This window comes from Lolium perenne, chromosome 6 (genome assembly GCF_019359855.2).
Source record: "Lolium perenne isolate Kyuss_39 chromosome 6, Kyuss_2.0, whole genome shotgun sequence".
In the NCBI taxonomy this organism is placed as follows: domain Eukaryota; kingdom Viridiplantae; phylum Streptophyta; class Magnoliopsida; order Poales; family Poaceae; genus Lolium; species Lolium perenne.
The window spans coordinates 148,818,386-148,890,474 of record NC_067249.2 but is presented as its reverse complement, the minus strand read 5'-3'; the positions used below and the strand labels follow the sequence as shown (position 1 = coordinate 148,890,474).

Genomic DNA, 72,089 nt, shown 5'->3' with positions numbered 1-72,089 from the left:
CACCTAGCTCACAACGTAGAGCATCGCTTGTCAGAAAGGAAGTGAGCCCACATTTGATAAAGAATCCATTCAGCTAACCATCAGTGTACCTATGGACAGAGAAAGGAGCTGAATAGAGGAAGGTTTGCTGCGGGTGAGCAGGAAAATAATAGTATTCTATCCACAGCTGAGTTTGGGCATCAGAGCAACTACTAGATGATTTGATTCCCTGAAAATAAATTGGGGCACCGGTTGTGCAGCATAGGGCACCGATCACTACTAGGGAAAGGCCCATTGCCGGCGCACCTAAAACCCCCATTGCCGGCGCACCACGAGCCCGCCGGTGCGAACGCGCCGGTGATAAACGGACACTGCCGGCGCACCAGGTAGTGCGCCGGCGATATCTCAGCTACTGCCGGCGCACCACCCTGCTTCGCCGGCAAAGATCTATTCCACCGGCGCACTATCAGATGCGCCGGCAGTAGTGCTTCCAGCACTGGCGCACTCCACGTGCGCCGGCAATGTGTCATTTAGGTGCGCCGGCAATTAATTCGAAAATTCTTTTTTCCAGCTTTTTTCCAGCATATTACAATACATATTTGACAGCAGTATATATTTACAACGCAGTTCATATTTATATAGTATTACATGCAATATGAGAAGCACATAGAGAGCCAAGTTTCATTTCGGTATCAGTACACAAATACGCAAGTCTCGTTTCGGAATGTGTTGATTCATACAACACATGTGCATATGCAACACCGAACGGCGAAGTTTCACAAAGTTAGAAGTCTTGGTACATAGTCGTCACAAGTATCGTCATACACCTCACAATGTAGGTCCTAACCTAAACTAGAATCACATAGAACATGACCAACATGGTCATGACCATCATCACGAAGGCCATGGTCTTCATCCGGTTCCTCCTCATGTCCCTCATCTCTCCCGCTAGATAACGGGCGTATCTTCCTTCCGCCTCCACCCTAGTGGGGTATCCCTTGTAGCTGTTGCCGCTGAAACGGTGCACCTGTCTCCGACAGTCCTCCCAGTCATCGTAGACTCCAGGAACCCTCCCCTTGTACACGACATATGTCGTCGGCATCTCCATTCACAAGACAAGTAAAACGTTAGTACCAATGCAATGAACAAGTGCCAACTCAAATAAGAGACAAGTAGTATGAACTAAATAGCATGTGCCTCATACTTTGTTGGTCGAAATAAATAATAACATACAGGGATGGGGTCAGTGAGGCTAGGTAGGATGCACAATAGATTGATATTTGTGGCCATCACACCAAGACTCAATGGCCCCACCCCGGAGTGTACAAGTGACCGAACATTTTAATCATCGGCCAATGCAATTAAGAAGTGCGAACTCAAATAGAAGACAAGTAGTACGAATTAAATAGCGTGCCTCATACTTTGTCGGTCGAAACAAATATTAACATCCAGGGATGGAGTCAGTGAGGCTAGGTAGGATGCACAATAGATTGATACTTGTGGCCGTCGCACCAAGGCTCACTGGCTCCACCCCCGAGTGTACGATTGACCGAACATTCTAATCATCGGCGAACTCCAAATACGAGGCAAGTAGTGGTCGAGTAAATGCAAATAATTATTAAGCTATGTATGCCATAATCTTGAAATATATAGCAAAGTAAATGAAACTACAGACACATGTTCACATGCACATTCATACAACTAAATAAAAGCAACTAGTCGATTCTATGGGAATATATAACAATTATTACGATACGGAAGTTCAAGGACATATCGTTCAAGCTTTAGCAAGTGTTCCCGTCGTAGGATCAGGTTGTACGCCTAGGGGGGAATGGACGGCAGCCCTCAAGCGAGTTGAACGGCCTCTCATCATGCGACATCTCCAAGCGGAGGTCTATCTCGTCATTAGGTGGTAGACCATAGCCGTAGAAGAACTCGCCAGACCTATTGTTGACATCCTGCAGGATTATCGTGCAAATGAACTGCTGGATGCGACCCCAGTTCTTTCTAATCTCTCTATAAGTACATCCGCCATGTTTGCAAACCTGTTTCTGAGATTCTCTGGCAGCAACATGTCATCTGCGTACTTTATGTACTCCTGCATCCGAAGGATGGCGTACCACGCGTCCATCCCATTGTCGGGCGTCGATCGCACGAGGCAGGGGAAGTTGGTTGTGTGGGTTAAGACGAAGCCTCCTCGGGATTTCCTCTCTACTTTGAGGGGGCCTGCCTTGTTGGCGAAGCCGGTGAGAGCATCATTGAGAAGGGCCCTGATGTGGGAGTAGTCTTTCTTGCGGTCCCTACCCGAGTCGAGATAGACTGCATGCGAGTGTTGCGGGTGCACGACGATGAGGGTGCAGAACTTGTCTCTGCGGAAAACACACGGATTAACCTTCGGAAATGCAAATGGAGATATAGGATAGAATGGTGATGGGGGACTAGCGAGTGATTACTTACTCGGGGAAGTAAGGGATGAGAATGGCGCCCTTCTTAATGTTGGCCTGCTTGAAATCCGCGACCGGCTGGGTGGCAGTGGCGCGATCCCTGTGGTTGCGAGATGATGCTCTCCCGCATATAGAAGGGGTCCATGATCGCGATGGTCGGCGTCCCCTCCTTAACAATCTGGGAAGACATGCTAAGAGCAACTAGGCGAACCACACTAAAGTGGAGCGCTTGCATGCGATAGATGCTGAAGATGTCGTTGAACCGGATGAAGCACAAGTCCGCGGGGTACTTCTCGACGAAGTTCATGCCAGTTGGCACCTTCGCCACGAAGAGAGGGTAACCAGGATCTTTTGATTTGAGAAGAAGGTTCTCCACATGCAAGACAGTCTCATGCAAGCTCCTCATATCCGGGGTGAGTTTCTTCACGACATGCTCCGGCAGCATCGGTTGACCCAAGTGATGCAGAGGTCGCCAATTGTTTGGCAACTTGTCAAGGAGTGGGACCTTGTCCTTGGATTTGGCCGCCGCCGCCTTGTCTTGGGCGTCCTTCTTATTTGCCCTCTTCCTCTTCTTGGGTTGTAGTGCTGGACCATCCATCGCCGTAGTGGCCGTAGCACGGAGTGTGTTTGGGCTCAACATATTTTTGACGGCGGCGGTGGCGACCTCCTCAGGATTTTCCTCCTCATCAGCCGTTTCTTGAGAATCGAACAGCTTCTTGGAGCACACATATTTGAAGCCCGGCGCATCCTCATGGACAACTTGTGAAGACGTAGGAATATCCCATTGGAAGTTGTCACGTTCATATTCCTCGGCCTCTGGCGCAGCTTGCCGTCGACCCCGAGTAGGTGTTGATCCGAATTAGGGTCTTCGGCCATAGCAGTACCCAACCCTTCAGTGAGGCCAGATTCAACGGGCTATCGTCATCGGCACCATGCGGTTGATTAGGAGGAAACAAATCCTCATAGCCCGGTAACGCCCGATCCACTTCAACCCGGTAAACGTCATCCGCCATATCTCGTGTGTGCCACTTCTTATCCAGGGGCCGAATGATGGACCCCCTCGCGACGTCTTTGAGTTCGTCGTTTACTCTCATCAAAAAGGTGCATGGCGTCGAGAGCGCCTGCGAGAACATGTGTATGGCGTTAGAGAGAGGGCAAGGATGACGAAACTAATATATTAACTTGATGTACACATTAGTTAATTACCGTGAGGGCGTTGAGCTCGGCTAATGTCGACGGGCCAGCACATGCGGCGGCGGGCGTGCAAGTGACGGAGGGGCTGCTACCCGGCATGGACGGTGAATCCCTAGCACCAGCGACATTGCCGGCGGCCGGAGGAGTCTCCATTATAACATTGTCATTGCCGGCGGACGGCGGCACCATCGAGTTGCTGCCGTTGAAGCTAACCACTTGCATTTTCGGGGGGGGGCCTTGTTTGCCACCCTCATACCACGCTTGCATAGCGTTGAAATCTGCTTGGACTCCAGCGGCGACTTCAGCTTTGACTTCAGGTACGAGTGTAGCTTTGAGTTGCGGTACCAGTTGCGGTACACATCCAGCTTGGACTTGGGCTAGGATTGACTCCCTCATTTCCTCCGCCTCCCGCTGCTTCCTCTCATTACGCGCATTTTTATCGGCCGTAGACGACAAGCCATAGTGACCATGCTTGTAGCCTGTACCGGCGCCAGCCACACGGCCTCTATGCGGCCTTCTCGTCGGTGAATGCTCATTAACGATGTTTAGCGCCCGTACGAGAGGCTTGTCCCAGGCTACCCTGCCCGTCGACGCCTGGGACGAGGAGCCTTCGTCACCTTGGGAGGCTTGAGAAAGTCTTTGTCTTTCTTCTTCCTGCGGAAGAAACGCGAACCATTTAGAAATGTTGCTACTATTATATGAACGATACTTGATCTAATAAAACCGGTAAATTGCTTACCAGTTTTTTCTCCAACGCCAGGACCTTCTGGTCGTTCGTGAACCAAATTATGTCGGTTACGACCTTCGGGTCCGTGACAAGTTCCCCGGTTAGTTTCTTCTTATGGTACCGGGACCTGATGAATCTTCTTTCAAGCGGGTCCTTGTACTTGAGCCAGGGGTTCTCAATGCCGGCATTTACATACGCCTCGTCCTCCTTCGCCCAATAGGGCTCCTTTCCCTCGTACCCACGGCTCCCAAGGTTGTGGTTGCCGATGTTAAGCTCCCGCATTTCCTTCCCCCACAACTTGCGATTCTTGGTTGCTTGTAGCTCTTCATTGGCCACAAAAGCATCAAAGTCTGCCTGGGTGACATGCGGAAAGGCGGAGTGGACCTCTTCGAAACCTTTGCCCTCAGGAATCAGCCTCCGCACCATGTACTTATAGCTGCTGAGGTGTTTGGTGAACTTCAGGAGGGCTTGTGAGTTCACAATGTTGTTGGTTTGATGACTGGAGGCGTAGTCGCCTAGGAACTTGTATCGTGCGTGCAACCTCGCAATGAGCTGGGCTCGCAAAGGCGCTTTGCTCTCAGCTCGGAGGTCCGTCTCGTTGAGATTGACGACCTCTCGGAGGATACATGCCAGTTGGTTGCCGTACCCCTTGGCAACATCCTTAGGCAACACCGGCAAACCACTGGCGGGTCCACCTCTGTGACTGTGTCTCTGCCGGTGCCGACCGTGTTTTGGCGCCTTGCCTTCCGCGGCCTCTTGGCTCCACTTGTCCCGGTGCCACTACTCCCGGCGGCGGCGCTAGGATCGTCGCCGCTTGTCTCGCCACCACCCCCGGCGGCGCCGGTTGCCTCATCGCCGCTAGGCTCGTAGGTACTACCCCCGGCGGCGGCGCTTGCCTCGTTGCCGCTCGGCTCGTCGGCACTACCCCCAGCGGCATCCTCCATCTCATGGTCCTCGTCGCCGCCAACACCAGCGGCCTCGGCATCCTCCTCCGTCCTAAAGAAGTGCCTATTGTAGTGCTCCTCTAACTCTTCTTGAGACGACATGGTGGCTTGCACTAATAGAAGACGAAAAAGAGTTAGAATTCACGGAAAAATTCGGCATGACCTTTGCTAAAAATTGGTCATGCCGAGTGCTAGAATTGCCGGAACGGAAATGAATCGACATTCCGGCACTCAATAGCAACTCAATCCCTGTAACAGAAATGCAATTCACATATATGATACATTTTTCATTTTCATTTCTTTTCCAACCAGCATCAGAGAGTGAACATAGCAACAACATGTGTCATTTCTCATTTGTGAACACTTGACAGCATCTACTGAACAAATACTAATAAGCAGTTGGAAATTCTTGTTACAGGGGAATATGTAGCACACCAGTGCTAGCAACATTTGCAACCAGAGACAACATTTCCATCTCAACCAGAAGCAAACCAGAAGCATTTAGTATAATTAACAAATACAAAACTGCTAATTCATTTTCATTAGGCATTTCTACTAAACCAGAACCAGAACCAGAGACTACTGCCTTTTTCTTTAACAAATACAAAACTGCTAATTTCATTAACAAATACAAAACTGCTAAACCAGAACCAGAGACTACTGCCTTTTTCTTTATTTATTTCTGTAGTTGCTACTATCATACCAAACATCTAAATACTGCAGAGTTTAGAAAATTAAACATAATGATTAGGCATTCCCTTACTGTCAACTGCTAATTCATTTTCATTAGGCATTTCATTTTCATTTAATGAAATGAAAAACTAACATACTGCCTAGTGCCTAGTTCTTCTCCAACAAACATTTCATTTTCTTTTTTCACCATGTATTCTAGTCTGTACAAAAAGCTAATTCATTTCATTTTCATTTCACAATAACCATCAGTAATAGCACTACAGTAGCATCATTTCCAGTGAGTCAGTGACAGAATTTCATCATGCTAGCCCTGGATTCAAACCAGAATTCAAACACTAAAATAAAAACCATAACCATTTTACATCAACACCATGCTACTCTCTGGCTACATAATTAAAACAGTGCCAAACAGAGCTTGTACCCACACTTATACAAAATACACTAGGTACCTTATCATTTTCATTTTGTTTTAAATGAACCAGATAAGGAACATAGCACCAATTTTCATTTTCTTTTAAATGAACCAGAGAAGCTCACATGTGTCATTTCTCATTTGTGGATTATCAGAAAGCTCCAATTATAAATCAACTAAATGAACCTAGCTAGCTACTGTCCATTTGCAACAGCACATCATATATTTGCAAAAACACAATTTTAAATGAACCAGAGAATGAACATAGCACTTCTTCTTCTTAAATTAAGTAAACCAGTAGCTAAACCAGTAGTAGCATTTGCTATCACAACTAGTGTTCATTTAATTTAAATGAACCATGTACTGCTAGCAAATTTTATTAACTAAACCTACTAAATTATTTTGACCAGAGAACCATCATATTATTATGAACATACCTAAGAAACATGAACCTAGCTAGCTACTTCATTTGCATTTCATCTAAACCAACTAAACCAACATATATAAAGTTCATTTTCAACTTGATTCCAGTAGCATAAGCATGAACCAGAGAACCATGTACATCATTTTTATTTTGTTTTAAATGAAACACAGAATGAATTGAACCCTAAAGTGTTCATTTCATCATTTTTTAAATGAACCAGAGAGCATTATTGCTATATCAACCAGCCAACATCTAGAGAATTTATAGAATTTAAATGAACCAGAGAGCATTGTCATAGAAGGCACTACATTTATAGAATTTCAGGCAGCCAACATTTAATAGCATTGCCATAGAAGGCACTACATTTAAATGAACCAGTAGCAATTTATTTTAGTGCTCTCTCAAAATTTCAAACCAGAGAATGAATATGAGTGCATTTCATCATTTTCTACTGCATTTCATCATTTGCTACTGCATTTCATCATTTTATGAACCCTGATTACTGCATTTCATCATGAGCACAACATTGAGTAAAACTAACTAATCAACCTAAGTACTTAACTCATATAGACAATGATGTGCTTAATTTTTCAAATTTGAACTTCAAAATTGACTCTTTCACCTGCTATTGCATTTATTTAATTCTTTAACATGAATATATAGCAAATTGAGCATGAGCAGTAGCAAATTGAGCATGAGCAGTAGCATTTGAACCAATGAATAGGGCAGTACAGGGCCAACCAGGGCATCAAATTTGCAAGGGTACAGGGCATCAAATCAAATTTTCTATGAGTAATACAAGAATCGGCGCAAGATCGAATTCAACTACTGCAAGAACAACGGCGCAGAGAGAGGGAAGGAAGAGGGGGATGGAGAGGGAAGGAAGAGGGGGACGGAGAGGGGAAGGAAGAGGGGAAGGGAGAGAGGTTCTTACCAACGGCGATGGCCGGCGACGCCCTGCTGCTCCTCTCCGCGACGGTGGCCGGCGATGGTGGCGCGCAACGGCCTCCTCCTCCTCTCCGCGACGGTGGCCGGCGCGTGACGCCCTCCCCCTCCTCTCCGCGGCGACGCCCTGCTCCTCCTTGCGTGGCGGCTCCGGCGTGCTGCGAGGTCGACGACGGCGCAGGGGCGTGCAGAGGTCGACGACGGCGCGGCGGTGCTAGGGTTCGGCGTGTGCTAGGGCGCGTGAGATTGTGACTGGTGGGAAGAGGATCGACACACGCGCGCGTGCGGCTAAGTCCCACGTATAGCCGGACCCATGTTATTGCCGGCGCACCACCTGTTTGGTTCGCCGGGGACAACTCTACCCCGGCGAACCAAACAGGTGGTGCGCCGGCAATAACATGGGTCCGGCTATACGTGGGACTTAGCCCCCACCAGCCCCTGGCTGGCCATTTCCTTTTCTATTTTACTTTTACTTTTTCTTCATTTCTTTATTTGTTTTCACTTTATTTTATGTTTATTTTCTTTCCTCCCAAATCATATACAAAAAATGAGTTATGCATTATATTTATGTTCTTATCTTTTTAAGATAATAACAAAGCAATATGCATGAGTTATGTAAAAACATGAAGATATGAGTTATATATACATGCATGCATAAAATATTGACCAACACAAATCCTATACTATTTTTTTCCTTTTCTAAAACATTTCCTTTTTCTATTTTATTTTATTTTTCTTATTTTCTTTATTTCTTTTCACTTTCTTTTATGTTTATTTTCTTTTCCCACAAATCCTATACTATTTTTTTCCTTCTCTTTTCAAGATAATAACAAAGCAATATGAGTTAATTAGGCATTACAAAAAAATATGAGTTATATATACATACACAAAATATTGACCAACACAATATTAATTAGTCATACATAAAATATTGGCCATGACCATATGAGTAGTTATGAATTACACAAAATATGAGTTATAGTTTGCAAATAAAGTTTTACATCATCGATTGAGAAGAGTGTTTCGCTTTCTTCTTGCTTTTCTTGCTCGTCGTTGAATAATTTAGCCCCGTGTCGTGACTTCTTCTTTTGAAGGGTCGACCTGACCTCGGTAGCGTGGTCCTGCTTCTTCTTGTGGTGTATGTTGTGTCTTCATCCTCGGATTCTTCCATCATTGGGTCTCCGACTTGTCCTTCGAAGTCTTCCTCGTTGGCGACTCCATCCATTCCGACGATGGTCCTCTTGCCTCTCCTCACGATAACACGGCTAGGCCTGGATGGGTCGGTTATGAAGAAGCATTGGTGCACGTGTTCCGGTACCCATGGCTCATTCTGCGCGGTGGCGTTCGTGGATTTTGATTTGTTGGCTTCGGGTAGAAACATGGTGGTGAAATACCGGTCTTCTTTTCTGACGCTCTTAGCCCATCTGATACGGAACATCGGCACTTTCTCCCCAGCGTAGCTAAGCTCCCAGATTTCCTCGATTCTTCCGTAGTATCTAGTCTTTACGTCACCCGTCCAGGAATCCATCGTTACCCCTGAGTTCTGGTAAACACTGTTCTTGTCTTTTTCTTCCGTGTAGAATGTGTACCCGTTGATATCGTACGCTTGGTAAGTCATGATGTTGGGCGCGGGGCCATGTGACAAGGCCAATACTAGTTTATCCTTGTCAGAATCCATTGGTGGGGGATTAGCAACAATGTGGTCTTTGAACCAGCGCGCGAAAGAGGAGTTGTGCTCTCTGTATATTTCTGCTTCCGTCATCATCGGCTTGCCACTGTTCTCTATCATGGTTTTGTGCTCTTTCAACCAAGGATCGATCAAGTCAATGTGTTGTAGCGCTACTAAGTTGGCCCTGTCAAAGTCGGAACTCCGACCAGACATGTGCACGTGCAGTTCCTTCCTTCCATTTTTGTGGCCTACTCCCTCGAACCTACGGAGGTACTTGTTTTGAGGCAAACCAACAGGGTCGTCGATGTCTAGATAATTCGTGCAGAAAAAGATGCACTCTTCGGTGAGCCAGCCCTGTACGATGCTTCCATCTGGATGTGACCTATTACGAACGTATCCTTTAATGACCCCATTCATTCTTTCAAACGGCATCATGTTGTGTAAGAATGCCGGCCCTAGACTGACGATATCATCCATTATATGGACCAACAGATGGACCATCACGTCAAAGAATGCAGGCGGGAAGTACATCTCCATCTCACATAGGATCACCACGATCTCTTCCTGGAGCCTTGCGAGTTTCTTCACGCTTATCGACTTCCGAGTTATGACGTCGAAGAAGTTACAGAGCCCAGTCAGCGTTGCACGGACATGGTCATCCATTATACCTCGGATTGCAACCGGAAGAATCTGCGTCATGGAAGCCGACTTTCTAGATCTAGATCTAGATTGAGCGGTCAATGCGGGATAGTAGATCTAGATCTACATAGGGGGATGTGGGAGATGCATGTAGGAAGGGAAGATTTGCTCAAAAAATATGATTTTGTTTGGTCAAATTGGTGAAATTGGGGATAGAAATGGGCAAAAATGAGCTTGGTTGGGAGAAGGCTCGGGTTTGTGTGGAGAAGTGGAGTGTAGTGAGTGTGTGAGTGAGTGGGCTGTGGTTGGTGGCTGAAATAACTGCCAGGTTATTGCCGGCGCACCTGGACCATGGTGCGCCGGCAACATACACCCCTTTCGGCTATATCACCCCCGGGCCAGGCCCAAGAATCATTGCCGGCGCACCGGCCCAGGGGTGCGCCGGCAATAGAAAATTTTCCACCGGCGCACCACTGGGCCGGTGCGCCGGCAATGATTCTTGGGCCTGGCCCGAATCGGCCGGGGCCATGCCAGGAAATAGCGCCGGCGAGCCTTTCCCCGAGGTGCGCCGGCAGTAGGCCTTCATCGCCGGCGCGGCTGAAATGTGGTGCGCCGGCAATGCTTTCCACCGGCGCATGCACAAGGTGGTGCGCCGGCACATATTGCCTCCACCTATAGGCGTTTTCCTAGTAGTGGATGCCCAAAGCCTAAAAAGTTGTTTGGGCACCGAAAATGTGCAACGTTGTGGAGGGCCTAAGAAACCCCGATTGTGAAAGGCCAAGGCATACTTCTTTTGGTCACGCAAAATTCAAAATACTGCCATGGACATTGAATTGACATGACAACACATAGCTTGGGATGTCCAAATTTGCACGTTAGACCAGTGACTTGTTCTTCACCTTTTAAGAGGGAACAATGACTTTTTATTATGGGTCTATACACTTTCCAAGAAACAGGAGGAGATGCTGTAGAGTGTAGAGGAGCGAAGTCAAGCGCCCCGCCCCCACCTGCCCTATTTCGGTTCACCTCCATCGTCTACCTCCGCCCCCGCCCGCACCCACTCTCCAGTCAACCACCTTCCATAGCACGCGCCAGTGCCGCCGCCATGCAGCTTTAGAATCAATTCCACCGCACAGTTTGAGAGCCTCCGTTCTTCATCTCCCCCCACCTGCCGCCATCAACCCAAATTAAACTCCAATCAGTTGAACCCAAACCTCATAGACCCACCCCCTGCCCTGCGATGGCGGCATCGAATAAGGAAAATGATGACTCTGAACTATTTCAGAAGTTCTTTTCCGAAGGTCCCCTTGAAGAACTCGTAACAAGATGCGACATCATCACCGCCGTGAGCCTCGTCGGTTCGTCCAAACTATTTTTCGACTCTACAAATGATAGTGCAACTCTATCTGTTTCTCTCCGAAGGTAGCACGGGATTGCAAGCCGACGCCGCTGGACAGGTTCTCCTCCGACGCTGTGATGCCAGACGGTACGGGTAAGCAGTGGGTAGGTGCCAATGGAGATTGGGTTGCCATGATTGACACTGGCTTTCCTGCTTGCAAATGGAAACTTGTCAACGTCTACACTCGCCGTGAAATTCCTCTCCCTGTGCCATTTGAAACCACCCACATTCCAAATATATACCACCACAACCTTCGTGCTATTATATTTCACAAGATATATATCTGCCAAGTTCCCACAGCTGCTGGGGGTACACAAATTTCTCTCTTGTTGCTGTTTTTGACATCAGAGTTGCCCTCCTTTACGGCGCTGATTCTGGATGGACAGTTCTTACAGAGCCCAAGTCCCACATCTTTTACAATTACAGCGATGCAATTCTCCACAATGGGGCTTGTGTTTGCCACAACTCATACTGGCACTGTTCACGCATGGAAACCTCAGCAAGCTGGTAATTTTCCTCCGGACGTAGTGTATGATGAGCTTCATTATTCATGGCTGTAAAGATAATTTTAATGCACAAACTTATTAATTTTCGAACCTGACTGATCTGACTTGGGGCATATTTGCTTCAGATGAAATTTCATTGGTATTTAGACTTTTTATTCGAGATGATTACCATAGAAAAATTTGAGGATTGTATAATTAGGAGTTTTATTCTCAGATTGAATTATGTTGGATTTTGACTCTACTTGAACTTCTTGAAATGAATCCTTTGGTTTCCCATGTGATGTACTCAAATACACCAATATGTTGTATTATTGAATGGAAATGACATTATATCATCCCATCTGAATCCTAATGCGTTTTCCCAATTCTTACGTTTTCAGATTTGTGCAAACCAAACATGCCCTTCTTAACAGTAATTTCGTTTTCAAGCAGGTCCTCCGCTGATCGTAGAGCCACCATCCATTGTGTTTGAATGGCGGTGTGCACTTGATGATGCTCTATGCCATGATCACGAGGTCGATTATAGTGTGTGGTGGTTAGCAAGATCTATAGATGGTTCTAGACTTCTTCTGATCCATACACTGGGCATTGCTGATGAAAGGGAATATTCATGTAAAGTTTGCCATACTGCTTCTGATCGTCGTGTTCATCATGGTCGCACTGTTGGCAACTATGCTTCTGGGTTTGGTTGCCTGGTGTTCATGAAGGACACTAGTAAGTTAAATGAAGGTATTCCATGGGAAAAGATTGATGACCTTGGAGAATATTCTCTTTTCCTTGGAGTGAACTATCCGATTATGCTGCCATTAGGCGGTGCAGATGGTGTCCCAGGATGTCTGACGAGAAGAAATTGTGTGTACACCTTGCCGAATGAAGCATGGCTTCGCAATTTGCAGCTGCCTGAAATATGCCGATTCAGTCTGAATCGTGAAGATTGCGCCGTTGGTTTCCAAACCAACGCCTTGGAGAAAACATGCAAAACAAAAAAATATAGGTACCTGGTAAAGACACCGCTTTGGTTCATCCCAAACTTCGCCAACGCCCCGGATTGGAACAAGTGTGATGTTTAATTATGAAACAGGTCCTGCAGTCATTGTAGCTACTGATAGTATGTAATTTCATAGCTAATGAACGAGGCACTTGTGGTCTACTAATTACAACTGTTTTGTAAAGAGGTGGTCTATAAGTATACCCCTCTCTTCATTGATGCATTTTTGGTCTACATGATGGTACTCTTAAATATATGGGTGTGGCTCCTCAACACATATTGTGGGGGTATTATTGTGTTAAAGTTGAAGGCTTGATCAACTATAGGTTCACTTCTCTAGTTACATTACTAGGTACTCCGGTTGGCTATGTTGTGATGAACACATTGTGTTCTGTTGTTCGGTGAAGACAAAAGTAGAACTATGGTATGCTTATGTTTAAGACCAAGCGAGGGTTTAGCTTGAGATGTTAAAATTAAGATTTGAACTATTTTTTGATATGGAAATTTGAAATATATATGGTACTGTATATGATTATGTATAGCAACAAGCGACGAAAGGGCTGATGCTCCTATTCCTTGTCGGCGGGAGGGCTATGTGTGCGGCGACTTGAGCCAAATTAGAAGGCCATAGCTATGTCGATTGGTCCTTGAAGTTGGAGGGGCTAGGATTTCGGATGAGCGGAGTGGGGGAAGTTGTTGCTCATGGAACAAAAGTCCTTAAAATAATAATGTTGGTATATACAAGGTATATAGTTGTACTATTTTAGTACTATAATAAGTATATCGGGTTCATCAAAAAGAAAATTATCTCGGGTCACAACCACGTGGGGTCAAGGTGAGGGAAAGTTGGTCAATACCTCGGAAACTGTTACCACTATATCCCCGCCCCAAGTTCTAATGAGCAAGTGCGGTTATTTTTTTACTCCATAAAAGGGAAATAGTGGTTCCTCTCCCCCGGAAACATATGCCCCGAATCTCCACCTCCTAGTATCGTAGTACTACTGCATCTTCTCCAAATAAACCCTCTCCTGTCTCTTTCTCCCATTCACCCCTCTCTCCCTTGCATTAGATTACCGACTCCAATGAAGCAGAAGCGTAAGGTTGAGGAGATTCCTGATTGCTACCACCAGTCCATGGGGTGGGGCAACCTCCACTACCCACTGGTGGAGAACATAGCCGAGCGCGCGGATATCCTTAGCACTGGTCGCCTCGCTCGAGGCATGATCGGCATGCGGCATGCCATCCGCAGAGCGCATAAGGTTCCGTTCGGTGTACCGAGCCTGTTGCACTGCGACCCCGAGACATGGCCAGACGACCGCGACAATACTGTAAGAGTATTTATTTACTTACTCATCTCGTTTCAGCTTGTGTTTTTACAATCAACTTTTCTTACTGCCAAACATCATGCATATATTTAGACTCAACATCATCACCTAATTTGGGTACTGTAAGGTTTGCTGCCTTCACTATGCACATGTACTCTTCGGAATTGCTTTATTTATCCATTGCATCTGTGCTTCAGTTCTGCACAATCCGCTCTTCATTCTGTCGAATACCTTGCATGCATAGACAATTTTGAAACAAATCCTATTTGCAGGGCATTCACGCGTTGCTGATGCCATTAGACAAGCCGACAGTTCCATCATTTATCCATACCAAGGAGGAACTGGATGGACATGGACCCATGCACTGGGTGGGTTGTAACGGTGACTGGGTGGCATTTGCAGAGCAGGACGGGCACTTGACGATCCGCAACATATACATATCAGATACTATTATACCTCTTCCATCTCTGCAAGATGCAGGAATTTCTTTGGGCCCTACTCGTGAATGGTGGCATGGCAGCCCACCATTCCTCTTCAAATACAAAATAGATAAAAGTTTGGAACTGCTCAAAGTACGGATCGTCAAGAGGCCGTACAAAGATGATCTAGCAGGGCCATGGCATTACGAGGTAATCGTTGTATTTGACAACTTGATCGCTATCCTACAAGCTCCCCTAGAAAAGGAGTGGAATATCCTGAGAAACCCCAAATTCTTTGAAGGAACCAGCTATGTCGATGCCATGGGCATTCCTGGATATGGTACAAGTTCACACCTGCATCGTGTATACGCAGTTACATATCCGTATGGAGATGTTCTGGTTTGGGAACCATATACCTGGGGTGAGTCTTTGTTTTATGTCTTAACTAGTAAATGGCATGCTGCACATGTTGGACCAATTACGATTCGCAATACTGATGTACAAAAGTTGCTTTCCAAATGTTGTTCAAAATTTCAATACAACTTAATAATTTGGTTATACCATCAAAATAAGTGTGAGCATACAGTTTATAAATATGAACCAAAAATTGGAACCTTTCTTAATCACTATCAAGTGGGACGTGTGATATCGGTGTGAGACTGCTCTGATTTTTCTTCATAATGGAAACATGACGGTTCTAGAAACACGTGGACACTGGTGTGGTATTTTTTTCACGCGAATACCTCTAATCCCAACCGTTAGATTTTGGACACCAATAGTTGGAATTGCTGCTACATGTCTTGTTCAAAACTGGTGCCTTATAGTAGTAGAAGATAGAAGATAGAAGAGAAGAGATAATTTACAGTGTAGTTCCTACTTGCTGCATTGTGGTTGATCTTTGTGCATTGCAGGGACACATGCAGCCCCGCGTCTCATTGACACCCCTGTCATTGAAGATGAAGAAGCAGAAGCGGCTGCAATTTTGGCTCAAATCGAGGGAGATGCTGTCATGGAGGATGATGAAGCAAATGTGGCTCAAGACGATGGAGGTGCCGATGAAGATAATGATGCTGATGTAGAAGAATTAGAAGAAGAAGAATTAGAAGAAGACGAATTAGATGATGAAGAATTAGATGATGAATAATTAGATGATGATGGTGATAATCATAATTATGAAGATGAAGATGTATTTCTTGGATTTTCTAACCAGCGCACTTGGTTCCTGGCACCAATGAGAGCAGAGTCTATTACTGGTGAATCTGATCTCGCGTGGACTCGGGTTAAGGGTTATCGGCCCATTCTCGGTCCTCCAATATTACATATGGGTAACAAGCTAAGGTCTTATCCTTTGTTATGGTGCTACGTTTTCTTGAGATCTGCCCATAGCTTGGACCCTGTAGAAGAGGAAAGGTGGGAAAGATTGAACAATTTGAAGGGGCATTCTTTATTTCTTGGACTCAATCACCCAATTTTCATGCTACCCCTGCCAATCGACGCAGAGGCTGCAGAATCAGATTTCCAATTGTTCAAACCTGACTGTGTCTTTGCTACCCACAATCGCGCCCGTGATACATGGATACGTCCAAGGCCCAATTGGTGCAGAATGCACATCAATGGAGGTCCTGCCATAGGCTCAAGATTGCAGTACAAAAAAGGGAAGATTGAACATAGAGCCGAAGCACCCATGTGGTTTGTCCCAACACTTCCGCCCGTTTTTCCTTGAGAAATAAGAGACGGATGGTGACCTTATTTTATAGAGAAAACATAGTGTTCATGAACTTAACCTCATGAACATTCGCTGTTCGGTTTTTTGTGAAATCAAAATTTTGCAGAGATGAAGATCTTTGTTTGAATCCCGTGCTGAACACATTTTTCACAAATTAGCTACCCTTATTGTGATGAATACATGCTGGTCTGTTGTTTGGTGGAGTAGCAAACATGAAGATCTTTGTCCTGAATACCACAATGGACATCTTTTTTTCTTCAAAAATTAGCTAAGCTCGCGCTATTAGGCGCAAATGCCTAAGAGATTTGGTGCTATTGGGCACCAGTGCTCCTGCTATTTTAGAAAAAAAAACATATTTATGTGTTTCAAAAAAATTAGAAAAAAATCATGGTGTAGCTAATGAATTGTCCCATAAGCGTGCAAAATTTCAGTTTCAAATACAAAAAATTCTGGGCTACACAAAAATAACAAACGTGTGGATCTGGGTATGCATATTTCAGATCTCCAAATTTCAACAGATTTTGTCTTTTTTGTGTAGCCTACAATATAAAGAATTTCATATTAAAATTTTACACGCTTGTAGGATACTTTATTTTTTATGTCTACATTTATTTTCAGATTTTTTTGAAACAAATATGTATGATTTTTGATTTTTTTAAACAGCAGGAGCACTGGTGCCCATGAGCCAAAGACACTTTTTCGCAAATGCCTTCAGTAAAGGAACGGATGGTGACCTTATTTTATAGAGAAACCATAATATTCGTGAAGTTAACGTCATGAACACATGCTGTTCGGTTTTTGGTGAAATCAAAATTTAGCAGAGATGAAGATCTTTGTTTGAATCCCGTGATGAACACATTTTTCCTAAATTAGCTACCCGTATTGTGATGAATACATGCTGGTCTGTTTTTTGGTGGAGTAGCAGACATGAAGATCTTTGTTTTGAATACCACACGGGACATCTTTTTTTTTCTTCAAAAATTAGCTAAGCTCGCGCTATTAGGCGCAAATGACTTCAGTAACGATCAGGGTTCCAGCGTTGCTCCATGTACCACATTTTTTTTTGGTAAGGGTACCCCTATGTACCATCTTGCCAATAGAAAGTTCTCAAAAAAAACCTTGCCAATAGAAAAAGGGCACGTCTAGCGAGCACGCGCGTGCTCGTTGGTTAATCTTGGCATACCTTAAATAAGGAAAATTCATGCCCCAGCCTCCAAAAGATAAAAAAGAAAAGATTATGTACACATTGGTACGTGTACCTGATCACAGAAGGAAAGGCGTGAAATAATTTAGATTAATTTTCCTTTATAAATGTTCAAAATCGTATAACTTTTGCACCAGATGTCAAAATTAGGATCCGCTTTCACTTTTGAATTTCTTGCGGTGAGATCTTCAAAACTAGATCTCATTTCTATGTATTTTGATAAAGTTTTTTCTAAAGCAACTTCTACGTGCGACAAAGCAATTATAATGCAAGACGATGCAACTTTAGTGCGGGACGAAGCAACTTTGCTGCACAGCGTAAATCTACATTCACAATGAAAGTTGCATCGCTGGATGCCAAAGTTGCTCATCCATCCATCAAAATTTATTCGGTGGACACCAAAGTTGCTTCTATGGACGCCAAAATTAGACCGTCACAAACCAAATTTTCTCTCTCGAGTACCAAAGTTGCTCTGCAGGACACTAAATTTGCTCGGTCGGATGCCAAAGTTGCTCTGCAAGGTTAAAAAACTACGTCGCCGGGCACCAAAGTTGCTATGCAGGGCACTTAGGTTCCTTCGTCACACATTGAAAATGCTCTGATTGACACCAAAATTGTTGTCGGGCATCAAAGTTGTGCCTTCGTGTACCAAAAAGTGCATATGTTAGTTGCATATCAAAGTTGCTTTGTCACATACCAAAGTTATTTTGCTGCATAACAAAATTGCTTTGTCGCGCATCATAGTTGCTTGTTAAAAAAAATCGTCGAAACATATGAAATTGTGGTCTAGTTTCGAAGCTCTCGTCGTGGGGATTGTAGAAGTGAAAACGGATTGTAATTTTGCCGCACGGTTTAAAAGTTACATTTTTCAGAAAATGGAACCTGATATCAGCTAGCTTACGCATCAGTTGTCGTCTAGTGGGTGTGCCCGGGACGTACGTCTGGCACGCGCCCGCCGGTTAGATTTCAGGATAGAAAAAAGTATTGTACGGCAATCTACATGGTAATTTACATGGGCCTACTAGCTCAGGAGATAACGACCCAATACCTGCGTCCTCATCATTGAAATGCGGCCAGAGATCGAAAGAAAAAAATAATCCAAGAAAGGAAACATTTATTCTACATAGAGGATGACATGTGGGACCCATTTTGTAGCAGTGTCCCCAACGTTGACAAGGTGGCAGGGGATCGAAAGAAACGGCAAAGTAGCCAGAAATCAGGGGTCAAATATAAATTCGAGAAAGGAAACGTTTATTCAACAGTCAGGCTAACATGCACTACAAGAAAAGTTGCCATGGCCGACGAAGTTGAAGTCGCGCCGTGGTTGCTGGTGACCATGGCCGACGATTTTTGGTCTCTCCGTTGTGCATGTCAAAACGTTTTTTTTCTCGTTTTTGAGGCCACCTAGCCCGACGAAAACGGCCAAAACATCGCGTATGGTGGCCCGGGACGTGGTGCATCTCGAAATCTCGGGTTCACCGGCCGAGTCAACGCAAATCCGCACCGCCAAGGGTTGTAGGGCCCAGATGGCAGCCTCTCTGGCATTGTTTTTTTTCTCGATCGCGCCATCTCGTTCAACGCTCTCCGATCGAGCCGTTTACGATGCAGGATCATGGGTCCTGCATGTCATCCTCTATGAACCAAAATTCTTTCTATTCTTGGATTTTTTTTGACCCCCTGATTTCTGGCTACTTCCTTTTTCTTTTGATCCCTTGCCGCCTTGGAAACGTTGAGACCACTGCTGCTAAATGGGACCCGCATGTCATCCTCTATGTGCAATCAACTTTCTTTTCTTGGAGTTTTATTTGGCACCTCATATTTGGTCACTTGCCTTTTTCTTTCGATCCCCTGCCGCCTCTCAAACGGTGATACCGCTGCTGCTAAATGGGACCCGATGTCATCCTCTATGTACTGTAAAACTTTCTTTTCTTGAATTATTTTTGGCACCTCATATTTGGTCACTTGCCTTTTTCTTTCGATCCCGTCCCGCCTCTCAAACGGTGATACCGCTGCTGCTAAATGGGACCCGCATGTCATCCTCTATGTACTATAAAACTTTCTTTTCTTGAATTATTTTTGGCTCCTCATATTTGGTCACTTGCCTTTTCCTTTCGATCTCATGCCACGTTTGAAACGTTGAGGAACCTGCTGGCTCATGGGACCCGCATGTCATCCTCTATGTACTATAAAAGTTCATTTTCTTGGTTTTTTTTCACCCTCTGATTTTTGGCTATTTCCTTTTTCTTTTGATCCCCTGCCGCCTTTGAAACTTTGAGGACTCTGCTGGCTCATAGGTCCCACATGTCAGCCTCTATGTACAATCAAGTTTCTTTTCTTGAATTATTTTTGGATCCTGATATTTGGTCACTTGCCTTTTTCTTTCGATCCCATGCCACGTTTGAAACGCTGCTGGCTCATGGGACCCGCATGTCATCCTCTATGTACAATCAACTTTCTTTTTCTTTTGATCTCAAGCCGCATTTGAAACGTTGAGACCGCTGCTGCTAAATGGGACCCGCATGTCATCCTCTATGTACAATAAAGTTTCTTTTCTTGGATTATCTTTGGCTCCTGATATTTTGTCACTTGCCTTTTTCTTTCGATCTCATGCCGCCTTTGAAACGTTGAGTAAGCTGCTGGCTCATGGGTCCCGCATGTCATCCTCTACGAACAATAAAAGTTTTCTTTCTTGGAGTTATTTTTGACCCCTAATTTCTGGCTATTTGCCTTTTTCTTTTGATCTCCTGCCCCCTCTGAAACGATGAGGACGCTGTTGGCAGGACGGTCCCACATGTCATCCTCTATGAACAATAAAAGTTTCCTTTGATGGATTTATTTTGAACCCCTAATTACTTTCTGCATACATGAGGTTTAAGCTGCTGCCACCATCTATGAATACTCGAGAAACGTCAAAACCTGCAATAACTGCTGGCAGAATAAGTGCTGACTGCCCTGGTCGAGGAACTTGCTGCGGATGATCCGCTATAGTGAAACCGATGTCTTGCCCTGACCAATTAAGGTACTCAACTGTTGGTGGAGGCATTTTCTCTGCCATAAACACCTATCGTGAGATTACTTTTTGAGCTCTATTGGATGGCCTTCCCTTCTGAATCATCGACACTGCTCCGTTGGAGTTAGGATCAATATAAGGTGGTGGTGCAGGTGCTGCCGCTATTCTGAGCTGGTGTCGATTGTCCTCTGTAATCGCGGGAGGTGGCGGTAGATGAACTTCGCTCCTAGGCTCCCGAGGGTTTCTCTGTGCTGCTCGAGCGTGAGCATTTTCTGCGTATCTGAACATTGCTTGAAAATTTCGACAGTCTTTCTGCAGGTGCCCTGACTGTCTTTTCCCGTTGCTGTCGAGGAAGAAGTGCATCTGGCACGGTCCGTTCAGCATTTCCTCGGGGGACATGAAAGGTCTTGGAAACCTTGGCCCACTATTTTGTCTGTTGCGGGAGTCATCCCTATTATCGCTTCGCTGCTCATTGCTTCTCTGATAATCATCTCTGTTATTTCCCCCTGTGTTTGTTCGAAATCCTGCTGAAATTTGCCCTGGGGCATCGTAGTTTGGATACTGCCGAGGGAATCGTCGTCTCGATTGATAATTTCGACCACGGTCCTCCTCTGGTGACCTGTGTCGTTTATTGTGGACAGCGTCTTCTCCATCTGCCCATTTATTTGCTATCTCCATTAACGCGGAAACTGTTTTTGGATTGGTCCTTCCCAAGTCCTCGACAAAATCTCCCCGCCTGACTCCTGCGACGAACGCATCTATGGCTCTCTCGTCAGATATATTTTCTGCCGAGTTTTTGATGATATTCCACCTTTGGATGTACTTTCTCATTGACTCATCTGGCTTTTGTCGACATGCTCTCAACTCCTCTAACGACGCAGGTTTTTTGCACGTGGATCTGAAGTTCTTGACGAACACATCCTCGAAACTTTCCCAGCTGTCGATGGACCCTGGAGCGAGTTTCTTTATCCAAGATCGTGCGGCTCCACTCAAGTGCACCTGGATGCTCTGCATAGCTATCGCCCTGGTTCCTCCTGTGAGCTTCACTGTCTCCAAATAATTGACTAGCCAATCCTCTGGATCTTGAAGGCCGTCGAATTTTTTGAAATGATCGGGTAACTTGAATCCTGAGGGGACTCGAGTTTTTCGAACTCTCCTCGTGAAGCATGGTAAGCCGCACATATCCTCGTCATTAAGTTCTGGGGATTGCCGATGATCCCTTCTGCTTTGCTGCGCTCTATCGACCCTTGCTTGTGCTGCTGTGTCCCTTGCTCCACTTGGTCCTTCACGTGCTGCTGCTGTTGCTGCGGCAGGTCGCGGACTATTTTGCCTTGGTGCTTCTTCGGGAGGCGTTGCTACGAACGCTGTCCCCATAGCTCCAACCCCTGCTAACGCCATGTTGTATAATGTTTCCCTTGGATCTCCTGGGGGTGGCCTGGATGCGAGGATGTAAGCTTGTGTCGCCATATACCCAGCTTCTGGTGTCTTAGGGATAATATTTCCTCTTGTATCTATCGACATAAAGGACATGTCGAGGTTTTGCACCAAGTGCTCTCTCTCTGCTTCGGGTATGTGTTGTAACCTTGATCGTCCTCTGTTCCGAGCCTCCCTGTGGCTATCACCCGAAACTCTAGATTGTCCACTTAGATCTGCCCTTCTCTTGCTGGACGCAGAAGCTGCCTCCTTTCTCCTGTTCAACTCAGCTGTCTGTTTTTCTATTTCTCGGGCAGTTCGTGCGAGCCTATATTGATAAGCTTGCAGTTCTTGAGCTGTAGCTGTTGTCGTCATTGGCTCCGACCCATCTAGGGCTTTTGCCACTCTGTCCCAGGCTGCTTGTGGAAGTTGGACTCTGACTCGTGGTGTGGGCCCGACATATTTAGTGCCCAGACCTCTCCTTAGATCTGAGGGATCGACAAAAGGATTACCCAAATCGTCGAAAGCCTCTGATGTTTCTTCTTGATCTTCAATGGCGTATATCTGATGATACTTCGTATTCAGATCTACGTTGGGTTTGGTGACATCATCGTTGAGATTGATGAAGACCTTGCCCACTGTGAGAGATTTGTCGATGAAATCGTAACTTTCGGCATCGCTTGAGCCATCGCTTATATATGAGTCCGCAGATGACTCAAACGATGTGTCGTTGAAGATCTTGGCGAGTTTCTCTCTTGCTCTGATGCTGACGTAGCGTATTGCCGAAGTTTCTTCTTCTGACTCAGTTGACGATGCATAGCTTGAAAAATCAGAATCGACCGCCGACGATCCCGACGAGATCGGAATTTCGACACGATACGATCCTTCCTTCTCGACGCGAAAGTGGAACCTTCCGAACGTCATCTCCAAGGGCTCCGCCAGATACGCATATGCATCCAAACGGGAGGGTGGGTGAGGAACAAAATCAACAAGACCAGCAGCGATCTGTTTACCTCGATCCATAGTGTTGCTTCCGGTTGACGATGTCGAAGATCTTGAACGTGCCATCGAGATCAGATCCTTACGCCTCTAATTCCCACAGACGGCGCCAATTGACAAGGGATTAACTTGTCAATGCCTATGGATTGTAGGCTAGGGTTTAGTTAGAAGTAGAGGGCAAGTAGATCTCGAAGGTTTCAGCCGAAAAGTACTCGACGATTATGAAAACTAGGGCTTGCAGACAATGATTCGATTGATTCTTCGTCCCTCGACTCCCCCTTTATATAAGAGGTGGAGCCGAGGGATTCGTGCTATACAAGTTTACAGAGTCCGGGACGGTTTCTAACTCATCCCGCCAGATTACAAACAACACTTCCTATTACAACTCTATCTTTCCTTAGTAAATCTTGGGCTCCCGAATCTTCTTATTCTTCGGGTATTGGGCCTCCAGTAAACCCCGGGTACCATCTTCGGCAGGCCCATTTGGGATGCCTATGTCACCTGCCGCCTTGGAATCGTTGAGGATGCTGCTGCCTCATGGGTCCCGCATGTCATCCTCTCAGAACGGTAAATGTTTATTTTCTTGGATTTTGTTGACCAAACGATTTTTTGCTTATTTTTTCTTTCGATCACCTGCAGCCTTTAAAACGTTGAGGACGCTGCTGGCTCACGGGTCCCACATGTCAACCTCTATGAACAATAAACGCTGAGGATGCTGCTGCCTCATGGGTCCCGCATGTCATCCTCTCAGAACGAAAATGTTTATTTTCTTGGATTTTTTTACCAACATATTTTTGGTTTATTTTTTCTTTCCATCCCCTGCCGCCTTTAAAACGTTGACGACGCTGCTGGCTCATAGGTCCCCGATGTCAGCCTCCTCGTACAAGAAACATGTGATATCTTGATTATTTTGCAGACAATAAACATTGTATTTCGCTCTGAGCTATTGCAAACGGATAAATTAAATCTTTATTTTTACATAAACAAAATTATATGTTGAATCTCCTTGTTTTGTGTTTTTGCGAAGCATAGGACTTTCCTGTTTTTTTTAGAAAAATCCGAACTTTCCTGTTTTGGAGTGGGCTGAAATTGTACGAGTCAAAAGGCCCAGCAGGATAGTTCGAAGGCCCAGATGTCCAGATGCAGCCCAATTGAAATCTTTCTTTTCTTGGATTTTTTTCACCCCTGATTTCTGGCTACTTCATTTTTCTTTTGGTCCTGTGCCACCTTGAAAACATTGAGATCGCTGCTGCAAAATGGGACCCGCATGTCATCCTCTATGTACAATAAAATTTCTTTTCTTGGATTATTTTTGGCTCCTGATATTTGGTCACTTTCCTTTTTCTTTCAATCTCATGCTGACTTTGAAACGTTGAGGAAGCTGCTGGCTCATGGGTCCCGCATGTCATCCTCTGTGAACAATAAAAGTTTCCTTTGTTGGATTTATTTTTTACCCCTAATTTCTAGCTATTTGCCTTTTTCTTTTGATCCCCTGCCCCCTTTGAAATGATGACGGCGCAGCTGGCAGGTCGGTCCCACATGTCATCCTCTATGAACAATAAAGGTTTCCTTTGATAGATTTATTTTTGAGCCTAATTAATTTCTGGCTATTTCCTTTTTTTATTTTGATCCCCTGCCGCCTTGGAATAGTTGAGGATGCTGCTGCCTCATGGGTCCCGCATGTCATCCTCTCAGAAAGGTAAATGTTTCATTTCTTGGATTTTGTTTACCAACTGATTTTTGGCTTTTTTTTTGTTTCGATCTCCTGCCGCCTTTAAAACGTTGACAACGCTGCTGCCTCATGGGTCCCCAATGTCAGCCTCCCCATACTGCAAATCCTCTTTCTGCAAAGGTTGTATTTCTAGCTAGATAGCTAAGGTGGATTCGAATCTGCCGTGGTTCAGGCAGCTCAGGTAAGCCTTCTTGCACTGATTAATGGAACTAGTGTATAGCAAGGTCAAGACATGTGGCTCGGTGTAATGAATCCATTTGAATCATGTTGTGGATTCAATCTGATAGTTTTCTAATAGGTCAGCCAAAATAGAAATTAAGTTTTTTGCTAAAACGGAAATGCAAATTAAGATGAACACAAACATTAGTTATCATAATAGCTGATCATACATACATACTTGCTAAGAGCAAAAGCTTGCCAGAGTTTTACCACCCATACAATTAATTAGCAGTTCAGATAAGATAACCTTATATAAGTATAACTACAAATGCATTTGCTAAGGGCTCATGGGACAACAGAACTAGACAACCGCAAACTTTATGACCAGCATGTCACAGCGGCATCGAAAGATCTTGACCTTCAACTTTGATCCAATGCGAAGTTTGGCACCATCAATGAACTTTTTCCACCTGGAAGTAACAGCCAAGCGGCCATCTGTGGGACTGATGGAGTACCGTCCCTCCACGGTGAGACCTTCACTCTCCATGACGAGGGAAATCTTGCCCCTTCGGCCAGCATTGAGATCCTTGGAGATACTTTTAGGCAATTTCTGATTCAAAGCAAGAGATACCACCAAAAATTAGTCAATGGCACCAATGCACTGAAGACTGAACCATGTGAGACTTTGAGTAGAGAATACATCAAGATAAGAGCAGTTATGCTGTCATATACTCACGAACATAGCCTTCAGATGCGTCCTGGTCACCACACGGGTGGCCACAGCAATGAGCTGAGACCTCGGTGATCTGGCTGGGGCAGGTGCAGGAGCCTGGGCTGGTACACGAGCTGGTGCTGATGCAGGAGACTGCTTGGCAGGTGCAATAAACGGTGCCTCTAGAGGAACCGGTGCTGATGCAGGAGACTGTTGGGCAGGTGCAGTAAACGATGCAGCTAGAGGAACCAGTGTTGATGCAGGAGCCTGCTGGGTAGATGTAGTAAACGGAGCTGGTACAGGAACCGGTGCTGATGCAGGAGAGTGGGAAGCCGGTGCCGGTGCTGGTGTGGGTGCCCTTTGTGACATCCGCTCCTGTTCCATCAGGGGATCTGTAACTTTGATCATGTTAAACCCAGCAAGCTAGAACAGAGGGAATGGTTTAGAACAACTGCTCAGAATGCAGTAATCAAAGGATATGAGTACAAAAAAGTTACATAATATATATTTCGAAGTGTCTCCAACTACGTAGCGATTTACGTATATCTGCCCGTTTGAGTTTCTGATCCTCAGCTCATCGCCCTTCTTCAGACCGTAATCAAAAGCAAACTTTCTCCAATCATGTCCATACAAATATGTGATGGCCTGCGTCTTGTAGACATACACCTCATAGACCGTGTAGGTGTTCATCAATTTGCCATTGCCATGCATAGTGAAAGACCCTTCATGCGGACACATCTGGTTAATCATTGGACGAAGTTCACAAGGTACAGTCTGCAGGTGAAAATTGATACTAATGTAAGAAGCAGGAAGGCTAAAACAAGACTTTACTATATGCCAATTCATGCTAAACCACTGAGAATTCATACCTGTAACTCTGTGAAGGAGTTATTAGAAAGGTAGATAGAGCCATAGGAGGTGTTATATGCGGGGTATGTACATGGGCCCGCCATATTCCCGCAAGCTCGGCATCGGGATGGTGAAGGAAACATGGGAGGTACTACTGGTGCGTAGCGCTGAATGTAAGTGGAAGAATTAGGTTGTGTAAAGTGCATAGTTCAGAGCAATGCAAATATTGACAAGCGAGTGCATAACACTATGTTACAAACTGAATAGTCAAAATTTAGTGTATGATGAATATAAGCATGCTAATTTGGCGTTTCCGAATTCCAAAAAGCATTAGACAGAGCCGGTGATAATATCAGACATAAATCATGGCATGTAAATGTGGCTTAAGAAAATATACCCGAACCCTTGGATGGTTACGGCCCGGCTGGTCCTTGGACTTGAGCTTATATAAGCATCCAGAAGGTGGGGCTGACAGTAACTTGGTGGCAGCCTCTGCAGATGCCTCATCAGCAGCAGTTGCAATCCTTTTGACCAATGAAGGCTTAGCAGTTTCAGTCTGCATATGAAAATTGAAGAGCAACAGACATCAGCAGTGATATATAAAATGAATCTATGAGACACTGATGCATATAGTGCTGGATGTAAGTGGAAGAATAGGGTTGTGTGTGTTTCTGAACTATTGGTAAGCATTAGACAAAGCCGGCAATAAACAGACAAATCAAATCATGTATGAGGATTAAGAAAATATACCTGCTTACTGAAAAGGATACCACCCAGCTGGCCCGTGGCCTTGTGCTTGAGGAGGTTTTCAGAAGATGGTAGCGGCACCATCGTCTTCACAGCAGCCTCACCAGGATCATTTTTTTCCCATTTGAGTAGAGGCACAGAAGCTTCATCCTGCATATGAATAGCAACAGAACTCATCATTGATATTTAATAAATCTATGAGATAGACTGATGCAAATAGTGCGGGATGTAAGTGGAAGAATAGGGTTGTGCATAGACAACAGTTGACAACAATGCAAATGATTACAAAAGAAGCCAACGGAACTCAACAGTTTATATACGGGATGAGACAGACTAAAAAGTGAAAAATTAGTACATGATGATTGTAAGCAAACGCAGTGTTTCTGAACCTTTGGTAAGCAGTAGGCAAAGCCAACAGTAATTAAACAGATAATAATAAAATCATGTATGTGGATTAAGAAAATATACCAGATTCATTAAAAGGTCACCACCCAGCTGGCCCATGGCCTCGTGCTTGTAGAGGTTTCGGATGATGGTGCCGGCACCATCGTCCTCACAGCAGCCTCATTTTGCATCTACTTGAGTAAAGGCGTAGTAGTTTCAGCCTGCATAAGAATGGGAACAGATCTCAGCAGTGATATTGAATGACTCTGAGACAGACTGATGCATATAGTGCTGGATGTAAGTGGAAGCGTATGGCTGTGTATGGACAACCGTTCACAACAATGCAAGGGTGTGTTCGGTTCTGAAACAGCATGGAATGGAATGGTTCCATTTCAGAGGAATGGAATGGTTACATTTTTGTTCGGTTGGGAAAAATGGAGAGCAGAACAGGTCGAGGTTAAACTAATCATTTGTCTCAAAATTGTAATTAGCAATTGTAAATGACATTTTAATCTCAAAGTCATAATTAACAGCGCCTAATGGTGCTCTTTTAATCTAAAAATCGTAATTAACATCGTTTTTTGTTGGGTTAGGGGAACTGGAGAGTAGATGAACATTACTGTATGATGATAGTAAGCAAACGAATTTGGTGTTTCTAAACTTTTGGCTTCGAGATCTTATGGGCTTCAACTCTAGCCTACCCCAACTTGTTTGGGACTGAAAGGCTTGGTTGTTGTTGTTGTTGTAAACTTTTGGCAAGCATTAGAAAAAAACGACAATAAACATACAAAAATCAAGGCATGTTTTGTGGATTAAGAAAATATACCATATTCATTAAAAGATCACCACCCAGCTGGCGCGTGGCCTTGTGCTTGTAGAGGCATTTAGAAGATGGGGGCGGCATCAACATACTGGCAGCCTGATCAGCCGCAGTTTTGATCTTCCTTTTGAGTAAAGGCCCTAAAGTTTCAGTCTGCATATGAATAGCAAAACAAAAGGCAGACCTCAGCAGTGATATTGAATTACTGTATGAGATAGACTGATGCATATAGTGGATGCTCTTAGCCTTTTGCACCATGAACACTAGCTATATGGACAGACAAAAAAAACTAGTTGACTCAGCTTTGTCTAGATACCTCCATCCCAAAGCTTAAGGCTTATTTATTTTTGAGAAATCAAAACAAGTAAAGTTTGACCAAAATTTTAGAACATTCTATCAACAAATATAATATTGTGTAGATACCGTAGGAAAATATATTTCACAACCTATTTAATGATATTAATTTTGTATTTTGCATGTTAATGATTTTTGGTAAAAGCTTAGTCAAACATGGTATAGTTTGACTTTCTAAAAATAATATAAGCCCTAAGCTTTGGGATGGAGGTAGTAGTATCTAGAGCTAAAACACATCTAGATACATCCGTATCTACAGATAGTTGAGTCAATTAATTTGGATCTGAGGGAGTATCAAATTCAGACTACATGGTAAGTTGGTTAAAAAAAAGGGATTTCTATTTTCGTGCCCTCAGGTCCTTAGTTGTACTCAGTTTTCCCCAGCTCCTTAGTTTTTCCTCAGTTTTCCCCAAGCCCTTGTTTGAAACCCGCAGAAGCAGCTCAGACGGCAGGATTCCCGTTTAGTTGACCGTTCTGTCACGTGTGGGGCCGCGTCGTGTGGGGCCGCGTTGTGTGGGCCCGCGTCGCGTGGGGCTGGTAGAAAGGGACCGCGTGGGACAGGACGAGAAGCGTTTGGTTGCACGTGAGCAGGAGCTGGGTTCTGTCTCTCTCGGCCCCAAATTGGCATTATTAAGTGCACCTTTTTCCCCTCTTTCTCTCTGTCCTTTTCACCAAATTAGTATAAAATCTAGAGAAGCTTGCATTTCTGACTTTCTTCAATTATTTGTGCCTTTTGGCCCTCGTTGTTTGCCCAATATGGCAGCAAATATAGTACTCCCTCTGGTCCATATGTATGTAGTTAAATCTAGAAGCAAATCTCCAGGATAATGTACGATAAATTCACAGTCAAAGTAAATCAAGAAAACTAAGTACGGCCAACAAAATATAGTAGACTAGGGATAGATAATCCCTAGATAATATGGATAGATAATAAGCTGCATACACAGCAGCCAACATAGTAACAGGTTCTTCACAGCACCATCATACTAACATAACAACAAGGGATCCCTAGCTAACAACAAAGGGATCCCAACAACAAACTAGGAGGTAGCAGCAGCAGCACACGTCCAGGACTCCGCCTACCCCATCTGGCTCTACCTCCACTTGTTGCTCTTGCTCCCCTTGGGAGCCTTGGGCTTGAGCGGAGGCATGCGCCCGGCGGAGATCTCCACCCGCTGCAAGCTGCGGAGGTGCATGCCGAGCGCCCTGTGCTTGGCGCGGAAGGAGTGGATGTTCACCGTCGTGCCGACCTTGGGGAAGGTGGTGCTGATGTTCTCAGCATGCGTGACGAGGCAGTTGAAGTCCGTGGCACCGAGTCTCCTGGTGCAGAAGGGGCACCTGTAGACCTCCTTGGCGAAGTAGGAGATGTACTGGCCGACCTGCAGCCTCCGCAGCACCTGGCGAGTCTTGACGTCCTCCTCCTCCTCGTCGCTGCCGACGTCGCTGCCAGACATCTGATCCATATCAAACAGAAACTAGTGAATGAGTTGCAACGATGACTAACGTACATGATAACAAAGTTAAGAAAACAGAGTCAGCCTTAGTTAGAGTGGACATGATTATATATCTACAGGGAAGGTGTAAGCGAACTAAAGCTCATGCACAACAGATTTGTACACAGCAATGGTTCGCTGAACCCTCCCTGTAAAAATTTGCGCCCAACCATTCATCATAGGCAAAGAAACAGATTCTAGATCTGAACTAGATCTGAACTTGAACACATTCGAGATTATTTGCAAAATTAAACGGTTGATATCTTTTGATTAGTGCATAAAATAACTGATTGAGATCCCACGATTACTTGCATAAATTAACTGATTGAGATCCAATATTACTTGCATAAATTAACCGAACAGCCGAACCCCAAATCTTAAACGAAATCAAGAAGTGATCAAAACAAAATGGAATAAAATCGGCGCAAATATTAGCCCAATACTCATCCATCTACAGATCCATCTACACCAGCAAAAATAGGGTTCAAAAAGGAATGGGGAACAAAAAAGGAAGCAAACCGTAATTACCTCGTTCCATGGGTCCTCCAGGGAGGTGTCGTAGGGGTTCGGGGGCGGGACGTACGGCACGGGGTCGTAGGGGTCCCATCCCGCCGGGATCTGACTGCCACCGGCGGCAGCAGCCTCCGATGCACCGGCGACGGCGGCGGCGACGTCCGTAGAGGGGACGGCGCCGAAGATGGAGGCGTCGCGCTTCGAGCCTACCTCGACGATGGGATTGGCATTCTCCTTGTCCATCTCTCCGGCGGAGGAAGAGGAAGAGGGTTTTTTGCTTTGGAGAAGATGATGGGACGTGAGAGAGTTGGCGATGCGTGAGCGAGTGAGAGTGACAGAGAGAGTGCGAGGAGGCGTCTATAAAGGCGAGGGGTGGTTAATGCGACCCGCGTCCTACGCGTGCACAGGTGCACGTCTGCACGTCTTGGACTTCTGCAACGCAACACGCGTCCACGATTGCACGTATAGACTTCTCCACCGCGACCCGCGTCTACGCGTCAACAATTGCACGTGTCCTCGAGTCTAACCCTGGAAATTTAGATATACTCAGGTATACCATCGAGTCTTATACTAGCATTTTTTGTGTGCTCAATTTTCCCCTCGAGTGCTAATACTGGCTAGTGCAATATACTCAGTTTTACCCTCAAGTGGCTGGTCAACAGAGAGTCAACAAATGGGATTAACTAGTTAAATGAGTCATTTAATGTGCAAAAAAATCCGAAAAAGAGTGGCACTTACTCATGGAGTCTTTACCACAAATTGCCACTTCTCAAATCATAGATAAATCGTAGATAAATCAAGTTTTACCACAAATTGCCACTTCTCAAATCACCTAGTAGCTATGAAGGTGCATGGTTTTCCACAATAAGCCCTTCCCAAAACAGCTTCCCCCAAATCATACTTTGTCTAAATGAGGCCACAATTCTCACACTGATGTATATTGGTATTGCAAATAGTTTGAGGTAGGCCAAGATGGGTTTCATTGTACAAAACATGCATTTTCCATTTTTTAAATCTCATATTTGAATCCCTTAGTCTATTTACTACTCAGGTGCCCTTGGTTTCTTGATAGTACTCAGTTTTGCCCTCTCTCTTCACAAATTCTCGCAGACGTGCAACATCGCCCTGATTGGTCTATCCCATGTCACGTGGATCGTGCCCGCCGACCGTTGATCGTATGATATAGGGAACGGGCAGGATAACCTCTCTCTCTCTGTTGGCGGTTAATTAGCTTCCACCCTCTAAGTATGCTGAAGGGCGGTTTTCTGTATTATTTTTCACACGCTAAAAATTATAAACTCTTTTAGGCGTTATTTTTCACACAAAAAATGATAAACCATCACCGATTTGTTGTTGCCATTACTTTTCACGCAAAAAAATGATAAACTATCACCGATTTGTTGTTGCCATTACTTTTCACGCAAAAAAATGATAAACCATCACCGATTTGTTGTTGCCATTACTTTTCACGCAAAAAATGATAAACCATCACCGATTTGTTGTTGCCATTACTTTTCACGCAAAAAAAATGATAAACCATCACCGATTTGTTGTTGCCATAACAACAAGGAATATCTAAAAGGGAAAGTTTCAGAAAATTTGAAATTTAGGGTGAAAATGATGCCATACATGATGCTGTTTTTCGAGGTTTTGACCTGAAAATCAATTGGGTATTATAAAGGGAAATAAAAAGTTCGAAAAATGTAAAAACGAAACAATCTATCTATCTATGTATAGAAGATCAGCTGTATGAAATTTGAGGGTATTTAGAGAAGGTAGAAATAATCACCTTGTTAGAAAGGCTGGTTTCAGCGAGACAAAACGGCATGCGCTTAAGCAAAGTGATTTTTTCGAACATCTCCAAATTACCCCAAATTTTCCATACATGATGCCATACGTGTAACAACAAGGAACCCTATCTAAAAAGTGTCAAAAAAGTTTGCCCAATCGTATAGCTCTATCAAAAAGAACCTCACCATGGCGCTAGTATAATTTTGGGATAGTTACAAACTTTCGTTACCTAACCTTCAACATGAAACTTGTTTCAAATTCATTTTGGCCTACAAGAAACAAATCCCAACTTGATTCGAGCACCACAGCCTCCAAACGATGCCGATGCCGATATCGGCATGGTCAGAATGGCTATGCTCGCCGCCACTGCTAGGTCAACGTCGGGATGCACCCTCAATCCCGTCCCCTCATTCGATCACTGACACACCAGAGATACCGCCGAGGCCAATGCCGAACGTACATGCTGATGTCAATGCCGAACATGCATGCACGCCGCTGTGGGCACGGCCACGCCGACCCGCTATGCTGGACGCCACAGACCGCCGCGAGGTCCTTCCCTTCGCCACCACACTCTCCTAGCACCCACCTATACACGCCAGAAAGGAGAGACACTAGTTTTCTCTACATTGCTCGCGTTCGTGTCCGACACGGTCAGTCAAAGTTTTGAGGTGGTCGTCGATGTCGTCGACCATTTCTTCTCTTCTTTGCATGGTTAAACGCGTCTAGTTCATATCTATCTAATGCGTCTGGTCTCGCCTCTTGCAGTTCTTTGTGGAGGTCGATCTCATCTCGGCACCCCGCATGCCACCTCCTCCGTGCCATCGCTGTAGAGCTCCGTTTAAAAATCTAATCCTACCCGTGTATTGCCCCTTGTATCAGCGTCATGGCCCCACTTGTCGTTTGATATAGCGAAGCCCCACTCGTTCGCGTTTTGGTCAGGGATACAACGATGCTTACGGTCAAACAAAGATGGATGGTCTGACGTGTCTTTGCAGGCTCTACGTGGCCCCACTAGTCAGAAGATAACGGTCAACCGTCGGGCAACCGGCCGTTACATCACGTGTGTTGGTTTCAGACAAACGCTTGGGTAAAACTGAGGAAAAACTAAGGAGCTGGGGAAAACTGAGCACAACTAAGGACCCGAGGGCACGAAAATAGAAATCCCTAAAAAAAATTACCCCTGGGCGGTCCCTGCCCAGCTCGGCAGTGGCATTTCGCTTCTTGTGCTGCAGATCTGGCCATGCTCCTGCAGCAGGTGGGGCGCTATCGTTCCCCATAGCCTCAGCACGGAACCTGGAGGTACCAACCTGATACAGAGAATATAGATCATGGTGTCACAGAGGCTTTACGCACAAACAGCTGAAGACATGTGCTACTTTAAGCATTTTCCAGAACAGGAACAGATTGAGGATGCAGACATACAGAGTGGATAAGCAAACGGAGTACCTGCTTTGCGGGGCTCTGGACGCAGCTCAGGCTCAGCCAACTGCCCACATGCGTGGTGGCCTTACGCTCCATTGCCCCCCCACCACCACCACCACCGATCGAGGTCTTCCCTTTCCTGTACAAGTTGACAAAAGATACATTGAGGATCAGCAGAGACTACAAGGGTTGCAAATGTCGACAAATAAAGGAAGAACACCCCAATCCAAGCAAAGGTAGCCCCCGCCCCCACCCCCATCCCCATCAATCACTCCCAACGCGAGGGTGACCAGAAAGACACCCCTTCGCCCAGAATAGGAAATAGATGCGCAAGATATCGAGGTGAGGAAAAAGGAACCGATATCGAGAAAGGATAGAACATTACTAGTAGAGTACTACCTAATCCGCTTGGTCTAGATGCAGCTTGCCCCTCCAAGCTGGATGCCTGGACGATGGAGGCGAAAGGAGGGGATCGAGCTAGCGGCTTGCATCCGTCGGCTGTCGGCACTCGATCGGGAGAGACAAGAGGGGCTACATAAAGGGGAGGAGTAACATATTTTATTACACAGTGAACTTACTGATGTGACTAGTCATTACATGTCTCACTGAAACTGGGGCCCATAGTGTGGCACCCCAAATTCACTTGAACCTCCCCGGCGGGACACATTGGCGCGTCAAGAAACCCCCCGAATTGTAGCGGGGAAATGAAACATTTCACGAAAATTCGAAATTCAAGCACACTGCCACGCGCCAAGCACGCGGGCTGTTCCTTCCTCTTCCTCGGTTCCTCCTCCCCTATCCGAAAAAACCCCAAATCCCAAGCTCAAACAACAACAAAAAACCCCAAATCCCCTGGCCGCCATGCATGTCCTCGTTAACCCGCTGGAGATCGTTCCGGGATGAGGCGGACCCCCCGCCCTGAGATCCCGAGTTCGTCCGTTCTGTCCACCTCGAGGCACTGCGTGCTATCTCGCAGCGGCGGCTTGAGGGCGCTGCAGAGGAAGTTCCGCCGGAAAGTGCTCATGGCAACCGTGCAAGCTCACCGGCGTGCCGTATCCCGAGAGGAACTGGTCAAAGCTTTGCTATTCGCAAAAAAAAACGGGCCAAGATCTGGTCAAAGCTTCGTCGATGGCTTGCCGCGAGAGGCTTGGAGTCCAGAGTCAATAAACTAGCTGCTCGAGGACTTGGGCGGTTTACACCGATTCATATTAACTGACTCAAGTTTGTTAGTCTAGTTAACAAATGCATCTAGATACATCCATATCTAGACAAAATTGAGTCAATTAATATGAATCAGAGGGGAGTTCCTGAAAGTGTTTCATGCTACCAATTAATGCGCTGGCAGGACTGGCTATAGAAGTAATTGTGCTACTACTCATACGATGAACTGATTGTGTGGGTGTCAAATTTTGCAACGCGATCATCCACTGAATGCTTAATTATAGTTCTAGCGCCAAAGGCGTACAAATCATAACAAAGATAGTACATACTACATCACCAGAACATAAGAGTACGAATCATAAAGTAGCTCAACATTTTGCATCAGGGCTGGGTGGTCCAGAGACTACCGGGACGCCCCTGATGATCTCCGGGCGTGCATCCACTTCAACGCAAAACTGTGTACTCGGTCCACGGCCTCCTTCAGTAGGCTGGATAATCTCAGGTGCAGGACCTTCGTCTATGAAAGGCTCGTCATCAGTACCATCCACAGGTGCATCAGGGCTGGGTGGTCTTGAGACTACCCGGACGCCCCTGATGATCTCTGGGCGTGCATCCACTTCAACGCAAAGCTGTGTACTCGGTCCACGGCCTCCTTCTGTAGGCTGGATAATCTCAGGTGCAGGACCTTCGTCTATGAAAGGCTCGTCATCAGTACCATCCACAGGTGCATCAAACTGAGATTCATCTTCAAATCTCCCGTCAAACTGAGAGACCTCTTCAACTCTATGCTTCTGCAATTAGTACATCAACAGATTAGACAAACATCTAAGGGATGCAACCTGAACAAATGTCGTTTTACATATTTACCTTCTCATCTGGCACAACACATGTCCCAGAGCTGAAACCCGTTTCCTGAAGCAAGCGCTTTTTCTCTCCTTCCCGTCCATCCATCTGCAACAAGTTAAATTTGAGTACAGAACCTTGCACAGCAATGCAAACTATTGATCGAAACAGCGGCAGCATCAATATAAATAATTAACTACATATGCCAGCACACGTACAGTGTGAGCAAGATCTGCTTCTCCCCCTGAAGGATCATTATATGGTTCACCATGATAAACCCACCTAACATATGTGCGGTCCATCCCAAAAATGTGTAAATGATCTTCCACTACATGGTGAGGCCTCTTCTCACCATTCATACATGTGCAGCGCGGGCATACACGTCCAGGTTGTGACCTTCATGAGCTCTAATAAACCCCATAAAGGGTTGAACACCATTTATATATGAAGGGGAACATAAGTGTCCATGCAGTATCCAAGTTCTGTCCATCTGTTTAATTATGAGATACAATGGTTGGTGATTAATTTTTAAGGCGAAGTAGGAAATGTATATCCATCGAGTACAAAACTATACTACATGATTATGCATTTCAGCAATCATGTCGAGTACAAAACAAAAAATGCCCATCGACATTTTAGCAAACAAATCGTGTACAAAACTCTGCCATGGCAATTCAGCAAATTAACGGATCGAGTGCAGAACTGACTCTATATGCCCACGCAAATGAACAAATTGATCGAGGACAAATCGAGCGGAAAACTATAAAGTGCCAATTAGTTCGAGCATACTGACGATTTTTTTAGCTGCATCAAGAAAATATAAATCGTTAGGCCGTCTTGCCCGATGCATGATTGAGCTAGAGATAGCAGCCCTACCGTGGATCAACTTGACCGCCGGTGCGTCTCGAGAAGAACGACGGGGAGGGGAAGCTTCTTCTTCGCACGAACGGGACGGGGAGGGGAAGCTCTTCGCACGGACGGGGATAAGTTGTGTAGGGGTGGGTGGGGGGTCATGCGGCCGGGCCGCCCGGTAGGTGGTGTTTAATGGAGTTGCGTGTGTAATTTGCCGTGCACAAGGTTGAGGAATAGGCGGTTCCCTTTGCCGCGCGCACAATTCAAACTATCCCGCCCATGTAGTTTAAATTCGCCCTATTTTCGTCAAATCGACATAAAGTCATGTGAGTGGGCGGAAATTAGCAAAGTTGCTTGAAAAATAGTAAAACTCTGGAATTGTCCTTTAAATATGCTCTACTTCGTGTGAAAATTGGGGTGTGGAGGCATGTTGAGCTGTTTTATTTGTACTTTCTTCATTGAAACTCCCATTTTATGCACTTTGGATGGAAAGAAATCATTTGTACATAATTTTTGACAACGCCATTTGCAAACATTAATTGTTTTACATGCCAAGATGCACCCATCCACCAAATATGGGGCAAAAGTTTATCACAATCTAGATATATATGTATAATTAGTGAGGGACCCCTTTTGATTTTGTGCAATTTCCACTAATTAGCTAGAGAGAAGGGGTCAATTAATTAGTCCATGCATGTTAGGGGCTATGTGTTTTAGATTAGGGTTGTGTGGATTCAAATACAACTTCTTTATTTGTGTGCTATGATTAATCAAAACTAGATCGATCGAATGCGCACACATTATTAGAGGCACATGCCTTTGCGCGCACAAAGTGCAGGTTAGGGTTTAGTGTTTAGGGTTTAGGGTTTAGGGTGTAGTGTTTAGGGTTTAGGGTCTAGGGTTTAGGGTTTAGTGTTTAGGGTGTTTAGGGTATAATTCGGGATTAGGGATATTAGGGTTTTAGGGTTTAAGGTTTAGGGATCATCGATCGAGTGCACACACACATTATTAGACGCACCCGCGCCTTTGCGCATAAAGTGCATGCATATATAAAAGTGTGTGTTTTGGCCACCAACGATATATAGATTAAGAGAGAGATTAAAATATATATATCCCCAAGAATATGTTCAGATATATATTGAAATATATGCACGAATGATATGTGCAAGGTATGACATGCGCGCATGCACACACTAATTGTATATGTATTATGATGCAACTTAATCAAATGTGTTTTCATATATTCGAGAGAACTTGTCAAAATTCAAGTTAATTAATTTATCAGCACTAATTAGTTGGTCACCTGCTTGATGCGCAATGAAGTGTCGTTGGCCTATATATATATGTAGGGTTTTTTAGGGTTTAGGGTTTAGGGTTATCTAGCTAGGGTTTTAGGGTTAGGGTTAGAGTTAATTAGGGTTTAGGGTTTAGGGTTTGGGGTTTAGTTTTAGGGTTTAGGGTTTAGGGCTTAGGGTGTAGTGTTTAGGGTTTAGGTCTAGGGTTTAGGGTTCAGTGTTTAGGGTGTTTAGGGTGTACGTTTAGGGTATAATTAGGGATTGGGGATTAGGGTTTTAGGGTTTAAGGTTTAGGGATCATCGATTGAGTGCACACACACATTATTAGAGGCACCCGTGCCTTTGCGCATAAATTAAGTGCATGCGTATATAAGTGTGTTTTTTGGCCACCAACGATATATAGATGGAGAGAGAGATTGAAATATATATATATCCCCAAGAATATGTTCAGATATATATTGAAATATATGCACAAATGATATGTGCAAGGTATGACATGCGCGCATGCACACTAATTGTATATATATTATGTGGCAACTTAATCAAATGTGTTTTCATTCGAGAGAACTTGTCAAAATTCAAGTTAATTAATTTATCAGCGCTAATTAGTTGGTCGCCTGCTTGATGCGCAATGAAGTGTCGGTTGGCCTATATATATGTAGGGTTTAATTAGGGTTTAGGGTTTAGGGTTATCTAGCTAGGGTTTTAGGGTTAGGGTTAGGGTTAATTAGGGTTTAGGGTCTAGGGTTTAGGGTTTAGGGTTTGGGGTTTAGGGTTTAGGGTTTAGGGTCTAGGGTTAGGGTTTAGGGTTTAGTGTTTAGTGTTTAGGGTTTAGGGTGTAGTGTTTAGGGTTTAGGGTCTAGGGTTCAGGGTTTAGTGTTTAGGGTGTTTAGGGTGTACGTTTAGGGTATAATTAGGGATTAGGGATTAGGGTGTTAGGGTTTAAGGTTTAGGGATCATCGATCGAGTGCACACACACATTATTAGAGGCACCCGCGCCTTTGCGCATAAAGTGCATGCGTATATAAGTGTGTGTTTAATTTTGGCCACCAACGATATATAGATCGAGAGAGAGATTGAAATGTATATATATCCCAAAGAATATGTTCAGATATATATTGAAATATATGCACGAATGATATGTGCAAGGTATGACATGCGCGCATGCACACTAATTGTATATATATATATATTATGAGGCAACTAATTAATCAAATGTGTTTTCATTCGAGAGAACTTGTCAAAATTCAAGTTAATTAATTTATCAGCGCTAATTAATTAGTTGGTCGCCTGCTTGATGCGCAATGAAGTGTTGTTGGCCTATATATATGTAGGGTTTAATTAGGGTTTAGGGTTATCTAGCTAGGGTTTTAGGGTGTACGTTAGGGTTAGGGTTAATTAGGGTTTAGGATCTAGGGTTTTAGGGTTTAGGGTTTGGGGTTTAGGGTTTAGGATTTAGGGTCTAGGGTTAGGGGGTTTTGGGTTTAGTGTTTAGTGTTTAGGGTTTAGGGTTTAGGGTGTAGTGTTTAGGGTTTAGGGTCTAGGGTTTAGGGTTTAGTGTGTTTAGGGTGTTTAGGGTGTACGTTTAGGGTCTAATTAGGGCTTAAGGATTAGGGTTTTAGGGTTTAAGGTTTAGGGATCATCGATCGAGTGCACACACACATTATTAGAGGCACCCGCGCCTTTGCGCATAAATTAGTGCACGCGTATATAAGTGTGTTTTTTGGCCACCAACGATATATAGATCGAGAGATATTGAAATGTATATATATCCCCAAGAATATGTTTAGATATATATTGAAATATATGCACGAATGATATGTGCAAGGTATGACATGCGCGCATGCACACTAATTGTATATATATATATTATGAGGCAACTAATTAATCAAATGTGTTTTCATTCGAGAGAACTTGTCAAAATTCAAGTTAATTAATTTATCAGCGCTAATTAGTTGGTCGCCTGCTTGATGCGCAATGAAGTGTCGTTGGCCTATATATATGTTGGGTTTAATTAGGGTTTATGGTTTAGGGTTATCTAGCTAGGGTGTTTTAGGGTTAGGGTTAGGGTTAATTAGGGTTTAGGGTTTAGGGTTTGGGGTTTAGTTTTAGGGTCTAGGGCCTAGGGTTTAGGGTTTAGGGTGTATAGTGTTTAGGGTTTAGGGTGTAGTGTTTAGCTAGGGTGTAGGGTCTAGGGTTTAGGGTTTAGTATTTAGGGTGTTTCGGGTGTACGTTTAGGGTATAATTAGGGATTAGGGACTAGGGTTTTAGGGTTTAAAGGTTTAGGGATCATCGATCGAGTGCACACACACATTATTAGAGGCACCCGCGCCTTTGCGCATAAAGTGCATGCGTATATAAGTGTGTTTTTTGGCCACCAACGATATATAGATCAAGAGAGAGAGATTGAAATGTGTATATATATCCGGCCCCAAGAATATGTTCAGATATATATTGAAATATATGCACGAATGATATGTGCAAGGTATGACATGCGCGCATGCACACTAATTGTATATATATTATGAGGCAACTTAATCAAATGTATTTTCATTCGAGAGAACTTGTCAAAATTCAAGTTAATTAATTTATCAGCGCTAATTAGTTGGTCGCCTGCTTGATGCGCAATGAAGTGTCGTTGGCCTATATTTATATGTATGGTTTAATTAGGATTTAGGGTTTAGGGTGTAGTACGTGGTTTAGGGTTTAGGGTGTAGTGTTTAGGGTTTAGGGTCTAGGGTTTAGGGTTTAGTGTTTAGGGTGTTTATGGTGTACGTTTAGGGTATAATTAGGGATTAGGGTTTTAGGGTTGAAGGTTTAGGGATCAACGATCGATCGAGTGGACACACACATTATTAGAGGCACCCGCGCCTTTGCGCATAAAGTGCATGCGTATATAAGTGTGTTTTTTGGCCACCAACGATATATAGATCGAGAAAGAGATTGAAATGTATATATATTCCCAAGAATATGTTCAGATATATATTGAACTATATGCACGAATGATATGTGCAAGGTATGACATGCGCGCATGCACACTGATTGTATATACATATATTATGAGGCAACTTAATAAAATGTGTTTTCATTCGAGAGAACTTGTCAAAATTCAAGTTAATTAATTTATCAGCGCTAATTAGTTGGTCGCCTGCTTGATGCGCAATGAAGTGTCGTTGGCCTATATATATGTTGGGTTTAATTAGGGTTTAGGGTTTAGGGTTATCTAGCTAGGGTTTTAGGGTTAGGGTTAGGGTTAGGGTTAATTAGGGTTTAGGGTTTAGGGTTTGGGGTTTAGTTTTAGGGTTTAGGGTCTAGGGTTTAGGGTTTAGGGTTTAGGGTGTTTAGTGTTTAGGGTTTAGGGTTTAGGGTGTAGTGTTTAGGGTGTAGGGTCTAGGGTTTAATTAGGGTTTAGTGTTTAGGGTGTTTCGGGTGTATGTTTAGGGTATAATTAGGGATTAGGGACTAGGGTTTTAGGGTTTAAAGGTTTAGGGATCATCGATCGAGTGCACACACACATTATTAGAGGCACCCGCGCCTTTGCGCATAAAGTGCATGCGTATATAAGTGTGCTTTTTGGCCACCAACGATATATAGATCGAGAGAGAGATTGAAATGTGTATATATATATCCCCAAGAATATGTTCAGATATATATTGAAATATATGCACGAATGATATGTGCAAGGTATGACATGCGCGCATGCACACTAATTGTATATATATTATGAGGCAACTTAATCAAATGTATTTTCATTCGAGAGAACTTGTCAAAATTCAAGTTAATTAATTTATCAGCGCTAATTAGTTGGTCGCCTGCTTGATGCGCAATGAAGTGTCGTTGGCCTATATTTATATGTAGGGTTTAATTAGGGTTTAGGGTTTAGGGTGTAGTGGTTTAGGGTTTAGGGTGTAGTGTTTAGGGTTTAGGGTCTAGGGTTTAGGGTTTAGTGTTTAGGGTGTTTAGGGTGTACGTTTAGGGTATAATTAGGGATCGATTAGGGATTAGGGTTTTAGGGTTGAAGGTTTAGGGATCAACGATCGATCGAGTGCACACACACATTATTAGAGGCACCCGCGCCTTTGCGCATAAAGTGCATGCGTATATAAGTGTGTTTTGGCCACCAACGATATATAGATCGAGAGAGCGATTGAAATGTATATATATCCCCAAGAATATGTTCAGATATATATTGAAATATATGCACGAATGATATGTGCAAGGCATGACATGCGCGCATGCACACTAATTGTATATATATTATGAGGCAACTTAATCAAATGTGTTTTCATTCGACAGAACTTGTCAAAATTCAAGTTAATTAATTTATCAGCGCTAATTAGTTGGTCGCCTGCTTGATGCGCAATGAAGTGTCGTTGGCCTATATATATGTTTGGTTTAATTAGGGTTTTGGGTTTAGGGTTATCTAGCTAGGGTTTTAGGGTTAGGGTTAATTAGGGTTTAGGGTTTAGGGTTTAGGGTCTAGGGTTTAGGGTTTAGAGTTTGGGGTTTAGGGTTTAGGGTTTAGGGTCTAGGTTTAGGGTTTAGGGTTTAGTGTTTAATGTTTAGGGTTTAGGGTTTGGGGTGTAGTGTTTAGGGTTTAGGGTCTAGGGTTTAGTGTTTAGTGTTTAGGGTGTACGTTTAGGGTATAATTAGGGATTAGGGATTAGGGTTTAAAGGTTTAGGGATCATCGATCGAGTGCACACATATTAGTGGCACCCGCGCCTTTGCGCATAAAGTGCATGCGTATATAAGTGTGTTTTTTGGCCACCAACGATATATAGATCGAGAGAGAGATTGAAATATATATATCCCCAAGAATATATTCAGATATATATTGAAATATATGCACGAATGATATGTGCAAGGTATGACATGCGCGCATGCACACTAATTGTATATATATTACGAGGCAACTTAATCAAATGTGTTTTCATTCGAGAGAACTTGTCAAAATTCAAGTTAATTAATTTATCAGCGCTAATTAGTTGGTCGCCTGCTTGATGCGCAATGAAGTGTCGTTGGCCTATATATATATGTAGGGTTTAATTAGGGTTTAGGGTTTAGGGTTATCTAGCTAGGGTTTTAGGGTTAGGGTTAGGGTTAATTAGGGTTTAGGGTCTAGGGTTTAGGGTTTGGGGTTTGGGGTTTAGTGTTTAGGGTCTAGGGTTAGGGTTTAGGGTTTAGGGTGTAGTGTTTAGGGTTTAGGGTCTAGGGTTTAGGGTTTAGTGTTTAGGGTGTTTAGGGTGTATGTTTAGGGTATAATTAGGGATTAGGGTTTTAGGGTTTAAGGTTTAGGGATCATCGATCGAGTGCACACACACATTATTAGAGGCACCCGCCCCTTTGCGCATAAAGTGCATGCGTATATATATAAGTGTGTTTCTTGGCCACCAACGATATATAGATCGAGAGATAGAGATTGAAATCCCCAAGAATATGTTCAACTATACGCACACACATGAATTACTAGAGGCACCCGCGCCTTTGCGCATAAAGTGCATGCATATGTGTGTTGTTCTGGCCACCAACGATAGATCGAGAGAGAGAGAGAGATTGAAATCCCCAAGAATTAGAGGACCCCCTTGCACAAGTGTTGGCCATCTATATATACTATGAATCCCAATAATGTTCATACATGATAGGGCATATGTGTGAAGCAATTTTTTTCTGAGAACTTGTAAAGATTCAAATTTATCAGTGCAAATGGAAACTAGTGCACATTAGAGGACCCCCTTGCACACGTGTTGGCCATCTATGTATAGTTTGAATCCCAATAATGTTCATACATGATAGGCTATATGTGAATCAATATTTTCTTCCAAGAACTTGTCAAGATTCAAATTTATTGGTGCTAATGGAAACTAGTGCGCACTAGACGAGCCCCTTGCGCAAGTGCTGGCCATTACATATAGTAGTTTAAATCTTAAGAATGTTCATACATGATAGGCCATATGTGCAAAGAATTTTTTTTTCCCGTGAACTTGTCAAAATTCAAGTTTATCGTTGCAAATGGAAACTAGTCCAAAAAATTACATAGAGGTCCAAAAGAACTAGACAATAACTAATAGGACCTGCAACTTTACAAAAAGGACCCCAAAACATATAGAAGAAAATCAATCGAGTCCTTCTGGACCGCACATCAGATCTCTGCTCCGCATCCTTTCCAGCAACTACGTCGCCGGGGACGCACCACTTGGGACGGTGTCGCCGGTAGTCGCCAGGACGAAGGAGAAGAATGGCCTCAGCAACGGCATATTGGCTCTGAGAAGGGCCGCTGAAAGGCCAAGATGTTCACGGGCAACACGGATGACGCCGTCGTATGCCCCGAGCTTGTGAACGTTAGCAGCTTGACTTCCCCGTTGGCCAGATCTGAAGCACTGACCAAATCAAGCCTCACCGTTAGCGCCATCACCTTGATGGCACCAGATCGGGGTTTGGCCGGCAAGATCCGCCAGATCTGATCCGCCAGATTCACCATAGGCCAGATCTGAAGCCGATGACGAGATCCCCGACTCCATTGCGCCATTCTGCTCATGGGAAACACTGGATCTAAGCTTACAACAACACTAACTCCCTCGGATCCAAATTAGCTGACTCAACTTTGCTTATCTAAATATGGATGTATCCACACATGTTTTTACTCTAGATACATACACGTCTAAGGAAAGTTGAATCAATTAATTTAGTTCAGAAGGTGTACGATATACAGAGAGAAGTCGGCCTCGTCTCCGGCCGGCGAGGCCGCCGGAGAGAAGGGGGAGAGGAGCCGGGGGAGTGGGAGAGACTCGAGAGAGAAAGAGAAGAGGAGAGCTCCCTAGGGAAGAACATTATTTTTGTCGTTCTGCTCGTAGCTTGAAACTGAAAATTTCGGCCCCGCGCCAAATCATCCCGCCGAATCCATTCGAAAATCCCGTGACCAGTTTTACCCTTTTAACCCTGGTACGGAAGTTACAACCCACCGACCATGGAGGGCTCATTCGGTAACAATGAAATATCTTGCCTAGATCACCCACCCACCAACCATTCGCCCCCATTAGCTCAAAAATACTCTCACACGCCAAAGCTCTGACTCTCTACAGTACTAGATCTGCTTCGCCACCGGCATACTCCTCCACAGCGTAGCCTTATCGTGTTGGCTGTCCACCCACCTGATCCGCTCCCCCCGCCACCCTCGCCACCGACGGATCTGCTTCACCGCCGACCTCGCCACCGACGGATCTGCTTCAACGCCGACCTCGCCACCGACGGATCTGCTTCACCGCCGACCTCATCCACAGCATAGCAATCAACGCCTTTCCTGTCGACGCACCGGATCCTCTCCAACGGAACCGGGTCTACTTCACCGCGGCCCCCCCTCCACAGAAGCCGATCTATTCCACCGACTAGCTCGGCGCACCGGCTGTATCAACTTCATCGAATCCCTTGCCAGCCAACCAGATCTGCTTCACTAACGCCCGCTTCTACTGAAACAGGGTCGACTCATCGTCTTCCACGTTCGCCGCCGCTGGAATGCAAGTTGCCGCCCCCGTCCACCCCACCGCAGCTTGGTTAGTACGCTGGCCCGTTAGATCGCGGTGTTTCTTTAGCCATGTTTTGTGTAGTTATTTGCAGATCTCATATGCCATTAACTTTCTTGATTTGTTACTTCGCATGAAGTTCTTTTAAATATTGTACAGTACAAAAGCATTATCCGGTCGCTACCATCCTGTTCATTCTACTGACACCTGTGTGCATCCACATACTTATAGCCTTATACTCATTCATTTGCTGCCAACTGTTTTTGTACTGCATGCTATTCCTTTTATAGTCATGCTATGAACATTTCCAATCTGGTTGTTCTTATACCACGTCATTAGCTCACCGCTAGCCGCTAGCTGTTTTCTCGTGCCTGCTATCCTCACACTGCTTTTATAATCATGCTATGTGCATTTCCAATCTGCTTGCTCTTATACCTTGTCTTTAGCTTATAGCTATTTTTTTCCATGAATGCTCCTGTCGCACAGCTTGTATAGTTATTGCTGCGTGCATGTCTGGTCTTTGTATTATCGTAGACTAACCTGTCAATGTTATTTTTCCTAGGGATTGATCATGCGAACCACTTATTAGAATATCCAACATTAACAGCGAGGACGCTAGGGAAGGTTGGAATCTGAGTTCTTGGTTGGTAATTTTGGCAGTTTACTTCCGTCATTATCTATAACCTATATGCATTGTTCCTTATGCAAGAGATTAACACTTGGAACCCTGCCATAGCAATGCCATTCATGCTTTACTATGTTTCTGCCTATTTGATATGCTTGTCTTGGAGCAACTGCGAAGGTGATTTGAACCTGACATTTGGTCATTCTTAATGCCAGTTTACTTTATGTGGAAAACCTTGGCATTACCCTACTCTAAATCTGAATGTCTGAAATTCGTATCTCATGAAAAGCAACATCTAGTTGGTTTTAATCTGATATCTGGTAAATATTGGCTTATTCATTTGGCAGCTCAAGTTTTTTGTTATTTGAAACCAGCTGACTTGGTCTTAAATGTGATATCTAAACACAGATTAAGGACAATGGAGCAGGAGGATTAGCATTTCACTTGATGGCTGAACCTAAAATGACAGGGCATGTCGACCACGACTAGTGCACGCAAGAGAAGGACTGCAATGAGCCAGTATGTGCTTAGTACATGCATCTTATCTTATCTTGTGCTTATTTCTGCTACATGCTGTTATCTGATCTCTACATTGCGTAATACATGTTTGAATAGTTAATTGTTGTAACTATGTTCGCAATATTACCAGAATGCAGTTTTAATGAAGCAGTCATCATTAGAAGATAGTCGCCAAAGCGACCCTGTGCAACATTATGATGTAAGTCTGTGCTTAGTACAAGTTCCATACATTGTCTTATTTATGCAACTTGTTATTATGTTATATCTACATTGCATAATAAATGTTTGAATAGTTCACTGTTGTAACTATGTTGCAATATTACTAGAATGCAGGTGTAATGAAGAAGTCCTTAGTAGAAGATAGAGCGCAAAAAAGGTTCCGGGGTGAGCCTATGCAACGATATAATGTAAGTCGGTGCTTAGTACTTGTGACTATCTCATATCGACAATGCTTAATACATGTTTGCATAGTTCATCGTTTAACTCTTTTTGCATTATTATCAGAATGCAGTTGTGATGAAGCAATCTTCATCAGAAGAGAGGCCCACAAAAAGTTCTGATCTTTCTTCTGATGCATCCTCTCATAGCCGTCAACCTAGACCATTCCTTTCATCAAACAGTAAATATCTCAAGGCTGTACTTTATAAGAGACATGGTATTGCTGCTTTAAGATCTGTAGCTGATATGTTGACCAAGAGTACACAAGATTCAATCAAGGCGATTGCCAAATGTCAACGTGTTATTGATGATGCTAATAGAAGTCCCCAATGACTCTATGTGATTTTTTTATTTGGGCACATTAATTGCCTTGTAATTTTCCTAGTTATTTTATTTGTGTATGTAATTGTGTGTATCATTGATACCAGATTTTAGGCTCATGAAATTTAATGCAAGTTGACTAGTCAAACAACCAGGGCCCTACAACTGATTGGGCCGGCCCACTTACAGTAGTGTGGGACCCACTTTCATTTTGGGTCGGCCCACCTACTTATTGGGCCAGCCCGTTAACAGGGTAGTGGGCCCCACCAGCTTATTGGGCCGGCCCACTATCTTGTTGGGCCAGCCCACTTGCTATATTGTGGACCCCACATACTAAATGGGTCGGCCCTTCAACAGGAAAGTGGGACCCACCTGTGTTTTTGGCCGGGCCCACTATCTTGCTGGGCCGGCCCACTTGCTATATGGTGGACCCCACATACTAAATGGGCCAGCCCTTTAACAGGAAAGTGGGACCCACCTGTGTTTTTGCCCGGCCCACTATCTTGTTGGGCCAGCCCAATTGCTATATGGTGGACCCCACATACTAAATGGGCCGGCCCTTTAACTGGAAATTGGGACCCACCTGTGGTTTTGGCCCGGCCCACTATCTTGTTGGGCCGGCCCACTTGCTATATGGTGGACCCCACACACTGAATGGGCCGGCCCTTTAACAGGAAAGTGGGACCCACCTGTGCTTTTGGCCCGGCCCACTTGCTTGTTGGGCCAGCCCATTTGATCTAATGTGGACCCCACGTACTAAATGGGCCGGCCCGATAGTAGGAAAGTGGGACCCACATGCTAATTGGGCCGGCCCAATAACTTCTTGGGCCGGCCCACTTGCTTTAAGGTGGACCCCACTTGGTAAATGGGCCGGCCCGGTAACAGGAAAGTGGGTCCCACATGTCTTGTGGGCCGGCCCTTTTGCCTGTTGACCGGTCAAACGAGTGCATTCGGCCCGGCCCACATACTTAGTGGGCTGGCCCATTAAAGTTTTGACCAGTCAACCTTAGAGGTTAGGCCCGGCCCACGTAACTAATGGACCAGCCCATCTATATAGTTGACCGGTCAAACTAAGTCAGCTAGCCCGGCCCGCAAACTTAATGGGCCGGCCCGCTTAAGACGTGGCAGGCCTCGTGTGGGCCTACCATCTACCACGGGGTTTCAGCCGGTTAACGCTGTGAATCGCCGATTAACGGCGTACGCCACGTGGCGGTTGCATGGCCGTCGATCAACGGGCTCCCGGAAACACTTGGGCAACGGTCCGATTTTCCGCGGCGGAAGGGCGCCCAAGCGCGACGGACCAAAAAAAACGTCGTAGGACTTTGCCTGACGCAGTTTCCACAACAGAACCCATATCGTCGGGTTAGGCCCATAGGCGACGAAAAATACCCCTTAGCGGACGATTTTGAGACGTTGTCTATCAGAACTTTTCTTGTAGTGATGTGGGACCTATCTTGTAGCCACGGCCACAACATTTATCATTCAGAGAGGATGACATGTGGGACCCACGAACCAGCATCGTTCTCGACGTTTCTCAAAGGGGGCAGGAGATCGAAAGAAAAAGGCAAGTAGCTCGAAATCAGGTGTCCAAAAAAATCCAAGAAAGGAAAGGTTTATCGCACATAGAGGTTGACATATTGGACCCAATTTGCAGCAGCGTCATAAACGTTTCAAAGGCGGTGGAGCTCGAAAGAAAAAGGCAAATAGCCAGAAATTATGGGTCGAAAATAAATCCAGCAAAGGAAAATTTTATCGTACAAAGAGGCTGACATGTGGGACCCATGAGCCAACAGCGTCCTCAACGTTTCTAAGGCGGCATGCGATCGAAAAAAGGCAAATAACCAGAAATTAGGGGTCAAAAATAAATGCAATAAAGGAAACTCTTATTGTTCATAGAGGCTGACATGTTGGACCCATGAGCCAGCAGCGCTCTCAACGTTTCAAAGGCGTCACGGGATCAAAAGAAAGAACCAAGTAGTCATTAATTAGGTGTCAAAAATAAATCCAAGAAAGTAAATGTTTTATTTTTCATAGAGGCTGACATAAGGGACCCATGAGCCAGCAGCGTCCTCAACCTTTCAAAGGCGGCTGGGGATCGAAAAAAAGCGAAGTACCATTAATTAGGGGTCAACAATAAATCCAAGAAAAGAAAGGTTTATTGTTCATAGAGGCTGACATGTGGGACCTATGTGCCAGCAGCGTCCTCATCGTTTCAAAGGCGGTCGGGGATCCAAAGAAAAAGGCAAATAGCCAGAAATCAGGGGGTAAAAAAAATCGAAGAAAAGAAATATTATTGTTCATAGAGGCTGGCATGTGGGACCCATGGCCAGCAGCGTCCACAATTTCAAAGGCGGCACAGGATCGAAAGAAAAAAGCATGTGACCAAAAATCAGGGGGTAAGAAATCCAAGAAAAAAAACTTTATTGTACATAGAGGATGACATGCGGGTCCCATGAGCCAACAACTTACTCGACGTTTCAGAGGGCCGAGGCGGCATGAGATCGAAAGAAAAAGGAAAGTGACCAAATATCAGGAGCAAAAAATAATCGATGAAAAGAAACTTTCATTGTACATAGAGGATGACATATGGGTCCCATGTTGTAGCAACGGTCTGAACGTTTCAAAGACGGCATGAGATCGAAAGAAAAAGGCAAGTGACCAAATATCAGGAGCCAAAAATAATCCAAGAAAAGAAACTTTTATTGTACATAGATAATGACATGCGGGTCCCATGAGCCAGCAGCTTACTCAACGTTTGAGAGTCGGCATGAGATTGAAAGAAATAGGAAAGTGACCAAATATCAGGAGCCAAAAATAATCCAAGAAAAGAAACTTTTATTGTACATAGAGTATGACATGCGGGTCCCATGACGCAGCAGCATTCTCAACGTTTCCAAGGCGGCAGGGGATCAAAAGAAAAAGGAAATAGCCAAAAAGCAGAGGGTGAAAATAATCGAAGAAAAGAAACTTTTATTGTTCATAGTGAATGACATGTGAGACCCATGAGGCAGCAGCATCCTCAATGTTTCCAATGCAGCAGGGGATCGAAAGAAAAAGGAAATAGCCAAAAATCAGAGCGTGAAAAATAATCCAAGAAAAGAAACTTTTATTTTACATAGAGGATGACATGTGGGTCCCATTTTGTAGCAGCGGTCTCAACGTTTCAAATGCGGCTTGAGATCAAAAGAAAAAGAAAGTAGCCAGAAATTAGGGGGAAAAACTCCAAGAAAAGAAAGTTTATTGTACATAGAGGATGACATGCGGGTCCCAAGGCGGCAGCTTACTCAACGTTTCCAAGGCGGCAGGGGAAGAAAAGAAAAAAGGAAATAGCAAAATATCAGAGGGTGAAAAAAAATCCAAGAAAATAAACTTCTATAGTTCATAGAGGATGACATGCGGGTCCCATGAGGCAGCAGCGTCCTCAACGTTTCCAAGGCGGAACAGGACCAAAAGAAAAAGGATGTATCCCTGCTGGGCCTTTTGATCAAAAAATAATCCAAGATAAGGAAGATATCAATTGGGGCTGCATGGCCATCTGGGCCTTCTAACCTGCTGGACGCCTTTTGACTCGTACAATTTCAGCCCACTCCAAAACAGGAAAGTCCTATGCTTCGCAAAAATAAAACAAAAACAAGGAGATTCAACATATAGTTTGTTTACGTAAAAATAAAGATATAATTTATCCGTTTGCAATAGCTCAGAGCGAAATACACTTTTTATTGTCTGCAAAATAATCAAGATATCACATGTTTCTTGTACGGGGAGGCTGACATCGGGACCCATGAGCCAGCAGCGTCGTCAAAGTTTTTAAGGCGGCAGGGGATCGAAAGAAAAAAATAAATCAAAAATCAGTTGTTAAAAAAATCGAAGAAAAGAAACATTTATCGTTCTGAGAGGATGATATGCGGGACCCATGTGGCAGCAGCATCCTCAACGTTTACAAGGCGGCACGGGATCAAAAAAAAAGGCAAAATAGCCAGAAATTAGGGGTCAAAATAACTCCAAGAAAAGAAAGGTTTATCGTTCATAGAGGCTGACATGTGGGACCCATTAGCCAGCAGAGTCCTCAACGTTCAAAGGCGGCAGGGGATCAAAAGAAAAAGGAAGTAGCCAGAAATTAGGGGTAAAAAATAACTCCAACAAAGGAAACTTTTATTGTTTATAGAGGATGACATGCGGGACCCATGAGCCAGCAGCTTCCTCAACGTTTCAGAGGCGGCATGAGATCGAAAGAAAAAGGAAAGTGACCTAATATCAGGAGCAAAAAATAATCCAAGAAAAGAAACTTTTATTGTACATAGAGGATGACATATGGGTCCCACTAATACAAGCTCTTTCGCACCAAGATCTTGCAAGTTGATTGTACATACAGGATGACATGCGGGCCCCATGTGTCAGCAGCTTACTCAACGTTTCCAAGGCGGCAGTGCATCAAAAGAAAAAGGAAATAGCCAAAAATCAGAGGGTGAAAAATAAATCCAACAAAGGAAATGTTTATTTTTCATAGAGGTTGACATCTGGGACCCATGAGCCAGGAATGTCCTCTACGTTTCGAAGGCGACTGGGGATCGAAAGAAAAAAGGCAAATATCCAGAAATTAGGGGTAAGAAAATAACTCCAAGAAAGGAACTATTTATTGTTCATAGAGGCTGACATGTGGGACCCATGAGCCAGCAAAGTCTTCAATGTTTCAAAGGCGGCAGGGGATCAAAAGAAAAAGGAAGTAGCCAGAAATTAGAGGTAAAAAATAACTCCAAGAAAGGAAACTTTTATTGTTCATAGAGGATGACATGCGGGACCCATGAGCCAGCAGCTTCCTCAACGTTTCAAAGGCGGCATGAGAACGAAAGAAAAAGGCAAGTGACAAATATAAGGAGACAAAAATAATCCAAGAAAAGAAACTTTATTTTACATAGATGATGACATGCGGGTCCTATGAGCCAGCACCTTACTCAACGTTTCAGAGGCGGCATGAGATCGAAAGAAAAAGGAAAGTGACCAAATATCAGGAGCAAAAAATAATTCAAGAAAAGAAACTTTTATTGTACATAGAGGATGACATATGGGTCCTACTAATACAAGCTCTTTCGCTCCAAGATCTTGCAAGTTGATTGTACATAGAGGATGACATGCGGGCCCCATGTGTCAACAGCTTACTCAACGTTTCCAAGGCGGCAATGCATCAAAAGAAAAAAGAAAAATCCAAAAATTAGAGGGTGAAAAATAAATCCAACAATTGTGCTATCATGTTCGATCTTGTGAGCTGCCTATCATGATCAAGATCGTTTATTTGTAATCCTACATGTTGTGTTTGTTGGGATCCGATGGATATTGAATGCTATGTCAAGTTGATTATCAATCTATCATATATGAGTTGTTTATGTTCTTGCATGCTCTCCGTTGCTAGTAGAGGCTCTGGCCAAGTTGATACTTGTGACTCCAAGAGGGAGTATTTATGCTCGATAGTGGGTTCATGCCTCCATTAAATCTGGGACAGTGATAGAAAGTTCTAAGGTTGTGGATGTGTTGTTGCCACTAGGGATAAAACATCGATGCTTTGTCTAAGGATATTTGTGTTGATTACATTACGCACCATACTTAATGCAATTGTCTGTTGCTTGCAACTTAATACCGGAAGGGGTTCGGATGATAACCTGAAAGTGGACTTTTTAGGCATAGATGCATGCTGGATGGCGGTCTATGTACTTTGTCGTAATGCCCTGATTAAATCTCATAGTACTCATCATGATATATGTATGTGCATTGTTATGCCTTCTTTATTTGTCAATTGCCCAACTGTAATTCGTTCACCCAACATGCTATTTATCTTATGGGAGAGACACCGCTAGTGAACTGTGGACCCCGGTCTATTCTTTACATCTGAAATACAATCTACTGCAATACTTGTTCTTTACTGTTCTTCGCAAACAATCATCTTCCACACAATACGGTTAATCCTTTGTTCACAGCAAGCCGGTGAGATTGACAACCTCACTGTTACGTTGGGGCAAAGTACTTTGGTAGTGTTGTGCAGGTTCCACGTTGGCGCCGGAATCCCTGGTGTTGCGCCGCACTACACTTTGTCGCCATCAACCTTCAACGTGCTTCTTGGCTCCTACTGGTTCGATAAACCTTGGTTTCTTACTGAGGGAAACTTGCTTCTATACGCATCATACCTTCCACTTGGGGTTCCCAACCGACGTGTGCTTTACGCGTATCAAGCTAAATTTCTGGCGCCGTTGCCGGGGAGATCAAGACACGCTGCAAGGGGAGTCTCCACTTCCAATCTCTTTACTTTGTTTTTGTCTTGCTTTATTTTATTTACTAATTTGTTTGCTTCACTAAAACAAAACACACAAAAATTAGTTGCTAGCTTTACATTATTTACTGTCTTGCTCTCTATATAAAAAACGCAAAAAAATTAGTTACTCGCATTTACTTTATCTAGTTTGCTTTATTTACTACTGCTAAAATGAATACTCCTGAAAATACTAAGTTGTGTGACTTCACAAACACTAATAATAATGATTTCCTATGCACACCTATTGCTCCACCTGCTACTACAGCAGAATTCTTTGAAATTAAACCTGCTTTACTGAATCTTGTTATGAGAGAGCAATTTTCTGGTTTTAGTTCTGATGATGTTGCTGCCCATCTTAATAATTTTGTTGAACTATGTGAAATGCAAAAGTATAAGGATGTAGATGGTGATATTATAAAATTGAAATTGTTTCCTTTCTCATTAAGAGGAAGAGCTAAAGATTGGTTGCTATCTTTGCCTAAGAATAGTATTGGTTCATGGACTAAATGTAAGGATGCTTTTATTGGTAGATATTATCCTCCCGCTAAAATTATATCTTTGAGAAGTAGCATAATGAATTTTAAGCAATTAGATAATGAACATGTTGCTCAAGCATGGGAGAGAATGAAATCTTTGGTAAAGAATTGCCCAACCCATGGACTGACTACTTGGATGATCATCCAAACCTTCTATGCAGGACTAAATTTTTCTTCGCGGAACCTATTGGATTCAGCTGCTGGAGGTACCTTTATGTCCATCACTTTGGGGGCGGCAACAAAGCTTCTTTATGATATGATGATAAATGACTCTGAATGGCACACGGAAAGAGCTCCACAAGGTAAGAAGGTAAATTATGTCGAAGAAACCTCCTCCTTGAGTGATAAGATTGATGTGATTATGTCTATGCTTGTGAATGGTAGATCTAATGTTGATCCAAATAATGTTCCTTTAGCTTCATTGGTTGCTCAAGAAGAGAATGTTGATGTGAATTTCATTAAAAATAATAATTTCAACAACACTGCTTATAGGAATAATTCTAGTAACAACTATAGGCCATATCCTTCTGCTAATGGTAATGGCTATGGTAATTCTTATGGGAATTCTTACAACAATAATAGGAGTGTACCCCCTGTTCTTGAAGCCATGCTTAAAGAATTTATTAGTGCACAAACTGCTTTTAACAAATCTGTTGAGGAAAAGCTTGATAAAATTGATATTCTTGCTTCTAAGGTTGATAGACTTGCCTCTGATGTTGATCTTTTAAAATTGAAAGTTATGCCTAATAAAGACATTGAAAATAATATTGTTACTACAGCAAATGTCATCCAAGTTAGAATTAATGAGAATATAAGATTAATGGCTGAATTGCGTGCTAGGTGGGATAGAGAAGAAAATGAAAAACTAGCTAAAGAGAATAATGTAGCTAAAGTTTGGACTATTACCACCACTAGTAATAATAATGATTCACATGTTGCTACACCTCCTACTATCAATGGTAAAATAATTGGTGTTGGCAATGTTTCTACTCCTAGTGCAAAGCGTACAAAACTGCCTGAAATTGCTAAAGCTATAAAGCGCTTGTGATAAAACTGCTGAAATTTTTTCCAACATTGGGGACAATGATCCCATTGCTGTAGCTCATAATGGTTTAGATTTTGATGATTGTAACATCTCTGAAGTTATAAAGTTCTTACAAAAACTTGCTAGAAGTCTCAATGCTAGTGCTATAAATTTGGCCTTTACAAAACATATTACAAATGCTCTCATAAAAGCTAGAGAAGAGAAACTAAAACTTGAAACTTCTGTTCCTAGGAAGTTAGAAGATGGTTGGGAGCCCATCATTAAGATGAGGGTCAATGATTTTGATTGCAATGCTTTATGTGATCTTGGTGCAAGTATTTCTGTTATGCCTAAGAAACTCTATGATATGCTTGACTTGCCACCATTGAAAAATTGTTATTTGGATGTTAATCTTGCTGATAATGCTACAAAGAAACCTTTGGGGAGGATTGATAATGTTCGTATTATGGTTAACAATAACCTTGTCCCCGTTGATTTTGTTGTCTTGGATATTGAATGCAATGCATCTTGTCCCATTATATTGGGAAGACCTTTTCTTCGAACTGTTGGTGCTACCATTGATATGAAGGAAGGTAATATTAAATATCAATTTCCTCTCAAGAAAGGTATGGAACACTTCCCTATAAAAAGAATGAAGTTACCTTATGATTCTATTATTAGAACAAATTATGATGTCGATGCTTCATCTCTTGATAATACTTGATTCACACTTTCTGCGCCTAGCTGAAAGGCGTTAAAGAAAAGTGCTTATGGGAGACAACCCATGTTTTTACTACAGTACCTTTATTTTATATTTGAGTCTTGGAAGTTGTTACTACTGTAGCAACCTCTCATTATCTTTATTTTATTGCATTTTTGTGCCAAGTAAAGTCTTTGATAGTAAAGTCAATACTAGATTTGGATTACTGCGCAGAAACAGAATTCTTGCTGTCACGAATCTGGGCAGAATTCTCTGTAGGTAACTCAGAAAAATCTGCAAATTTACGTGCGTGATCCTCAGATATGTACGCAACTTTCATTCAATTTGAGCATTTTCATCTGAGCAAGTTAAGTGCCTCTGTAAAATTCGTCTTGACGGACTGTTCTGTTTTGACAGATTCTGCCTTTTATTTCACATTGCCTGTTTTGCTATGTTTGATGGATTTCTTTGTTCCATTAACTTTCAGTAGCTTTGTGCAATGTCCAGAAGTGTTAACAATTATTATTTCACCTCTGAATATATGAATTTTGAATTATGCACTAACCCTCTAATGAGTTTGTTTCGAGTTTGGTGTGGAGGAAGTTTTCAAGGATCAAGAGAGGAGGATGATACAATATGATCAAGAAGAGTGAAAAGTCTAAGCTTGGGGATGCCCCCGTGGTTCATCCCTGCATATCTCAAGAAGACTCAAGCATCTAAGCTTGGGGATGCCCAAGGCATCCCCTTCTTCATCGACAACATTATCAGGTTCCTCTAATGAAACTATATTTTTATTCAGTCACATCTTATGTGCTTTGCTTGGAGCGTCTGTTTGCTTTAGTTTTTATTTTGTTTGAATAAAATCGGATCCCACAATCCTTTATATTTGAGACATTACGCTCCGCTGTTTCGTATGAACACATGTGTTCTTAGCTTCATTCTTAATGTTCATTGCGAAAGTTGAACTACCTCATTCATTGATATATGGTTGGAAACGGAAAATGCCGTATGTGGTAAATGGTATAATGTCTTGAATAATGTGATACTTGGCAATTGTTGTGCTCATATAGATCATGTTTAAGCTCTTGCATCATGTACCTTGCACCTATTAATGAATAACTACATAGAGCTTGTTAAAATTTGGTTTGCATGATTGGTCTCTCTAAGTCTAGATATTTTCTGGTTGAGGTGTTTGAACAACAAGGAGACGATGTAAAGTCTTATAATGCTTACAATATGTTTATATGTGAGTCTTGCTGCACCATTTCATACTTGAGTTTGCTTCAAACAACCTTGCTAGCCTAGCCTTGTATTGAGAGGGATTCTTCTCGTGCATCCAAATCCTTGAGCCAAAATCCATGCCATTTGTGTCCACCATACCTACCTACCACATGGTATTTCTCCGCCATTCCAAAGTACATTACTTGAGTGCTACCTTTAAAATTCCATTCTTTGCCTTTGCAATATATAGCTCATGGGACAAATAGCCTTAAAAACTATTGTGGTGAAGAATATGTACTTATGTGTCTTATTTCTTAATAAGTTGCTTGTTGTGCGGTAACCATGTTTCTGGGGACGCCATCAACTTTTACCTTTGTTGAATATCATGTGAGTTGCTATGCATGTTCGTCTTGTCTGAAGTAAGGGAGATTTTCATGATCAAAAGGTTTGAGTATGCATATTGTTAGAGAAGAACATTGGGCCGCTAACTAAAGCCATGAATCATGGTGGAAGTTTCAGTTTGGACATAAAACCTCAATCTCTTATGAGAATATTAACTGTTGTTGAATGCTTAAGCATTAAAAGAGGAGTCCATTATCTGTTGTCTATGTTGTCCCTGTATGGGTGTCTAAGTTGAGAATGATCAAAAGCGAGAAGTCCAATGCGAACCTTCTCCTTAGACCCTTGTACAGGCGGCATAGAGGTACCCCTTTGTGACACTTGGTTGAAACATATGTTATGCAATGACAATCCGTGTTAATCCAAGCTAATTAGGACAAGGTGCGGGCACTATTGGTATACTATGCATGAGGCTTGCAACTTATAAGATATCTTATACATAACTCATATGATTTATTACTACCGTTGACAAAATTGTTTCTTGTTTTCAAAATAAAAGCTCTAGCACAAAAATAGTAATCCATGCTTCCCTCTGCGAAGGGCCATTCTTCTACTTTATTGTTGAGTCAGTTTACCTATTCTTTCTATCTTAGAAGCAAACACTTGTGTAAACTGTGTGCATTGATTCTTACATGTTTACCTATTGCACTTGTTATAGTACTTTGTGTTGACAATTATCCATGAGATATACATGTTGAAGTTGAAAGCAACCACTGAAACTTATATCTTCCTTTGTGTTGTTTCAAAGCTTTCTACTAAGAATTTATTGCTTATGAGTTAACTCTTATGCAAGACTTATTGATGCTTGTCTTGAAAGTATTATTCATGAAAAGTCTTTGTTATATGATTCATTTGTTTACTCATTATCTTCATCATTGCTTCGAATCGCTGCATTCATCTCATGTGCTTTACAATAGTATTGATCAAGATTATGATAGCATGTCACTTCAAAAATTATCTTTGTTATCGTTTACCTACTCGAGGGCGAGTAGGAACTAAGCTTGGGGATGCTTGATACGTCTCAAACGTATCTATAATTTCTTATGTTCCATGCTACTTTTATGATGATACTCACATGTTTTATACACATTATATGTCGTTATTATGCATTTTCCGGCACTAACCTATTGACGAGATGCCGAAGAGCCGATTCTTTGTTTTCTGCTGTTTTTGGTTTCAGAAATCCTAGTAAGGAAATATTCTCGGAATTGGACGAAATCAACGCCCAGGGGCCTATTTTTCCACGAAGCTTCCAGAAGTCCGAAGAGGAAACGAAGTGGGGCCACGAGGTGGCGCCACACTAGGGCCGCGCGGCCCAGCCCCTGGCCGCGCGGCCCTATTGTGTGGGTCCCCCGTGACGCCTCCTGACCTACCCTTCCGCCTACATATAGTCTTCGTCGCCCAACCCCCAGTACCGAGAGCCACGATACGGAAAACCTTCCAGAGACGCAGCCGCCGCCAATCCCATCTCGGGGGATTCAGGAGATCGCCTCCGGCACCCTGCCGGAGAGGGGAATCATCTCCCGGAGGACTCTTCATCGCCATGATCGCCTCCGGATCGATGTGTGAGTAGTTCACCCCTGGACCATGGGTCCATAGCAGTAGCTATGTGGTCGTCTTCTCCTAATTGTGCTATCATGTTCGATCTTGTGAGCTGCCTATCATGATCAAGATCGTTTATTTGTAATCCTACATGTTGTGTTTGTTGGGATCCGATGGATATTGAATACTATGTCAAGTTGATTATCAATCTATCATATATGAGTTGTTTATGTTCTTGCATGCTCTCCGTTGCTAGTAGAGGCTCTGGCCAAGTTGATACTTGTGACTCCAAGAGGGAGTATTTATGCTCGATAGTGGGTTCATGCCTCCATTAAATGCAGGACGGATGTGAGAAAGTTCTAAGGTTGTGGATGTGCTGTTGCCACTAGGGATAAAACATCGATGCTTTGTCTAAGGATATTTGTGTTGATTACATTACGCACCATACTTAATGCAATTGTCTGTTGCTTGCAACTTAATACCGGAAGGGGTTCGGATGATAACCTGAAAGTGGACTTTTTAGGCATAGATGCATGCTGGATGGCGGTCTATGTACTTTGTCGTAATGCCCTGATTAAATCTCATAGTACTCATCATGATATATGTATGTGCATTGTTATGCCTTCTTTATTTGTCAATTGCCCAACTGTAATTCGTTCACCCAACATGCTATTTATCTTATGGGAGAGACACCACTAGTGAACTGTGGACCCCGGCCTATTCTTTACATCTGAAATACAATCTACTGCAATACTTGTTCTTTACTGTTCTTCGCAAACAATCATCTTCCACCCAATACGGTTAATCCTTTGTTCACAGCAAGCCGGTGAGATTGACAACCTCACTGTTACGTTGGGGCAAAGTACTTTGGTTATGTTGTGCAGGTTCCACGTTGGCGCCGGAATCCCTGGTGTTGCGCTGCACTACACTTCGCCGCCATCAACCTTCAACGTGCTTCTTGGCTCCTACTGGTTCGATAAACCTTGGTTTCTTACTGAGGGAAACTTGCTTCTGTACGCATCATACCTTCCACTTGGGGTTCCCTACCGACGTGTGCTTTACGCGTATCAACATGCGGGACCCATGTTGCAGCAGCGGTCTCAACGTTTCCAAGGCGGCACATGACCAAAAGAAAAATGAAGTAGCCAGAAATCAGGGGGTGAAAAAAATCCAAGAAAAGAAAGATTTCAATTGGGCTGAATCTGGACATCTGGGCCTTTGAACTATCCTGCTGGGCCTTTTGACTCGTACAATTTCAACCCACTCCAAAACAGGAAAGTTCGGATTTTTCTCAAAAAAAAAACAGGAAAGTCCTATGCTTCGCAAAAACAAAAAACAAGGAGATTCAACATATAAGTTTGTTTATGAAAAATAAAGATTTAATTCATCCGTTTGCAATAGCTCAGAGCGAAATACACTGTTTATTGTCTGCAAAATAATAAGATATCACATGTTTCTTGTACAGGGAGGCTGACATCGGGGACCCATGAGCCAGCAGCGTCGTCAACCTTTTAAAGGCGGCAGGGGATCGAAAATAAATAAAAAACAAAAATCAGTTGGTAAAAAAATCCAACAAAAGAAAACATTTATCGTTCTGAGAGGATGACATGCGGGACTCATGAGGCAGCAGCATCCTCAACGTTTATTGTTTATAGAGGCTGACATGTGGGACCCGTGAGCCAGCAACGTTGACAACGTTTTAAAGGCGGCAGGAGATCGAAAGAAAAAATAAGCCAAAAATCAGTTGGTAAACAAAATCCAAGAAAAGAAATATTTACCGTTCTGAGAGGATGACATGTGGGACCCATGAGGCAGCAGCATCCTCAACGATTCCAAGGCGGCAGGAGATCAAAAGAAAAAAAGGAAATATCCAGAAATTAATTAGGGGTTCAAAATAAATCCATCAAAGGAAACTTTTATAGTTCATAGAGGATGACATGTGGGACCGACCTACCAACAGCGTCCTCATCGTTTCAAAGGGGGCAGGATATCAAAAGAAAAAGGCAAATAGCCAGAAATTAGGGGTCAAAAATAACTCCAAGAAAGGAAACTTTTATTGTTCGTAGAGGATGACATGCGGGACCCATGAGCCAGCAGCTTACTCAACGTTTCAAAGGCGGCATGAGATCCAAAGAAAAAGGCAAGTCACAAAATATCAGGAGACAAAAGATAATCCAAGAAAAGAAACTTTATTGTACATAGAGGATGACATGCGGGTCCCATTTTGCAGCAGCGGTCCCAACGTTTCAAATGCGGCTTGAGATCAAAAGAAAAAGAAAGTAGCCAGAAATTAGGGGGTCAAAAAAATCCAAGAAAAGAAAGTTGATGGACATAGAGGATGACATGCGGGTCCCATGAGCCAGCAGCTTACTCAACGTTTCCAAGGTGGCAGGGGATCAAAAGAAAATGGAAATAACCAAAAATCAGAGGGTGAAAAAAATCCAAGAAAAGAAACTTTTATAGTACATAGAGGATGACATGCGGGTCCCATGAGCCAGCAGGTTCCTCAACGTTTTCATAGGCAGCATGTGATCAAAAGAAAAAGGCAAGTGACCAAAAATCAGAGGGTGAAACATAATCCAAGAAAAGAAACTTTTATTGTACATAGAGGATGACATGCGGGTCCCATTTTACAGCAGCGGTCCCAACGTTTCAAATGCGGCTTGAGATCAAAAGAAAAAGAAAGTAGACAGAAATTAGGGGGTAAAAAAAACTCCAAGAAAGGAAAGCTTTATCGTTCATACAGGCTGACATGTGGGGCCTATGAGCCAGCAGAGTCCTCAACGTTTCAAAGGCGGCAGGGGATCAAAAGAAAAAAAGGAAATAGCCAAAAATCAGAGGGTGAAAAAACCCCCAAGGAAATGAACTTTTATAGTACATAGAGGATGACATGCGGGTCCCATGAGCCAGCAGGTTCCTCAACGTTTCAAACGTGGCATGAGATCGAAAGAAAAAGGCAAGTGACCAAATATCAGGATCCAAAAATAATTCAAGAAATGAGCCTGATACGCGTACAGCACGCGTCCGTTGGGAACCCCAAGAGGAAGGTGTGATGCGTACAACGGCAAGTTTTCCCTCAGTATGAAACCAAGGTTTATCGAACCAGTAGGAGCCAAGAAGCACGTTGAAGGTTGATGGCGGCGGGATGTAGTGCGGCGCAACACCAGAGATTCCGGCGCCAACGTGGAACCTGCACAACACAACCAACGTACTTTGCCCCAACGAAACAGTGAAGTTGTCAATCTCACCGGCTTGCTGTAACAAAGGATTAGATGTATAGTGTGGATGATGATTGTTTGCAGAAAACAGTAAAATAGTATTGCAGTAGATTGTATTTCAGTATAGAGAATTGGACCGGGGTCCACAATTCACTAGAGGTGTCTCTCCCATAAGATAAACAGCATGTTGGGTGAACAAATTACAGTTGGACAATTGACAAATAAAGAGGGCATGACCATGCACATACATATTATGATGAGTATTGTGAGATTTAATTGGGCATTACGACAAAGTACATAGACCGCCATCCAGCATGCATCTATGCCTAAAAAGTCCACCTTCAGGTTATCATCCGAACCCCCTCCAGTATTAAGTTGCTAACAATAGACAATTGCATTAAGTATTGCGCGTAATGTAATCAGTGGCTATATCCTTGAACATAGCACCAATGTTTTATCCCTAGTGGCAACAGCACATCCATAATCTTAGAGATTTATGTCACTTCCCCAGATTCACGGAGACATGAACCCACTATCGAGCATAAATACTCCCTCTTGGAGTTACAAGCATCTACTTGGCCAGAGCATCTACTAGTAACGGAGAGCATGCAAGATCATAAACAACACATAGACATAACTTTGATAATCAACATAACAAGTATTCTCTATTCATCGGATCCCAACAAACGCAACATATAGAATTACAGATAGATGATCTTGATCATGTTAGGCAGCTCACAAGATCCAACGATGAAGCACAATGGGGAGAAGACAACCATCTAGCTACTGCTATGGACCCATAGTCCAGGGGTAGACTACTCACACATCACTCCGGAGGCGACCATGGCGGCGTAGAGTCCTCCGGGAGATGAATCCCCTCTCCGGCAGGGTGCCGGAGGCGATCTCCTGAATCCCCCGAGATGGGATTGGCGGCGGCGGCGTCTCAGTAAGGTTTTCCGTATCGTGGCTCTCGGTACTGGGGGTTTCGCGACGGAGGCTTTAAGTAGGCGGAAGGGCAAGTCAGGAGGGGGCACGAGGGGCCCACACCATAGGCCGGCGCGGCCAGGGCCTGGGCCGCGCCGCCCTAGGGTGTGGCCACCTCGTGGCCCCACTTCGTCTCCTCTTTGGTCTTCTGGAAGCTTCGTGGCAAAATAGGACCCTGGGCGTTGATTTCGTCCAATTCCGAGAATATTTCGTTACTAGGATTTCTGAAACCAAAAACAGCAGAAACAAAGAACTGACACTTCGGCATCTTGTTAATAGGTTAGTTCCAGAAAATGCACGAATATGACATAAAGTGTGCATAAAACATGTAGATAACATCAATAATGTGGCATGGAACATAAGAAATTATCGATACGTTGGAGACGTATCAGCATCCCCAAGCTTAGTTCTGCTCGTCCCGAGCAGGTAAAACGATAACAAAGATAATTTCTGGAGTGACATGCCATCATAACCTTGATCATACTATTTGTAAAGCATATGTAGCGAATGCAGCGATCAAAACAATGTATATGACATGAGTAAACAAGTGAATCATAAAGCAAAGACTTTTCATGAATAGCACTTCAAGACAAGCATCAATAAGTCTTGCATAAGAGTTAACTCATAAAGCAATAATTCAAAGTAAAGGTATTGAAGCAACATAAAGGAAGATTAAGTTTCAGCGGTTGCTTTCAACTTGTAACATGTATATCTCATGGATATTGTCAACATAGAGTAATATAATAAGTGCAATATGCAAGTATGTAGGAATCAATGCACAGTTCACACAAGTGTTTGCTTCTTGAGGTGGAGAGAAATAGGTGAACTGACTCAACAATGAAAGTAAAAGAATGGTCCTCCATAGAGGAAAAGCATCGATTGCTATATTTGTGCTAGAGCTTTGATTTTGGAAACATGAAACAATTTTGTCAATGGTAGTAATAAAGCATATGTATCATGTAAATTATATCTTACAAGTTGCAAGCCTCATGCATAGTATACTAATAGTGCCCGCACCTTGTCCTAATTAACTTGGACTACCGGATCATCACAATGCACATGTTTTAACCAAGTGTCACAATGGGGTACCTCCATGCCGCCTGTACAAAGGTCTAAGGAGAAAGCTCGCATTGGATTTCTCGCTATTGATTATTCTCAACTTAGACATCCATACCGGGACAACATAGACAACAGATAATGGACTCCTCTTTTATGCATAAGCATGTAACAACAATTAATAATTTTCTCATATGAGATTGAGGATATATGTCCAAAACTGAAACTTCCACCATGGATCATGGCTTTAGTTAGCGGCCCAATGTTCTTCTCTAACAATATGCATGCTTAACCATAAGGTGGTAGATCTCTCTTACTTCAGACAAGACGAACATGCATAGCAACTCACATGAAATTCAACAAAGAGTAGTTGATGGCGTCCCCAGGAACATGGTTACCGCACAACAAGCAACTTAATAAGAGATAAAGTGCATAAGTACATATTCAATACCACAATAGTTTTTAAGCTATTTGTCCCATGAGCTATATATTGTAAGGTGAATGATGGAATTTTAAAGGTAGCACTCAAGCAATTTAGTTTGGAATGGCGGAGAAATACCATGTAGTAGGTAGGTATGGTGGACACAAATGGCATAGTGGTTGGCTCAAGTATTTTGGATGCATGAGAAGTATTCCCTCTCGATACAAGGTTTAGGCTAGCAAGGTTATTTGAAACACACACAAGGATGAACGGGTGCAGCAAAACTCACATAAAAGACATATTGAAAGCATTATAAGAATCTACACCGTCTTCCTTGTTGTTCAAAACTCAATACTAGAAATTATCTAGACCTTAGAGAAACCAAATATGCAAACCAAATTTTAGCATGCTCTATGTATTTCTTCATTAATGGGTGCAAAGTATATGATGCAAGAGCTTAAACATGAGCACAACAATTGCCAAGTATCACATTATCCAAGACATTATAGCAATTACTACATGTATCATTTTCCAATTCCAACCATATAACAATTTAACGAAGAAGAAACTTCGCCATGAATACTATGAGTAGAAACTAAGGACATACTTGTCCATATGCTACAGCGGAGCGTGTCTCTCTCCCATAAAGTGAATGCTAGGATCCATTTTTATTCAAACAAAACAAAAACAAAAACAAACCGACGCTCCAAGCAAAGCACATAAGATGTGATGGAATAAAAATATAGTTTCAGGGGAGGAACCTGATAATGTTGTCGATGAAGAAGGGGATGCCTTGGGCATCCCCAAGCTTAGACGCTTGAGTCTTCTTAGAATATGCAGGGGTGAACCACCGGGGCATCCCCAAGCTTAGAGCTTTCACTCTCCTTGATCATGTTGCATCATACTCCTCTCTTGATCCTTGAAAACTTCCTCCACACCAAACTCGAAACAACTCATTAGAGGGTTAGTGCACAATAAAAATTAACATGTTCAGAGGTGACATAATCATTCTTAACACTTCTGGACATTGCATAAAGCTACTGGACATTAATGGATCAAAGAAATTCATCCAACATAGCAAAAGAGGCAATGCGAAATAAAAGACAGAATCGGTCAAAACAGAACAGTTCGTATTGACGAATTTTAAAATGGCACCAGACTTGCTCAAATGAAAATGCCCAAATTGAAATAAAGTTGCGTACGTATCTGAGGATCACGCACGTAAATTGGCATATTTTTCTGAGCTACTTACAGAGAGGCAGGTCGGAATTCGTGACAGCAAAGAAATCTGAAACTGCGCAGTAATCCAAATCTAGTATGAACTTTTCTATCAAAGACTTTACTTGGCACAACAAAACACTAAACTAAGATAAGGAGAGGTTGCTACAGTAGTAAACAACTTCCAAGACACAAAATAAAAACAAAGTACTGTAGTAAAAAAAAACATGGGTTGTCTCCCATAAGCGCTTTTCTTTAACACCTTTCAGCTAGGCGCAGAAAGTGTGCATCAAGTATTATCGGAGGGTGGTACTTCTACAGCGGGGTGTGGATTTTTCTCAACCAAGCATAGTATATTGGATACATAAGTTTTAGCGTCTCCCTTTTCATTAGTCTTGGGCTTGCTACTCTCATCAAACAAATTTTCGGGAACAAGCCAAGCATAGTTATTTTCTAGTGCATCATTCATAGCTAGGAGTTTACATTGTATTGGTGCTTTGATCTCCCCTCCATCATCAATATTATTAGTATATCTTATTCTATCCATGTCCATCTTTTCAAGGAGACTAACAAAATTAGTATGAGAACCAAGCATATTAAATTTAGCAAAGACCTTTCTAGCTTCTCTTGCTAGACCACCAAATTCTCTAAGAAGGGTTTCTAAAACAAAATCTTTCTCATCCCCCTCTTCCATATCACCAAGTGTAAGGAACATGTGTTGGATTATAGGATTGAGATTAACAAATTTAGTTTCCAACAGGCGAACTAAATGCGCAGCAGCAATTTCATAAGTAGGTGCAAGGTCTACCAAGTGTCTATCCTCAAAATCGTCAATGGTACTAACATGGTTGAAGAATTCTTCTATATTATTTCTCCCAATTATAGACCTGCGCCCTACCGGTATGTCTTTTGTGGTAAAATTAAAAGGAAACATGATGAATCAAGTAAAGTAAATGCAAGTAACTAATTTTTTTGTGTTTTTGATATAGCAAACAAGATAGCAAATAAAGTAAAACTAGCAACTAATTTTTTTGTATTTTGATTTAGTGCAGCAAACAAAGTAGTAAATAAAATAAAGCAAGACAAAAACAAAGTAAAGAGATTGGGAAGTGGAGACTCCCCTTGCAGCGTGTCTTGATCTCCCCGGCAACGGCGCCAGAAAATATGCTTGATACGCGTACAGCACGCGTCCGTTGGGAACCCCAAGAGGAAGGTGTGATGCGTACATCGGCAAGTTTTCCCTCAGTATGAAACCAAGGTTTATCGAACCAGTAGGAGCCAAGAAGCACGTTGAAGGTTGATGGCGGCGGGATGTAGTGCGGCGCAACACCAGAGATTCCGGCGCCAACGTGGAACCTGCACAACACAACCAAAGTACTTTGCCCCAACGAAACAATGAGGTTGTCAATCTCACCGGCTTGCTGTAACAAAGGATTAGATGTATAGTGTGGATGATGATTGTTTGCAGAAAACAGTAAAACAATATTGCAGTAGATTGTTGATACGTCTCCAACGTATCGATAATTTCTTATGTTCCATGCCACATTATTGATGTTATCTACATGTTTTATGCACACTTTATGTCATATTCGTGCATTTTCTGGAACTAACCTATTAACAAGATGCCGAAGTGCCGATTCTTTGTTTTGCTGTTTTTGGTTTCAGAAATCCTAGTAAGAAAATATTCTCGGAATTGGACGAAATCAACGCCCAGGGGCCTATTTTGCCACGAAGCTTCCAGAAGTCCGAAGACGAAACGAAGTGGGGCCACAGGGTGCCCAAACCCTAGGGCGGCGCGGCCCCCCCCTTGGCCGCGCCGGCCTGTGGTGTGGGGCCCCTGTGCCCCCTCCTGACTTGCCCTTCCGCCTACTTAAAGCCTCCGTGACGAAACCCCCAGTACCGAGAGCCACGATACGGAAAACCTTCCAGAGACGCCGCCAACGCCGATCCCATCTCGGGGGATCCAGGAGATCGCCTCCGGCACCCTGCCGGAGAGGGGAATCATCTCCCGGAGGACTCTACGCCGCCATGGTCGCCTCCGGTGTGATGTGTGAGTAGTCTACCCCTGGACTATGGGTCCATAGCAGTAGCTAGATGGTTGTCTTCTCCCCATTGTGCTATCATTGTCGGATCTTGTGAGCTGCCTAACATGATCAAGATCATCTATCTGTAATTCTATATGTTGCGTTTGTTGGGATCCGATGAATAGAGAATACTTGTTATGTTGATTATCAAAGTTATATCTATGTGTTGTTTATGATCTTGCATGCTCTCCGTTACTAGTAGATGCTCTGGCCAAGTAGATGCTTGTAACTCCAAGAGGGAGTATTTATGCTCGATAGTGGGTTCATGCCTGCATTGACACCTGGGACAGTGACAGAAAGTTCTAAGGTTGTGTTGTGCTGTTGCCACTAGGGATAAAACATTGATGCTATGTCTAAGGATGTAGTTGTTGATTACATTACGCACCATACTTAATGCAATTGTCTGTTGCTTTGCAACTTAATACTGGAGGAGGTTCGGATGATAACCTGAAGGTGGACTTTTTAGGCATAGATGCAGTTGGATGGCGGTCTATGTACTTTGTCGTAATGCCCAATTAAATCTCACTATACTCATCATGATATGTATGTGCATGGTCATGCCTTCTTTATTTGTCAATTGCCCAACTGTAATTTGTTCACCCAACATGCTGTTTATCTTATGGGAGAGACACCTCTAGTGAACTGTGGACCCCGGTCCAATTCTCTTTACTGAAATACACCCATCGCACATCTGTTCTACTGTTTTCTGCAAACAATCATCTTCCACACAATACGGTTAATCCTTTGTTACAGCAAGCCGGTGAGATTGACAACCTCACTGTTTCGTTGGGACAAAGTACTTTGGTTGTGTTGTGCAGGTTCCACGTTGGCACCGGAATCCCTGGTGTTGCGCCACACTACATCCCGCCGCCATCAACCTTCAACGTGCTTCTTGGCTCCTCCTGGTTCGATAAACCTTGGTTTCTTTCTGAGGGAAAACTTGCTGCTGTGCGCATCATACCTTCCTCTTGGGGTTCCCAACGAACGTGTGAGTTACACGCCATCAAGCTAGATTTCTGGCGCCGTTGCCGGGGAGATCAAGACACGCTGCAAGGGGAGTCTCCACTTCTCAATCTCTTTACTTTGTTTTTGTCTTGCTTAGTTTTATTTACTACTTTGTTTGCTGCACTAAATCAAAATACAAAAAAATTAGTTGCTAGTTTTACTTTATTTGCTATCTTGTTTGCTATATCGAAAACACAAAAAAATTAGTTACTTGCATTTACTTTATCTAGTTTGCTTTATTTACTGTTGCTAAAATGGCCAACCCTGAAAATACTAAGTTGTGTGACTTCACAACCACAAATAATAATGATTTCTTATGCACACCTATTGCTCCACCTGCTACTACAGCAGAATTCTTTGAAATTAAACCTGCTTTACTGAATCTTGTTATGCGAGAGCAATTTTCTGGTGTTAGTTCTGATGATGCTGCTGCCCATCTTAATAATTTTTTTGAACTATGTGAAATGCAAAAATATAAAGATATAGATGGTGACATTATAAAATTAAAATTGTTCCCTTTCTCATTAAGAGGAAGAGCTAAAGATTGGTTGCTATCTCTGCCTAAGAATAGTATTGATTCATGGACTAAATGCAAGGATGCTTTTATTGGTAGATATTATCCCCCTGCTAAAATTATATCTTTAAGGAGTAGCATAATGAATTTTAAACAATTAGATACTGAACATGTTGCTCAAGCATGGGAAAGAATGAAATCTCTGGTTAAAAATTGCCCAACCCATGGACTGACTACTTGGATGATCATCCAAACCTTCTATGCAGGACTAAATTTTTCTTCACGGAATTTATTGGATTCAGCTGCTGGAGGTACCTTTATGTCCATCACTCTTGGTGAAGCAACAAAGCTTCTTGATAATATGATGATCAATTACTCTGAATGGCATACGGAAAGAGCTCCACAAGGTAAGAAGGTAAATTCTGTCGAAGAAACCTCTTCCTTGAGTGATAAGATCGATGCTATTATGTCTATGCTTGTGAATGATAGGACTAATATTGATCCTAATAATATTCCATTAGCTTCATTGGTTGCACAAGAAGAACATGTTGATGTAAACTTCATTAAAAATAATAATTTCAACAACAATGCTTACCGGAACAATTCTAGTAACAACTATAGGCCATATCCTTATAATAATGGCAACGGCTATGGTAATTCTTATGGGAATTCTTACAACAATAATAGGAGTTCACCCCCTGGACTTGAAGCCATGCTTAAAGAATTTATTAGTACACAAACTGCTTTTAACAAATCTGTTGAAGAAAAGCTTGGGAAAATTGATATACTTGCTTCTAAAGTCGATAGTCTTGCTGCTGATGTTGATCTTTTGAAATCAAAAGTTTTGCCTAATGAGAATCATCATAATAAAATTGTTACTACAGCAAATGCCATCCAAGTTAGAATTAATGAGAATATAAGATTAATGGCTGAACTGCGTGCTAGGTGGGATAGAGAAGAAAATGAAAAACTAGCTAAAGAGAAGAATGTAGCTAAAGTTTGGACTATTACCACCACTTGTAATGCTAATGCTACACATGTTGCTGCACCTCCTACTAATACTAATAAAAGAATTGGTGTTAGCAATGTTTCCACTTCTAATGCAAAGCGCGAGAAACCGCTGAAAGCTGCTAAAACTCATTGAAATCGCCTGTGATAAAGTTGCTAATTTTTTTTCCAACATTGGGGATGATGATCCCATTGCTTTAGATTATAATGGTTTGAATTTTGATGATTGCCACATCTCTGAAGTTATAAAGTTCTTGCAAAAACTTGCTAAAAGTCCTAATGCTAGTGCTATAAATTTGGCTTTCACGCAACATATTACAAATGCTCTCATAAAAGCTAGAGAAGAGAAACTAGAGCGCGAAGCCTCTATTCCTAAAAAGCTAGAGGATGGTTGGGAGCCCATCATTAATATGAAGGTTAAAGATTTTGATTGTAATGCTTTATGTGATCTTGGTGCAAGTATTTCTGTTATGCCTAAGAAAATTTATGATATGCTTGACTTGCCACCGCTGAAAAGTTGTTATTTGGATGTTAATCTTGCTGATCATTCTACAAAGAAACCTTTGGGGAAAGTTGATAATGTTCGCATTACCGTTAACAATAAACTTGTCCCCGTTGATTTTGTTGTCTTGGATATTGAATGCAATGCATCTTGTCCCATTATATTGGGAAGACCTTTTCTTCGAACTGTTGGTGCTATCATTGATATGAAGGAAGGTAATATAAAATATCAATTTCCTCTCAAGAAAGGTATGGAACACTTCCATAGAAAGAGAATGAAGTTACCTTTTGATTCTATTATGAGAACAAATTATGATGTTGACACTTCATCTCTCGATAATACTTGATGCACACTTTCCGCGCCTAGCTGAAAGGCGTTAAAGAAAAGCGCTTATGGGAGACAACCCATGTTTTTACCTACAGTACTTTGTTTTTATTTTTTGTCTTGGAAGTTGTTTACTACTGTAGCAACCTCTCCTTATCTTAGTTTAGTGTTTTGTTGTGCCAAGTTAAGCCGTTGATAGAAAAGTAAGTACTAGATTTGGATTACTGCGCAGAAACAGATTTCTTTGCTGTCACGAATCTGGGCTGTTTTCCCCTGAAGGTAACTCAGAAAATTATGCCAATTTACGTGAGTGATCCACAGATATGTACGCAACTTTCATTAAATTTGAGTATTTTCATTTGAGCAAGTCTGGTGCCATTTTAAAATTCGTCAATACGAACTGTTCTGTTTTGACAGATTCTGTC

The 72,089-nt window shown here is 43.1% G+C and overlaps 1 long non-coding RNA gene across 1 annotated transcript; it reads left to right on the top strand.

Annotated features, from left to right (window-relative positions):
• Nucleotides 1-46,974: 46,974 nt before the first annotated feature.
• LOC139832069 (uncharacterized) lies at nucleotides 46,975-47,490 on the top strand. The gene is made up of 3 exons (XR_011746580.1): nucleotides 46,975-47,047; nucleotides 47,175-47,255; nucleotides 47,353-47,490. It is a non-coding gene; the product is annotated as an uncharacterized lncRNA (long non-coding RNA).
• Nucleotides 47,491-72,089: the final 24,599 nt, after the last annotated feature.